The 70,298-nt window shown below is 40.8% G+C and overlaps 4 protein-coding genes and 3 long non-coding RNA genes across 21 annotated transcripts; 2 read left to right on the top strand and 5 right to left on the bottom strand.

Moving 5' to 3' along the window:
- Positions 1 to 749: 749 nt before the first annotated feature.
- Positions 750 to 6,751, bottom strand: LOC109197621 (coxsackievirus and adenovirus receptor). Of its 10 annotated transcripts, none has more exons than XR_003218874.1 (7): positions 6,601 to 6,751; positions 6,215 to 6,481; positions 4,825 to 4,937; positions 4,273 to 4,660; positions 4,006 to 4,065; positions 2,353 to 2,697; positions 750 to 2,121 (listed from the first exon to the last, which is right to left on the bottom strand). XR_003218874.1 is itself a non-coding variant. In XM_019353093.1 (3 exons), exons 1-3 carry the CDS (start codon positions 3,310 to 3,312, stop codon positions 2,012 to 2,014), a joined length of 516 nt encoding a protein of 171 aa, XP_019208638.1. In that variant the 5' UTR covers positions 3,313 to 3,765; the 3' UTR covers positions 750 to 2,011. The 10 variants fall into 10 exon arrangements, 1 of the variants encoding a protein (XP_019208638.1); XR_003218873.1 differs by having other exon boundaries at positions 6,215 to 6,528; positions 6,601 to 6,743; XR_003218872.1 differs by having other exon boundaries at positions 6,215 to 6,744.
- A 340-nt stretch (positions 6,752 to 7,091) lies between these two features.
- Positions 7,092 to 12,375, top strand: LOC109197622 (coxsackievirus and adenovirus receptor). 4 transcript variants are annotated; one of them, XR_002058705.2, is made up of 6 exons: positions 7,306 to 7,960; positions 8,125 to 8,241; positions 8,343 to 8,512; positions 8,719 to 8,778; positions 10,776 to 11,120; positions 11,356 to 12,375. XR_002058705.2 is itself a non-coding variant. In XM_019353110.2 (3 exons), the coding sequence occupies exons 1-3, from the start codon at positions 9,472 to 9,474 to the stop codon at positions 11,463 to 11,465; spliced, it is 516 nt and encodes a 171-aa protein (XP_019208655.1). In that variant the 5' UTR covers positions 9,115 to 9,471; the 3' UTR covers positions 11,466 to 12,375. The 4 variants fall into 4 exon arrangements, 1 of the variants encoding a protein (XP_019208655.1); XR_002058707.2 differs by lacking the exon at positions 8,343 to 8,512 and having other exon boundaries at positions 7,092 to 7,960; positions 8,125 to 8,290; XR_002058708.2 differs by lacking the exons at positions 8,125 to 8,241; positions 8,343 to 8,512 and having other exon boundaries at positions 7,100 to 7,960.
- A 5,419-nt stretch (positions 12,376 to 17,794) lies between these two features.
- LOC109197649 (retrovirus-related Pol polyprotein from transposon 17.6) lies at positions 17,795 to 22,544 on the bottom strand. Its single transcript, XM_025905204.1, has 7 exons — positions 22,448 to 22,544; positions 22,026 to 22,133; positions 20,805 to 21,865; positions 20,305 to 20,368; positions 19,730 to 20,207; positions 17,997 to 19,264; positions 17,795 to 17,903 (listed from the first exon to the last, which is right to left on the bottom strand). The coding sequence occupies exons 1-5, from the start codon at positions 22,542 to 22,544 to the stop codon at positions 20,167 to 20,169; spliced, it is 1,371 nt and encodes a 456-aa protein (XP_025760989.1). The 3' UTR covers positions 17,795 to 17,903; positions 17,997 to 19,264; positions 19,730 to 20,166.
- Positions 22,545 to 23,678: 1,134 nt separating this feature from the next.
- On the bottom strand, positions 23,679 to 24,454 carry LOC112846072 (uncharacterized). The gene is made up of 2 exons (XR_003218887.1): positions 23,881 to 24,454; positions 23,679 to 23,787 (listed from the first exon to the last, which is right to left on the bottom strand). It is a non-coding gene; the product is annotated as an uncharacterized LOC112846072 (long non-coding RNA).
- Positions 24,455 to 54,937: 30,483 nt separating this feature from the next.
- Positions 54,938 to 56,659, top strand: LOC112846068 (uncharacterized). 2 transcript variants are annotated; one of them, XR_003218882.1, is made up of 3 exons: positions 54,938 to 55,440; positions 55,915 to 56,131; positions 56,333 to 56,659. It is a non-coding gene; the product is annotated as an uncharacterized LOC112846068 (long non-coding RNA). The 2 variants fall into 2 exon arrangements; XR_003218881.1 differs by having other exon boundaries at positions 54,938 to 56,131.
- Positions 56,660 to 56,802: 143 nt separating this feature from the next.
- On the bottom strand, positions 56,803 to 59,410 carry LOC109197653 (G2/M phase-specific E3 ubiquitin-protein ligase). 2 transcript variants are annotated; one of them, XM_025905311.1, is made up of 5 exons: positions 59,382 to 59,410; positions 58,848 to 59,158; positions 58,554 to 58,732; positions 58,104 to 58,273; positions 56,803 to 57,559 (listed from the first exon to the last, which is right to left on the bottom strand). In XM_025905311.1, exons 1-5 carry the CDS (start codon positions 59,393 to 59,395, stop codon positions 57,307 to 57,309), a joined length of 927 nt encoding a protein of 308 aa, XP_025761096.1. In that variant the 5' UTR covers positions 59,396 to 59,410; the 3' UTR covers positions 56,803 to 57,306. The 2 variants fall into 2 exon arrangements, with proteins under 2 accessions (XP_025761096.1, XP_025761095.1); XM_025905310.1 differs by lacking the exon at positions 59,382 to 59,410 and having other exon boundaries at positions 58,848 to 59,375.
- Positions 59,411 to 59,413: 3 nt separating this feature from the next.
- On the bottom strand, positions 59,414 to 60,664 carry LOC109197655 (uncharacterized). The gene is made up of 3 exons (XR_002058766.1): positions 60,578 to 60,664; positions 59,849 to 59,931; positions 59,414 to 59,691 (listed from the first exon to the last, which is right to left on the bottom strand). It is a non-coding gene; the product is annotated as an uncharacterized LOC109197655 (long non-coding RNA).
- Between the last annotated feature and the right edge of the window lie 9,634 nt (positions 60,665 to 70,298).

A 70,298-nucleotide genomic window follows, 5' to 3' on the forward strand; every position in this document is an offset into this window, starting at 1 on the left:
TCTGGTGATGTATTTAAATAACCAGCACATGTCCATAATACAGCACAGCAGAGAGAGCAGAGAAAAACAAAACAAACAAATAGAAAGTTAAAAATCCCCCAGTTCTCCTCATTTTACAATCCAAGTGCAAATGTTTAGTATAATCCTTCCCTCAAGATGATCCATGTGCTCAGCAAGGTTTTTAGAAATGAGTTGTTTATTACCGAAGCATGACTTTATACAAAAATACAGATCAGCTGTAAAAAACAACAACAACAACCCCCCACAATCTAGCAAAAGAAAATATAAAAAGTTGTCACAGCCTTTAAGTTTCAAAACAAAAATACTCCAATAAACGGCCGTGGGTGGCAACAGGTGGTTTGTTTCACAACACAATTCTGACTTGATTCTTTAAAAAATAAACATCAAATATACCAAAAAAAATCAACCAAATCATTTCTTATAACTTAGACGTGAACAAAATTTCGTTTAATCTAATTCCACAAGTTCAAAAAGTAATTTAAAATAAACCCCAATCATTTTACAACCCTCCCATCGCCCCTGCTGACATTTCCACCACAGTGTGCTCTTAATATCTTAATTAATGGGAGGATCCAAAACTAATCACAACTCACAAGGATACAACAGAAATGGCCACAAACTCACACACTGGACATTACCTCACAGATCTGCTTAATGGCTGATATTGTAGCTATGCTCAGGTAAGACCTGAACACTATGTTGTGTATGAAATGACAGACAAAGGTTTGTTTATCATTCAGAGATTATGTTTATTATGTGCATATGAACAGGATACATTAACAGCAAAATAACAGCAGGTTTTAGTAGCACAGAAGCTGAAATATGAATGTTTGATCATTTCAAAGTACAAATCAACTTGTAGCTCTTCTCATTAACATTTAACATGCTTGTTCCATAAATTAGGCACAAAGATGTTAACACAGAAAAACTGTGTACAGTGTTGTGCTCTGTAACACACCTCATACACAAACATCATTTATCTCCTACCTCTGAGAGGAGGTGATACTGAGCTTCCACAGATCACAGGTTGTAATAATGTCAAGTTAAGTATATAAATGTTCACACTGTTACATTCAAGATCAAATCTGCACACATTTAAACAGGAGGTCAGGAAATGTTTACAGCTACAGGAAGAAAACAAAAACATTCAAGAGTAACACGTTTAAACTTTATCGATAAACAAATTGATATAAAAATTAAATAATAAATAATCGTGACGTGTTTAAACTGAAGAGTCTCCTTCATGGAGGAACAAGTTAAGGCTTCATAGATCAGAGGAGGAAACATGTGACTCTGCAGCTCCATGTAACACATTTCTCTTTGGTTTCATAATAATATCAGATTATTCAGTCACTCAGTTCTAGCTGATAAATGGACCCTGAGCTCTCTGTGTTGTGTTTGTGTTGTCAGTCAGTGTCTGTAATTATTGTGTAACATCTAAACATGAGGATCAGTCTGTGAGTCTGACCTTACAAACAGCTGAACCTGAAGATGGAACAAACTCACTGATTCTGATATTGTGACAGAGACAACGCTGAACTCATCACTGTGAACAAACTGAGACTGACAGAGAAGATGTTTGTAAAATGAAACTAAATGGGGTTTTTTTTTGTTGAATATCACTGATGTTATTCTTAGATTTGCAACTTTTGTTTGTTTGAATGATGAAGTCCTGAATGTTCCACATAGAAATAAGGCAAAAGTGTAAATAACACTGTTTAAGAACATAAACTCTCCCACTGAGATGAGCGACTAACCTGGAAACTAAAACAAACTAATAACTAATACTGATGCACACAAACAAACAAAAACAGTAAATTCAAATTACCGACAGCTGACTGATGTCTGTCCTCAGATCATCTTCTGAATGTTTAATAACACTAAATGAAGTCTGGCTCATCAGGAGACTCAGACTCCAGGAGTTCAGCTGTAAAGAACTCACATTTCAAACAGGCTGCAGTTCAACAGGAGGCTGGTATGAATCCTGACTCTACGGTTGTTTATGTTTTCTGTAGATCAAAAATCCAGCAACAGCAGCAACAAGAAGCACAGCAGAAACTGACAGACCAACAATCAGTCCAACAGCTCCTCCTGTCTGACCTGCAGGTGAGAAACAGGTGTGAGGTGTCAGGTAGGTGATGAGTGAAGAACAGAACAGAATCCATTTCCTCTTCAAACTGCTGTCAGACATTATCTACTGCACTCTGATCACATCACTCAGACCAGCTGCTTTCTACAAAGTCTCATCAACAACATCTTTAGAAACAAACATCAACAACCAGGAAGCAGCTTCACCTCTGATCACACACACACTCAACTCTACTCACTCACCTGGAGGATCAACATGAAGGTGGATGCTGCTGATGAGCTTCAAACTGGGTCTCTCTTGGTTTGGTTCTTTTTGGGCAACACGACACTCGTATGTTCCAGTGTCATTAATCGTCACATCCTTCAGAATCAAAGACACGTCTCCATCCTTCATCTGTCTGTCCTGCAGATCCACCCGGTTCTTAAAAGATGGATGCTGGTCGTCTGGAAAAAAACGCTCATCCCGGTAAAAAAGGACATATTTTGTTCCCAGGTCAGCTCGGCTCCAGTTTACTGCTATAATGTTGTTTGAAGCTCGACATGTCAGAGTGACGTTCTGTCCAGACTCAGCTGTGATGATTTCCTGGTCTGAAAGAGGAAACAACACAGAGCAGAGAGGTTAAAGGTCAAAGTACAACTGTTTACTTCGACAGCAGCTACACATATACAATTATTATCTATTATCATTATTATTATCCATTTTCTATAGATTTATACTCCAGTGTTTGGTGCCCCTGAAGTCCTCAGAGAGGTTCGAACATCAGCACAAGATGATTTTGAAAAGAATCTAGAGACCTATAGTTTGTTTTTACATAATGATTTGAGATCCTGCAGCTTCCACAGAACAACAACATGTGCTGATAATAAGTGAACATAATGTGTGAGAGAAAGCAGCCTCTCATTATAAGACACTGTGAGTCTCTGCATGCTGCCTTTATGGAGCTACAGCTGTTTGTATACACTGAACAAAAAGCTTTGTAGCTGCATACTGACTCCTGACACTACAACACATCACACTGACACACACAGCCTCCTGTTTCCTTCTCACACACAAAGAAACAGTCAGTATGAAAACTGGTCTCAGGGAAATATTTTCAATATGCAGCCAATACTTCCTGTTTTATGTCAAAGTTAAATCTCACCTGCAGAGACGAACACGACAAACATCAAAGTGGAGCAGAGTGACGTAATTACAGCAAACATGTCCGTGATCTCGATCTGACTCTTAGCTTTTTCTAAATGTCTCAGTCTGTCATGAGATTAAAATTTAGGCTTAAAAAAGCAGTTGGATCAGTAACGTTTGCTTTCAGGAAGTTGTGTCATTGTGACGGTTGGTACGCTGCACTGCAGGGTCGAGCAGAAACAAGTGTGTCACAACAGAAGAGGTGAAGTCGAAAGAAAGTTTTATTGCTTCAGTTCTTGAACCATCCTGGCAGGAAAGATCTGAACCTGTTTCATGTGTCAGTCGTCATGTATGAACAGTTTGTGTCTTTGAAGCAGACGTTTGTTTTGTCTCTGCACCGAGTTTGTTTCCCACAGCAAGTTTCAAGCTCACATCCTGCTCCACCTCTTCCTGCTACGATTTAGCTTCAGCTCCGAGGTCGGAGGTCTGTGTCTGCCGAGCAGCTTATCAAACAACACCACGACATAACTCTGACTAACCTGAGAACCAGCAGCAGCTTGCACCAGTTTACAAAACCAGTAGCCTGTGTAAATCACCAGTTCATCCAGTGCTGTCCAATTTAAAGAACAAAGAGTCATCAGTTTTAGAATTTGAGGTTTTCTGCTAAATTTCCTCCTTTTCTATGGAGGTGAATTGTAAACTGAAACCTTCAAACACATTTTTTTAGCTTAAAAGAGTGAAAGTGAGTTTTAGAAACAGAAAGAAAAACTTACTGTTGTTCTGAAGGACATCTGGGACCCTCAAAGGCCTCTGTGGTCATCAGGGTGGAAAATCTGAAAGAAAATAAAACACACATTAGATTTCTGTGTCTCTGTCACAGCTGCATCACAGACACGGACGTCCACACAGACCCACCCAGCCTCGTGTCTCCTTCACACACACAGACAAACTGAATCAATATGAAAATAATTCTTTGAGAAATATTATTAATAATTTAACCAGAGTGACACTCAGTTTGTTTTCTAACAGTTAAATCTCACCTGCAGAGACAAACATGAAGACTCCATCAAACATCAGCAAAGTGGAGCAGAGTGACGCAGTTACAGCAGACATGTCCGTGTTCTCTGTTTCTGCTGATCTGACTCTTAGTTTGTCCTAAATCTCTGAGTCTGTTGGTATTTTCACTCAGTAACTGAACCTGAGTTTAAATCTGACGACACAAGATTAAATTTAAGGTTTAAATAAAGCTGAAAGTCACTGACTGTTAGAACCGATCTGTCGTTCAGCCGCTCGGTCAAACTCCACACTTACAGGATGCAACGTCTCGTACGGACGTGACGTTGGAGTGACGTTTGATGCGTTGGACCAATAAAGTTTGAATTATCGAGCAATGATTTCATGGTTCAGGATTTACAGGGTTAACGTCCACTAGAAAGGAAATGACATTTTAAATGAAGTCTCACTCAGTTTTGAAACAGTTTTTCTGTTCAAATATTTTTGTGGGTGGATGTTAACCAACCTGTAACCATGACAACTGAAACTTTTTCCCTAAAAGACTGAAAATGATGTTAGAAAAAGACACAAACACTTACTGTTGTTCTCAAGAAATCTGTTAAATCCTCAAACACTCTTCTGATCATCAGGATGGAACAAAAATCCATATAAAGATAAAAAGTGTGAGGTTGGTATAATCCATCTGCTTTCTCTGTAGGTCAGAAGGAACCTACTGAAGGTTTATTCAACACAAGCAATTAGAAGAAATAGTAAATTAAAATACTCTGTGGGTGAACTCATCTCTGTACCAAACAGCTGAACTAACCTGTCTATCGTTTTGCTTTGACTTCCTGTTTTACAGACATCTGCTTAGCAAAACCATCCAACCCACAGTTGACCACAATTGCAAAGTGACAGACGAATTAAAGTAACAGGAAATGAACCTGTAGAGAAAACCTTCCACTCTGTCTGTCAGTTAATTCAGATAAACTTGTTCTAATAAATAAAGTCAAAGGTCATGACCTCCTGCACAGCTGTTCTGGAGAACTTTGTCCACCTTTGATTGTCTTTAAGTTGTGTTGGAGCCACAGAGAGCAAATCTTTGTTCTTTATGGAGAACCAGTGAGGCTGTTTGGACTTTCCTATGAAACATCAGTGCAGGAGTCTCTCAGTACATCTGTTTACAGTGAGGGACGAAGAAGCAGCAGAAACACACACAGAGAAAACATGTAGAGACAGGCAGCAGCAAATAGTCTGTAGAGAGAGAGAGCATGCAGCGCTGCAGCACTTCCTGGAAATCACATGATTGTAATCACCTAAACAGCTAAAAGAGGTCATTTTAAACACTTAATGTTGTTCTGAAGGGTCTCTGAGACCCTCAAACACTCTTCTGATCATCAGGATGGAAAAACAGTTTTGGAAGTTTTATTCCACACAAAGAAAATGTTTTTGAAAACTTAAAATAGTTTAGAAAGCAACAAGTTCAAATCTGTGGGTAAACTGCACTGTGCTCCAAGTAACAACAGACCAACCTCCTGTTATCTCCCTTTGACGTTATGTCTATACAGACACGTCTTATATCTGCAGTGCCATCACATTAGCAGCCACATCTGTTTCCACCTGCTGTAAGCTCACATATCTGAGTAACAAATCCTGCATTTGATAAGTGTAGCTGACGCTCAAATTAAATCAGCACATTTTGTCAAACACAGACAATTTAACACGAAAAAAAGTCATTTGTATGCCAAAAAGTAAGTTTTTCTACTTCATTTCAATTTCTAATAGCATTATCTGCTTTGCAGTTAAACCCATCAAACTTAAATTACGTTATTTGTATGTCTATGGGGATATATTCTGTGTAGGTCTTTAGTGCTAATGTTTTAGCCGTTGGCTGTAATGTTAGCTAGTTCATGGCTATAGGAGTCTGGGTCAGTTGTAACAGCAACAGTCTGGGTTAGTTGTAACAATAATGCAGATGTTACAACTTACCACACTATTACTTTAACTTATATTAAACAAGTTGGGGCAACGACATCAGCAGAGAGAGGTTCACTGGTCGCCTTTGTATATGCGGTTAATGCCATTGGCAACACAATTCCTTTTAAAGCAGAGTCCATGCCAGCCTCGTCTTCGGCAGACAAGGAAGAGCCTCCATCTTCTTGTCCTTCCACTGGCCCATCAGATCCCAGCCCAGCTTGCGTTCAGCACCCGAATCCATCATGCGACCACTGCCACAGCTCCCCTTGCGTCGGTGTCCTGTAAAAAAACAAATAGGGGCCAGAACAATGGTCCCAGAAGCGGCCCTGGATCATGGCCATGGCGACCCTCTCCCAACCCAGCTGCACCCAGTAAACAACAGTAGAGACCCTACTCACAAATGCAGGCAGAGGTAAACCTCTGCCCTGCTGCCAATCACACGCATTGTCTCCTACTGTTGCCGTTCCATGAGGTCAGGACTGGGTCGCCATATCACGCTGGCCATCTAGCATTCACCTTCCAGTCTGGGGCCTCTCTCCTGCAGTGCTCAGCTAGCCTGCTTTTGAAAGGTCTTTACACAGCTGATAGGCCACCTCTGGACACACCCATGCCTCAGCAGGTGGTCCCTATCAGCTAATTTGTCCCATGTGTAGCCAGTCCACAGTGGATTAAAACTATGCCACATAAAACATTAAAAACCATGCAATAGAAACAGAATAAAACCATGTAAATAAAACGATACTCATAAATAAACACTAAAAATCAGAATAAAAACAAGATAAATACAAATTTCCACTGTGTGACATAAACATAACGTCAAAGGGAGATAACAGGAAGTTGGTCTGGAGCACAGTGCAGTTTACTCACAGATTTGAACTTGTTGCTTTCTAAAGAACTATTTTAATTTTTCAAAAACCTTTTCTTTGTGTGGAATAAAACTTCCAAAACTGTTTTTCCATCCTGATGATCAGAAGAGTGTTTGAGGGTCTCAGAGACCCTTCAGAACAACATTAAGTGTTTAAAATGACCTCTTTTAGCTGTTTAGGTGATTACAATCATGTGATTTCCAGGAAGTGCTGCAGCGCTGCATGCTCTCTCTCTGCAGACTATTTGCTGCTGTCTGTCTCTACATGTTTTCTCTGTGTGTGTTTCTGCTGCTTCTTTGTCCCTCACTGTAAACAGATGTACTGAGAGACTCCTGCACTGATGTTTCATAGGAAAGTCCAAACAGCCTCACTGGTTCTCCATAAAGAACAAAGATTTGCTCTCTGTGGCTCCAACACAACTTAAAGACAATCAAAGGTGGACAAAGTTCTCCAGAACAGCTGTGCAGGAGGTCATGACCTTTGACTTTATTTATTAGAACAAGTTTATCTGAATTAACTGACAGACAGAGTGGAAGGTTTTCTCTACAGGTTCATTTCCTGTTACTTTAATTCGTCTGTCACTTTGCAATTGTGGTCGACTGTCGGTTGGATGGTTTTGCAAAGAGATGTCTGTAAAACAGGAAGTCAAAGCAAAACGATAGACAGGTTAGTTAAGCTGGTTGTACACAGTCGAGTTCACCCACAGAGTATTTTAATTTACTATTTCTTCTAATTGCTTGTGTTGAATAAACCTTCAGTAGGTTCCTTCTGACCTACAGAGAAAGCAGATGGATTATACCAACCTCACACTTTTTATCTTTATATGGATTTTTGTTCCATCCTGATGATCAGAAGAGTGTTTGAGGATTTAACAGATTTCTTGAGAACAACAGTAAGTGTTTGTGTCGTTTTCTAACATCATTTTCAGTCTTTTAGGTAAAAAGTTTCAGTTGCCATGGTTACAGGTTGGTTAACATCCACCCACAAAAATGTTTGAACAGAAAAACTGTTTCAAAACTGAGTGAGACTTCATTTAAAATGTCATTTCCTTTCTAGTGGACGTTAACCCTGTAAATCCTGAACCATGAAATCATTGCTCGATAATTCAAACTTTATTGGTCCAACGCATCAAACGTCACTCCAACGTCACGTCCGTACGAGACGTTGCATCCTGTAAGTGTGGAGTTTGACCGAGCGGCTGAACGACAGATCTGTTCTAACAGTCAGTGACTTTCAGCTTTGTTTAAACCTTAAATTTAATCTTGTGTCGTCAGATTTAAACTCAGGTTCAGTTACTGAGTGAAAATACCAACAGACTCAGACATTTAGGACAAACTAAGAGTCAGATCAGCAGAAACAGAGAACACGGACATGTCTGCTGTAACTGCGTCACTCTGCTCCACTTTGCTGATGTTTGATGGAGTCTTCATGTTTGTCTCTGCAGGTGAGATTTAACTGTTAGAAAACAAACTGAGTGTCACTCTGGTTAAATTATTAATAATATTTCTCAAAGAATTATTTTCATATTGATTCAGTTTGTCTGTGTGTGTGAAGGAGACACGAGGCTGGGTGGGGTCTGTGTGGACGTCCGTGTCTGTGATGCAGCTGTGACAGACACACAGAAATCTAATGTGTTTTATTTTCTTTCAGATTTTCCACCCTGATGACCACAGAGGCCTTTGAGGGTCCCAGACGTCCTTCAGAACAACAGTAAGTTTTTCTTTCTGTTTCTAAAACTCACTTTTAGTCTTTTAAGCTAAAAAAATCTGTTTGAAGGTTTCAGTTTACAATTCACCTCCATAGAAAAGGAGGAAACTTAGCAGAAAACCTCAAATTCTAAAACTGGTGAGTCTTTGTTCTTTAAATTGGACAGCACTGGATGAACTGGTGATTTACACAGGCTACTGGTTTTGTAAACTGGTGCAGGCTGCTGCTGGTTCTCAGGTTGGTCAGAGTTATGTCGCGGTGTTGTTTGATAAGCTGCTCGGCAGACACAGACCTCCGACCTCGGAGCTGAAGCTAAATCGTAGCAGGAAGAGGTGGAGCAGGATGTGAGCTTGAAAGTTGCTGTGGGAAACAAACTCGGTGCAGAGACAAAACAAACGTCTGCTTCAAAGACACAAACTGTTCATACATGACGACTGACACATGAAACAGGTTCAGATCTTTCCTGCCAGGATGGTTCAAGAACTGAAGCAATAAAACTTTCTTTCGACTTCACCTCTTCTGTTGTGACGCACTTGTTTCTGCTCGACCCCGCAGTGCAGCGTACCAAACGTCACAATGACACAACTTCCTGAAAACAAACGTTACTGATCCAACTGCTTTTTTAAGCCTAAATTTTAATCTCATGACAGACTGAGACATTTAGAAAAAGCTAAGAGTCAGATCGAGAACACTGAAATGTTTGCTGTAATTACGTCACTCTGCTCCACTTTGATGTTTGCCGTGTTCGTCTCTGCAGGTGAGATTTAACTTTGACATAAAACAGGAAGTATTGGCTGCATATTAAAAATATTTCCCTGAGACCAGTTTTCATACTGACTGTTTCTTTGTGTGTGAGAAGGAAACAGGAGGCTGTGTGTGTCAGTGTGATGTGTTGTAGTGTCAGGAGTCAGTATACAGCTACAAAGCTTTTTGTTCAGTGGATACAAACAGCTGTAGCTCCATAAAGGCAGCATGCAGAGACTCACAGTGTCTTATAATGAGAGGCTGCTTTCTCTCACACATTATGTTCACTTATTATCAGCACATGTTGTTGTTTGTGGAAGCTGCAGGATCTCAAATAAGGCTGTTCGATATAACGATATATATCGGATGACGATATAAAAACGTCTATCGTTTCATTTTACGCTATCGTTTGTTTCGTGGTGTCGCAAAATAAACGTTTACGGTAATATTTTTTCATTATTTTGATGGTCACTGTAGTGGCTATATTAATTTCCTAAAGTTCTCTCTTTCTCTTATATTTAATATAACCACACTACAGACGGACAAGCGCTTGTTTTTATGCATTGTCGTTAGCAACAACGACGGTAAAACCACCGCATGTCTGCTTGTTTATTTTCCACATAAACCTTTCACAATAAAGCTCAAGATCCTGTTGAGACTTTTCAAAATAAACTGAATCACGTGAAAGATGCAGAGTATTTACGGATGAGAAGCAAAAAAGAGCCGTCAGGTGCTAAAAAATAAACCTTAGACTCAAACGTTAGAACAGGCTTTTCCCCGCAGCACGCTGTGTAATAAATACTCACAAAGAAAACAGCGGCCATTACAACCTATGTCTAAAACACTGGACTCCAGGTACGCAACGCCCAGCTGGAAACACTTCACGCAAGTCGAGCTGCCCGAGATTCACAGAATTTACAGAAAATGTTACATTTTTGTGATTTATATCGTTATCGGACGATAGATGTCTTAATATCGGGATATGAGATTTTGGTCATATCGCACAGCCCTAATCTCAAATCATTATGTAAAAACAAGAAACTATAGGTCTCTAGATTCTTTTCAAAATCATCTTGTGCTGATGTTCGAACCTCTCTGAGGACTTCAGGGGCACCAAACACTGGAGTATAAATCTATAGAAAATAGATAATAATAATAATAATAATAATAATAATTGTATATGTGTAGCTGCTGTCAAAGTAAACAGTTGTACTTTGACCTTTAACCTCTCTGCTCTGTGTTGTTTCCTCTTTCAGACCAGAAAATCATCACAGCTGAATCTGGACAGAATGTCACTCTGACATGTCGAGCTTCAAACAACATTATAGCAGTAAACTGGAGCAGAGCTGACCTGGGAACAAAATATGTCCTTTTTTACCGGGATGAGCAGTTTGTTCCAGACATGCAGCATCCATCTTTTAAGAACCGGGTGGATCTGCAGGACAGACAGATGAAGGATGGAGACGTGTCTTTGATTCTGAAGGATGTGACGATTAATGATACTGGAACATACGAGTGTCGTGTTGCCCAAAAAGAACCAAACCAAGAGAGACCCAGTTTGAAGCTCATCAGCATCATCTACCTTCATGTTGTTCCTCCAGGTGAGTGAGTAGAGTTGAGTGTGTGTGTGATCAGAGGTGAAGCTGCTTCCTGGTTGTTGTTTGTTTCTAAAGATGTTGTTGATGAGACTTTGTAGAAAGCAGCTGGTCTGAGTGATGTGATCAGAGTGCAGTAGATAATGTCTGACAGCAGTTTGAAGAGGAAATGGATTCTGTTCTGTTCTTCACTCATCACCTACCTGACAGCTGACACCTCACACCTGTTTCTCACCTGCAGGTCAGACAGGAGGATCTGCTGGACTGATTGTTGGTCTGTCAGTTTCTGCTGTGCTTCTTGTTGCTGCTGTTGCTGGATTTTTGATCTGCAGAAAACATAAACAACCGTAGAGTCAGGATTCATACCAGCCTCCTGCTGAACTGCAGCCTGTTTGAAATGTGAGTTCTTTACAGCTGAACTCCTGGAGTCTGAGTCTCCTGCTGAGCCAGACTTCATTTAGTGTTATTGAACATTCAGAAGATGATCTGAGGACAGACATCAGTCAGCTGTCGGTGATTTGAATTTACTGTTTTTGTTTGTTTGTGTGCATCAGTATTAGTTATTAGTTTGTTTTAGTTTCCAGGTTAGTCGCTCATCTCAGTGGAAGAGTTTATGTTCTTAAACAGTGTTATTTACACTTTTGCCTTATTTCTATGTGGAACATTCAGGACTTCATCATTCAAACAAACACAAGTTGCAAATCTAAGAATAACATCAGTGATATTCAACAAAAAAAAAAAAACCCATTTAGTTTCATTTTACAAACATCTTCTCTGTCAGTCTCAGTTTGTTCACAGTGATGAGTTCAGTGTTGTCTCTGTCACAATATCAGAATCAGTGAGTTTGTTCCATCTTCAGGTTCAGCTGTTTGTAAGGTCAGACTCACAGACTGATCCTCATGTTTAGATGTTACACAATAATTACAGACACTGACTGACAACACAAACACAACACAAAGTGCTCAGGGTCCATTTATCAGCTAGAACTGAGTGACTGAATAATCTGATATTATTATGAAACCAAAGAGAAATGTGTTACATGGAGCTGCAGAGTCACATGTTTCCTCCTCTGATCTATGAAGCCTTAACTTGTTCCTCCATGAAGGAGACTCTTCAGTTTAAACACGTCAAGATTATTTATTATTTAATTTTTATATCGGTTTGTTTATCGATAAAGTTTAAACGTGTTACTCTTGAATGTTTTTCTTTTCTTCCTGTAGCTGTAAACATTTCCTGACCTCCTGTTTAAATGTGTGCAGATTTGATCTTGAATGTAACAATGTGAACATTTATACATTTAGCCTGACATTATTACAACCTGTGATCTGTGGAAGCTCAGTATCGCCTCCTCTCAGAGGTAGGAGATAAATGATGTTTGTGTATGAGGTGTGTTACTGAGCACAACACTACACAGTTTTTCTGTGTTAACATCTTTGTGCCTAATTTATGGAACAAGCATGTTAAATGTTAATAAGAAGAGCTACAAGTTGATTTGTACTTTGAAATGATCAAACATTCATATTTCAGCTTCTGTGCTACTAAAACCTGCTGTTATTTTGCTGTTAATGTATCCTGTTCATATTTTTTTTTTTTTTTTTTTTTTTTTTTTTTTTTTTTTTAATTTGTTCATTTCAGGCACAACAATAAAGTTGAACATAAAGTGCACAAAAAACAAAAACAAACAACAAAATGTACCTGAAAAGGAGTGGGATGAAGAAAACTTATTAAATCCCACCCCTATATTCACTTATCAACAGAAACAATAAACTTCCCGCAGCTACGCCCAAGCAAAACAAATAGAACCTTCATAACTGAATACAGAATATATTAATTATAAATTGCGTTACCACAGGTAACAGGCAATAATAATTACAAGTAACAAACACACATACATATACATACATACATATATATCTACACACACATGTACATATATATACATACATACACACAAACTTTTTTTTTTTTTTTTTTTTTTTCCCCCTTGGAATCCATACCAGCAATGGTAAGAGAACAGACATTTCAGAGCACACTAAAACCATCATTGATTATACTGTGACCAGACCAACTGTTTGTAGAGAAATTTAAATCTATGAATATTTTTGCATTGTTTCAGTTGTAAACTCAGACTGTTCCAGATTTTCACACCACATACAGACACACAAAAACCTTTACGGGTTGTTCGAGTTCTGGGTAATTTGAATTGTCCAAAGCCTCTCACATTCACATAATAAACATAATCTCTGAATGATAAACAAACCTTTGTCTGTCATTTCATACACAACATAGTGTTCAGGTCTTAACTGAGCATAACTACAATATCAGCCATTAAGCAGATCTGTGAGGTAATGTCCAGTGTGAGAGTTTGTGGCCATTTGTGTTGTATCCTTGTGAGTTGTGATTAGTTTTGGATCCTCCCTTTAATTATGAAATGAAGCTGTGGGGTGTGGTGGAAATGTCAGGAGCGGCGATGGGAGGGTTGTAAAATGATTGGGGTTTATTTTAAATTACTTTTTGAACTTGTGGAATTAGATTAAACGAAATTTTGTTCACGTCTAAGTTATAAGAAATTATTTGGTTGATTTTTGGTATATTTGATGTTTATTTTTTTAAAGAATCAAGTCAGAATTGTGTTGTGAAACAAACCACCTGTTGCCACCCACGGCTGTTTATTGGAGTATTTTTGTTTTGAAACTTAAAGGCTGTGACAAAACTTTTTATATTTTCTTTTGCTAGATTGTGGGGGGTTGTTGTTGTTGTTGTTGTTTTTTACAGCTGATCTGTATTTTTGTATAAAGTCATGCTTCGGTAATAAACAACTCATTTCTAGAAACCTTGCTGAGCACATGGATCATCTTGAGGGAAGGATTATACTAAACATTTGCACTTGGATTGTAAAATGAGGAGAACTGGGGGATTTATAACTTTCTATTTGTTTGTTTTGTTTTTCTCTGCTCTCTCTGCTGTGCTGTATTATGGACATGTGCTGGTTATTTAAATACATCACCAGAGGGTCAGGCAGGTGTAGGCAAGGACCTGTTGTCCATGCCTCTAAACTAAATACCTCACAATTCGCCAAGTACTCAAATCATTTGAGGAGAGCTGCCGTTACATACGTTTCTAGCCATTTCTACTAAAGTAAACATTTTAGAAGCAAAGAAGACAATTTATACAGAAAGCTGGTTCAGATTTCCTGTACAGGAGTAGCTGGGATCCACAGAGACTCATTGTGGAGGACAGCTGGGCTGTGGTGCATCGAGCCCAATAGAGTGACAGGGCAGAGATGAGATCTTTGTCTTTCTAGGATTCATCTGGAGTGGTCTAAGCATCAGGAGATTTTTTCTTTCTTGACACACAGGGAACATTCTTCTTGGATGTGATTATTTCTTAGGACATTTCATTGAGGGGTTGTTCTGGATGTCAGTTTAAAAACAGCATTGAAACTGTACTTAAAAAATAATAAATAAAAAATAAACAGCAGTGTCCCTGGTTTGATTCCTGTGTATCAGCTCACATCTGCCTCTCTCACTGATGGCAGAGGAAAATGTTATTTTTTGGACGCTGCTTTTTATCTTTATGAAGCACAGACTTCAGCAGTCGAGAAACCTGACGCAGCGATCTCGGCTTAGCAAAAAATCCGACCACGGGCACCAAGCAGGCATCAACAGGATCCAGAAAACGCAGAGAGACAAACAATCTTGGGAACAATCCATACGCTGCTCGGAAAAAAGCTGAACAATTCCTTAGGGAAACCTTCAGTTTCACCAGTTTCGTCTACCCCGGCAACGATGACGCTTCCATTGGAAAGGTAGTGTGGGAACCAGGTATAGGTAACCCAGGATTTCCGATACAACTGGGGGCAAGTGTTGCTGCCCACCAGCTCCAACGACACAATATTTTGGACCAAAGGTTAGAAGTCCAGTGTCTGGTGATCATACCTCAGCAGAGACTTTGCTTCGTGAATGACGCAGGTCAGAAATAATATAAAGAGAAACTTGGGAGTGACAGACAAGCAGCCACACACACCGGCGCCATCTTGAATTTGCACTCATTCAAATGTGTTATTCTATAAAATCTAATTCTTAATATTTTGTATAAGTGTTTCCAGTTCATTCAGACTTTCTGATGCTTGTTTGAATCAGTTCTCAGGACCATGGCATTAAATTCCTGCCTCTTTGAAATGAACTCTGAGTCTCCTGCTGCTGCTCAGACTCTCAGTGAACCTTCAAGTACAGACATGGTTCTTGACAGTTCAGCTTGTAGATACTTTGTGTGAGGTTTCCAGCAGATTTCATCTGAGAAACTTGCTTCACCTCAACAATATTTATCAAGAATTTTGCTCCAGCATCTTTTTTCTAATGTCCAAATAACATAAATGTAGTTTTATTCAAATTTAGCGATAACTTTTCTGTCAATCCATGTTTTCAGTTTGATCATTTCTTGTGTGACACACAAATCCTCTGTGTCAGCAGTGTATAATTCACACTTATTAAATTAATTGGTTGTGTCATTGTGTTAATGGCAACTCACCAAAAGTTGTTGGTGGCTGTTGGAGGATCCTGGGCCTGGTGGCTTACTTTGAATAATGTTTATAACATTTATTTTAATATGGCCTTTCCAGCATTAGTGCTATAATTTCAACCCCACAGTCATTACTGTTGCATCATCTGATATTGATATGATAGTAGTTAAAAAAGTCATTGAGGCTATTATAAAACCATTTACACACATCTGTAATTTATATTTAAAACTGGTCGATTTCCAGACAGAATGAAAATAGCAGAAGTTATACATCTATACCAATCTGGTAACAAACATTTCACAAACTACAGGCCTGTCTCTTTACTACCTCAGTTCACAAAAATGATTGAAAAACTGTTTAACAGCTGACAAGAAAAAATTATATATAAGCATAAACTACTCACCGAGAGTCAGTGTGGATTCAGATGAAGCAGACAACATCATTGGCACTATTAGATTCAATAGAATACATCACAAATTCCAGTGACAAAAAGCAATATGTTGCTGGGTTATTCATAGACTTGACAAAGGCATTTGATACTATAGGTCACGATATATTAATAAGAAAACTGGAAAGCTATGGTGTCAGAGGGTAGTTTTAAATTAGATCCTGAGTTAAGTAAGTTACAGGAAGCAGTTTGTGAAATTAAATGGTGGTTGCTCCGTATGTATAGACATTGCATGTGGTGTACCACAAGGGTCAGTTTTGGGCCCCAAATTCTTCAACTTAATGACATTTGTAAAGTGGTGAATATAAATATTTGGGGGTAATAATAGATGAAAAACTTAACTGGAGAGCTCGCGTGAAATATATTCATTCCAAAACATCACGAAGCATTGAAATACTAAGTGAGGCAAAGCAGGTATTAGATGAGTCATCACTTCATCATCACTCACTATCTTGGATTGGGCTGCAGATCAGGTTTAGCTTGTTGTCCAGCTGTTTCCTTCTTACTCCGAGCAACAGTAAGTGTTTCATAAAATGAATGATATTCACTGCACTAATGACATCAGTCATCACTCCTGTGGAAACATTTTGCAAAGCTGTGCCTTTTCTGGCTTCCTCCTCAAACACTTTAGTTATTTTTACCTCAGAGGTGCAAACTTCTCTCTAAGCATCATTCCTACTTTCCCACTTTAGCCTGTGAATTAAGGTCAAAGTGTTTCCTCATACAGAGAAATGAGGGAGCACAAACCTGCAATAATTCTTATTCACTGACATGCACACGCTTTATAAATCTGACTGTAATTTTACATGAGAACTTGTTTTTTTAAACAATTAACAACATTTCTTCACACATTAGTGAATGAATCCCAGTGTGTTTTTTTAAACTTTAAATTGTGATTGACAACCAGTGATGAAGAGGAAAAGGATTCCTGTATAATCAAGTTAAAGAAAGATCATGATGGAATCATAAAGACTCCTGATATTCATATGAGACTGAGCTAACAAGAAGTGATGTTGAAGTGATGTGATTGAGCTAATGATAAAGACAAAGTACAACATAGGAAAGAAGAAAATGTAAACACTGTGCTGAAATTATTATAATGGCTGGACTTTGCTCCAAATGAAGTATGTGAAAGGTTACACTGAAGGAAAACAGCAGAGTGATAGCTTGGCCAAAGTTGCTGAAGAAGGGCAAGAGACAGATGCGGTCCAGTGTAGCAGGTGATTTATTTATGGTGACCAAAAGAATATTCACAAAAACTTAATTACTCAAGCTATCCAGACACTATGGAATTTTCCATTCAATGGGTAAGACTAAACACTACATTCATAGTCATACACTTATGCTGCTACTTTTCTCTAGCAAGAAAACACAGACACCTCTGAAGTGTAGCCGTTACATTTGACAATAATACTTATAATTCTCAGGGAAACAAAACCCTAAAATTTACTTTCATTAAATTACAATTTTTCACCTGGTCCTTCCTGTGACATCAGAACTAAATGGGAAGCTATAAATACAGGAAGTGAGGCAGCACTTCCCCGTTTTGCTCCTGGTAGAGAGGTAAGTAAGCTGACTTCTTACCTTCTTAAACTGGACAAACTAACAGTTTAAATAATAATATGTTACGTAGGGCCCAAAATGGCCTCCGTACAAGACAGTGGTAGCTCTAATATTGACCAGTAACACACCACCACACGCACACTGCACTGGGTTACACAAGATTTATTTGTTCTTTCTCTGGGTAAAACTACTGGCTGAAGACACAACTCTGGCCAGGAAGCCAAGGCCCAAAGCCACCGCGGTCAGGATTATTAGCCTGGTTACAAACAGGGGAAAGGTGGTTACTTGGAAGAACAGGCAGCCAAAACGTAACAATCCTGCATCTTCCTCAAAAAGGCTTGCCACCCACCTTTTCAGGCCAGACTTCGTTCGAGGCTGGGTCTCCACATCACATCCTGGGAGCTAGAACTTCCCCAAAACTGGTCCAGTTTCCTTGTCGGGGGCACAGAGAGTCTCCAGTCCAGTGTTTGTTTTCCTGCCTCCCAGCACATCCACTCACATCCCAATAAAAATGAGTCCTCCCTCCAACATCCTCAGATTATTTTAAAAGCAAAACCAGGCCAGGTTAAAAATCTTTCCCTTTAAAATGTGCACACTTCCTCCTGGAGTCTCTGAGGCTTCCCTACTGCACCAGTGTCCCACAAAAAAAACAACGACCAACCCCACTTCCTGTTTCCTCTCCCCTTTATAGAGAAGGGCTCCAATCCTCCCCAATCAGCTGTTCCCTGTACTCAACTCCAAATAGCTGGCAGCTGGACTAGAGTAGAATCTCCACTCCCACATGGGTGTGGCCCACACTTCACATCAAACACCAAAAAAAACCCACCAAAGCATGCAATTAAATACAAAACAAAATCTAAAGTGATGCCAGCCCAAAAGCTTAGTGGGGGATTCTCTCCATTCTTTTCCACCATGCTATACTCTGTAACACACACCCCAACTTTGTCCTAGCCCGTCCTCGGGCACTCTACTAACTATATCGAGATGGGGGTTTCCCAAAATTTTCACGGGCAGATCTCCTTAGACCCTCCTGAATAGCAGGGGCCGACTGGTAGGAGGGGGGATAGTGATCTGACCCTGGCCTCTGCTGTCCCATGCTCCATAGAAGCAACCACTGATCTGAGACTGTCGCTATATCATGCGTGGCTGTCGTCTCTGGTTCTGGGGTGCCATCTCCTGTTTTATAGTCATCTGAAGGTAGGAAAGCACATATGCGTAAGCGATTGCGATGAACCACTCTAACAGGACCATCTTTACCTTCCGGCCGAATTCTGTAAACTGGGTTTGCAGGGTTCGGCTGACCGACTATAATTTGGATCTCTTCCTCCCAGTGTGCTGCCAGTTTACCTTCTCCATCCCTTCTTGTTGTATGGACTAACACCCTTTCTCCTGGGAGCAATGGAGCTGCTCTCGCTCCAACATCATACCTGCCCTTCATCCGGCTTGCAGCCTTCTGACTGCTCTTCTCCACCATTTGGTATGCCAGCCTCAAGCGTTCATGATGGCTCTTAACCCACTCTTGGGTGGTTGTTGGCTCTGTGGATCTCTTCATCCCCATAGACAGCTCAACTGGCAGACGAGCATTCCATCCAAACATCAAGTAATGGGGCGTGTAACCTGTAGATGCATGGACAGAATTGTTATAGGCCTGGAGCAGTTCTGGTAAATATTGCACCCACCGAGTTCGCTTCTCTTCCTCTAGGGTGGACAACATGTTTATTAATGTCTGGTTAAAACATTCGCAGGCCCCATTGCCCTGAGGGTGATAGGCAGTGGTTCGACTTTTCTGGCAATTATAATACTGGCAGAGTTCTTTTATGAGGGCGGACTCAAAGTTGGTGCCTTGGTCCGAGTGCAGTTGTTCTGGACATCCAATTGGCTGAATAATGTGTTTCAACAACATCTTAGCTGTGGTTGAAGCAGTCTGATCCCTGGTAGGTATTGCCCAAGCGTACTTGGTAAACATATCAGTAGCAACCAAAATATACTGGTATGAGTCTGCCTGTCTACTTAGTGTAAGGAAATCAACCGCCACAATTTGGAGAGGGGCGTCTGTAAAAACAGGAACGAGCGGGGCCTTACCGTCACCATGGCCTTTATGACGTACACACCGTTCACAGGATGCTGTCCAGTCACGCACTCTCTTCTCCATTTGAAGCCAGTAAAAACCACGGCGCAACATTGAGAGTGTCTTTGCCACCCCCAGATGACCATTCCTTTCATGGAAAGCCTTCCATGTTAACTGCTGTTCCTGCAAAGGAACAAGGATTTGATAATAAACCTCATATGTGTTGGAATCCACTCCCCTGCGGACCAACACACCCTCCAACAGCTCCAGCCGTGACCATTGTCTCATGTAATTTAAGACTGCAGTAGACTCCTGACGTCTCTCCTCCCCCGATGGTGTCCTTCCTTGGGCCATATAATGTCTCACTTTATACAACGTGGGGTCCTGCTCCTGTAAGCTTTTCCAGTGTCCTGGATACCAATCAATGTTCACAGCATGAACCCGTGCTCCTTCACCCATCCTCTGTGGGGACACCAGGTCTTGGGGTTGCACCTGTAATGGCATTCTAGACAGAACATCAGCATTCACATTTTCCTGGCCGGGCCGGTACTTGATATCAAATTGATAATTTGCAAGTTGTGCTACCCACCGTTGCTCCACTGCGCCCACTTTTGCAGTCGATAAATGGACCAATGGATTATTGTCAGTATAAACTGTAAACAGAGACCCCCATAGATAGTCTTTAAATTTCTCAGTCACTGCCCATTTCAGAGCGAGCAGCTCCAATTTAAAGGAGCTATAGTTTGCATCATCTCTTTCTGTGGGTGCTAAGCTTCTGCTAGCATAGGCTATCACACATTCTTTCCCATCTTGTACTTGAGAAAGTACTGCACCAAGGCCCACTTTACTGGCATCCGTGTAGAGCCGAAAGGGTAACCTAAAATCAGCAAAAGCTAAAATAGGCGCCTCTAGCAGTTTCTGCTTCAGAAGATCAAAGGACTGTTGACAATTCTCATCCCAGTTTATGGGAATATTCTGTTTTTTATTCTTAGGTACTCCCACCAGCAATGAGTTAAGAGGCCTAGCTACACTTGCAAATCCTGCAATGAACCGCCGATAGTAACTGGCAAAGCCCAAAAAAGAACGCACCTGATGAATAGTCTGCGGGGCCGGCCACTTCTGTACAGCGGCAATCTTATCAGGGTCCGGAGCCACACCCTCACTGTTCACCAGGTGACCCAGGAACTTCACCTGCTGCTGGAAAAGAACACATTTATCAGGTCGCAACTTCAGCCCATAGCTCTTCAATCTTGTAAACACTGCCTGCAGATGCTCTAGATGGCTGTTGAAATCCGGTGAGTAGACTATCACATCATCCAGATATACAAAAGCAGACTCTGTGATTTGACTTCCCAAGCAACTTTGCATCAACCTTTGGAATGTTGCTGGGGCATTACACAAACCAAAAGGCATTCTTTCGAATTCATACAAGCCAAAAGGAGTACAAAATGCAGTCTTTTCTCTGTCAGCTTCGGAAACTTTCACTTGCCAATACCCACTTGCTAAATCAAGAGTGGAGTAGTATTTTGATTTAGTCAGCATTGTCAAGGTCTCTTCGATTCTAGGTAGTGGATGGGCATCTTTATGTGTCACTGCATTTAACTTGCGGTAATCCACACAAAATCTCAATTCCCCATTTTTTTTCCGTACCAGGACAATGGGTGCTGCCCAGGGACTTGTACTCTCCCTCACCACCCCTGATCGAATCATATTATTCAGCAACTCTCGCACTTCCTGATACATTTTAGGGGGAATTGGCCTGTACCGCTCTCTAATGGGAGGTGCCATACCTGTCGGGATAGAGTGCGTGATTACATCCGTGTGGCCATAATCCTCTTCGTCGGCAGCAAACACATCGCCCCATTTCCTCAAGAGACCATTTAACTTTTCTTGCTCCTCTATGGATAGGTTTGACTTCCCTTGTGTCATAACTTCGATATGAGGAGCGTTACCTGGCGGTTCCGAGCTCACCTGGTGCACACCAACTTCAACAATACCTGGCCTGGTTTGCTCAAAAGTAACTTCAAAAGGCTCCTGAATGTCAACATTTTCTGTGGAGAATGTAGCAAGGGCCTCGTAACGTCGTAACGTGATAGGAAAAGGGTTGAGGTTCCTTACTTTGATGGGGACTCGGCCTCTACGGACAATTCCTAGGGATCGAGCAACAGCAACTGTACTAGGCCATTCCAGTGGCTCCACCAAAATACATTGTCCTTTCCTCAGTGTCTGTGGGGCCCTGGCCCAAATCACCTGCTCGCTGTGCTCAGGGACCATCACTGGATGGCGATAAGCTGGTCGAAGGGTCCCTACCTGTTGTACAGGGGCAGCCGCCTGAATTCTCTGACAGTCCTGAAAAGCGGATGCCCACGCTTGTTGAGTGTCTACAGTTGAGCCGACAGGCCAGGTCTGGGTCTGTATCTGAGGTTTCGAGAAAAGCATATCCCAGCATGGAACGATGACATTCATACCCAAGATAGGTAATGCATTAGGATTATTGGGATCGTCCTTTGAAATCACAATTCCCATATCCTTCAAAATAATGCCTCCCACCTGTACTTCAGCTAACACATAGCCCACATAAGGAATAGCCAATCCATTCGCTGCCTTCAGCTTTAACCAATTGAGATCGCTTTCTTTTCCTGGCTCCTGCTCACCAAACAATCTCCTAAAACAGGCTTGTGGCATTAATGTTACATTAGACCCAGTATCTAGCAAAAATGTCACTTCCTTACCATCAACGAGTACCTCTACTTGATGGCATGTCCCTAGAAATTGAGAGTGATTTAACTGGGCTGGACCACTGTCATCCTTTCCAGTCACCTGGCCCATAGTGACTGGATTTACTCGTTTAAAGCCATCCGAGATGGATTGCCCCGACACTCTCTTGCCATGTGTCCACTGGCTCCACACTTACTACAGATGGGCTGCCCTTGTTCATCCCACTTATGCCGTGGTCGTTCCACCAACGGTGAGATTTGCTTTGTTGCTGGAGGTGGCTCAGACACTTCAGCACATCTCCTATACTGAGAGGAACTAAAATTCCGCCTTTCTCTCTCACCTCTGGGAGCTGAACACGTCTGTGGCATTGGTGCTTATCGAACAAATTCCCTCAGCTCCTCCTGAAGAGTATTCTTGAGATCCATAATTTGCTCCTTCATTTCTGCGAGAATTTCCGCTTTAAATTTATCTTTCCAATTCAAGGTATCCTGCCACTTTAGATGGCACAAGCGGAGTCTTCATACAAACTATGCAGCGCATCTGCTTCCAATTGCAAAGCCTCTTTACGCACCTGTTCGAATGAGAGATTAGGGTCATGCCGTAACAGCCGCCGTAGATCACGCTGTATCTCACCCTCCCTGAGGCCCAAGACAAACCGATCACGCATGTGCAGGTCGGCACGCCGAGGGTCTTGTGGCTCTTTTGTTTGCAGGCGATGGCCTATCTCCCTTAAACGTAAAGTGAACTTTCTAATAGGCTCTTCTGCCCTTTGTCTGCACTCATAAAACATGGCACGCAAGGTACCCACAGCTGTTTTATCCCCATACAGTTCTTTAAGTTGAAGAAAGATCTTATCTGGCGTATCCCGCTCCACTTGCTCCAAAATAAGAATTTCACGTCGTGGTTCTCCCCCTAACGCACTCAGTACAAAATCACACTGCTGTTCTATCGACCACTTTTGAGCACGGAGCATTGCACTAATTTGGCTCTCCCAATCTTCATAATTTGTGTTAAGCCCACAAAATTTTGGTACCCAGGGCGCACCAATAAAGAATGGTGACACCATATTAATGGTTTCAGATGGCTCATCCGCCATATTGATCAATCTAAGGCAGGTGGGTTTGTATACTGGTCACAAATCCTGTCGACAACGCCAGATGTTACGTAGGGCCCAAAATGGCCTCCGTACAAGACAGTGGTAGCTCTAATATTGACCAGTAACACACCACCACACGCACACTGCACTGGGTTACACAAGATTTATTTGTTCTTTCTCTGGGTAAAACTACTGGCTGAAGACACAACTCTGGCCAGGAAGCCAAGGCCCAAAGCCACCGCGGTCAGGATTATTAGCCTGGTTACAAACAGGGGAAAGGTGGTTACTTGGAAGAACAGGCAGCCAAAACGTAACAATCCTGCATCTTCCTCAAAAAGGCTTGCCACCCACCTTTTCAGGCCAGACTTCGTTCGAGGCTGGGTCTCCACATCACATCCTGGGAGCTAGAACTTCCCCAAAACTGGTCCAGTTTCCTTGTCGGGGGCACAGAGAGTCTCCAGTCCAGTGTTTGTTTTCCTGCCTCCCAGCACATCCACTCACATCCCAATAAAAATGAGTCCTCCCTCCAACATCCTCAGATTATTTTAAAAGCAAAACCAGGCCAGGTTAAAAATCTTTCCCTTTAAAATGTGCACACTTCCTCCTGGAGTCTCTGAGGCTTCCCTACTGCACCAGTGTCCCACAAAAAAAACAACGACCAACCCCACTTCCTGTTTCCTCTCCCCTTTATAGAGAAGGGCTCCAATCCTCCCCAATCAGCTGTTCCCTGTACTCAACTCCAAATAGCTGGCAGCTGGACTAGAGTAGAATCTCCACTCCCACATGGGTGTGGCCCACACTTCACATCAAACACCAAAAAAAAAACACCAAAGCATGCAATTAAATACAAAACAAAATCTAAAGTGATGCCAGCCCAAAAGCTTAGTGGGGGATTCTCTCCATTCTTTTCCACCATGCTATACTCTGTAACAAATATTAAATAAAATATTAACAAACTTGATGAAGTTGATTTAAACCAAGATTTTATAATAAGTAATCCATAAAAGTGCAGAACATAAACAAACCTGGGATAGTCAATATTTGCAAGATACAGAATAAAGATAAGGCGTGGCTAAATCAGAACAAGAATATTAACTAAGAAAAACAAGCCTGAACTCTGGGCAAATGGTGTTCTCACCTACTTTGTCACAGTGTGGCTCAACCTAGGGGAGACCGTTCGATGGGGAGGAGGGAGAAGGGGAGCACGTATAAAACTACACCAAGAAATTATAAAAGATTAACTGCCGAACATAGTGTACTTATAAATTAGAATTACATTTTTAAGCTTTTTCCTCTGCTCATTTCTGCTGTGTTGGATTATAGCTGAGTCATTTTCCTGCTTAATTATAATTTCCAATGATTTGGCTCCCTTCCTATTGGACTGTATTGACATAGAACAGAGATAAGGGCATCTTCAGGTCTGGATGTACCCATTCTCCTCTCTCGTTCCTTTCAAGATCAGTATTTAAAGTGCTCAGAGTAGATTAATTGGACACAAATAATTCCAGTGATTATTATGTGATTAATATTATTTGTTTCAGCTTTTGCTTTGCTCCTGCTAAATTTATTTAATAAAATAGCAAACAAATTCTAAATTGTGGACATTCTCTATTGACCCTTTGTGAAATGGTAAAGATTAAAGCCTGTGAATTATAGTATCAGTCAAATAGTTCTTGCAGGTTTCTTTAAAATTAAAAATTAACAGACACTTAAGGCCTATTTTCCAGGCCACAGAATCTTAACCCTGTTAGTTAGAAAAGGCACAGAGGAGAGCTGCTAATAATGGATGCGACTGCAGGATTGCACTTGACCTGCAAGTATTTAAGTATTTAAGTCCAACATCTCCCTCTAGTGGCCACATATAAACATGTGTGAGGATGGCATTAATGTGTTCAGAGGGCTTTTTAAAAGTACACTCATGTGCTAATTTTGTATGTGTGGCGGTATGAATAATCGTGTTGCACATAAAACTATGCATAACTGTTGAAAACAGTTAGTTCCCCAACAGTGTGTTTGAACCAATAGCAAAGCTGGTGCTCAGAGGAAGAGGGCGGGCTTTACTTGGTGTCAGTGAGAGAAATGAACAAAAGCTGAAATGAGTGAGAAGGACGATGAAGGAAACATCTGTGCTGTGTCTGCTCTGTAAGTAGAATCTCTGTGTTTGTTTGAATTCTTGTACTTTGACTGTCTGCTCTCCTGATAAGTGATGATGGAGGAGAAGACATGATCGTGGCTCAAGAGTTGGGAGTTCGCCTTGTAATCGGAAGGTTACCGGTTCGAGCCCCGGCTCGGACAGTCTCGGTCGTTGTGTCCTTGGGCAAGACACTTCACCCGTTGCCTACTGGTGGTGGTCAGAGGGCCCGTGGCGCCAGTGTCCGGCAGCCTCGCCTCTGTCAGTGCGCACCAGGGTGGCTGTGGCTACAACGTAGCTTGCCATCACCAGTGTGTGAATGTGTGTGTGAATGGGTGAATTACTGGATATGTAAAGCGCTTTGGGGTCCTTAGGGACTAGAAAGCGCTATATAAATACAGGCCATTTACCATTATATCAACACAGCTGCACAGTGGACACATGACTTTACTGTAATATATAAATGTAGTGGATATTTTGTATATAGAGGATAGTGAGTGCAGAGACATTAGACAAAGATAATCCAAGTAAACAAGAAATGCAGCACGGTGTAAAAAAGTGTCCCAGGTTGTTAAATTATGAATTAGCTGTAATTAATTACATTTTTACTAAGCTGAGCTCAGTTTCACTGCCACATCAAGGACTTATTCTGCCAAAAGTTCTCTATCAAGAAATCACTTAAATACAATTTGTCTGACAACAAAAGCACACAACATGCTAGGTTCCTAAGAAGCAACTGAGAAAGAAATTCACTGACATTTCTCAGCTTGGAAGACGTTACAAGACAATTTCTAAGGCTTTGGGACTCCAGTTTACCACAGTGAGAGCATTTATCCACACATGGAAAAAACATTGAACATGATGAAGCATTGCCCAGACTACATAGTTATATGATAGATACAGAGATACATGTTAGATAGATACAGAGTTCAAAGACTACAACCACTGCTGAGCAAAAGGAACAAAGGCTCATCTTACTTTTGACAGAAAATATCTTGATCCCCATGACTTTCGGGAAAAAGGTCTCCAGAAAGCTGAGAACTGAAAGGTGTGTCCCATTAAATCTGGTGTAAGAGTAAAACAGCCTTTCAGAAAAGGAACAACATACAAACTGTAAAATATGGCGGTGGTAGTGTGATGGTCTAGGGCTGCTTTACTGCCTCAGGACCTGGAAGACTTGATGTAGTAAATGGAACCATGAATTCTGCTTTCTACCAAAATATTGTGAAGCAGAATGTCTGGTCATCTGTTCATGACCTCAAGCTGAAGCGCACTTGGGTTCTGCAGCGGGACAATGATCCAAAACACACCAGCAAGTCCACCTCTAAATGGCTTAAGAAAAATAGTGACCAATGTCCTGACCTGAATCTGACAGATGCAGTGGCATGAACTTAAAAGCCTTCCAGTGTGGCTAAATTACAACGATTCTGCAAAGATGAGTGGGCCAAAATTCATTGCCTGATATCTCAAACAGTAGACTGCTGTTATTGCTGCTAAGGGTGGCCAACCCGTTATACTGTACTTAATTTTTCACACAGGGCCATGAAGGGTTGATTTTTTCCCTTTAATAATAAACACCTTTTTTAGAAACAGAATTTTGTGTTTATTTGCATTATCTGTCTTATATTTTAATTTGTTTGAGGATCTGAAAAATTTTAGTGTGACAAACATATCAGAAAATTTGGAACTCAGCAAGGGGGAAAATACTTTTTCACACCACTGCACCTGTAGGCCACTTTGGGAAAGTGGCCTACAGGTATGTGGATGACACAAAGTTGAAACTAAAGACTCAGGACAAACCAGAATTAACTGAAGATGTTAACTTGGTGGGCAAACATCAAGTTCACCACAGAGGGTATGAAAAATGACAGGCTAGCGGCTAGCCTTAGACTGTAAGATTTCCATCAATACTGGGAGACATTTAAAAGCCAGCCAGAGCACACACAGAGTAACATAGTGTACGCTGTTAAGTGCCAGGAGGATTGCCAGGATTTATACATTGGAAAAAACCAAACAACCTCTAGCGAAGCGGATGGCACAACACAGAAGAGCTACCTCGTCAGGCCAGGACTCTGCAGTCTATTTACACCTACAGGCCAGTGGACACTCTTTCAGTGATGAGGATGTACACATCCTGGACAGAGAAGAACGCTGGTTTGAGCGCGGAGTCAAGGAGGCCATTTACGTGAGAAGGGAAAGACCATCTCTGAATCGAGGAGGGGGCCTAAGGGTACATCTGTCACCATCTTACAATGCTGTGATTGCAGCCATTCCCCAACTCTCTGTGAATGGTACTCATGGCCATTGATCAGTGTTCTTTGATCAGTGGGTTTTGGTCAGTGGTTGTTGATCAATGGTCATGAGAATTTGCATAATTATAATGAAGGAACTGACCTCCCAGCCCATTGTTACTTCAGTGGGCTGGTTTCAGTCATTATACAAATGTATTATTTATAAAATTGGGGAAACCTGCAGTCAGCTGAGACTGAAGAAGAGACTTGGATGAGTGACGAAATGTTTCTCCAACAGAAAATGCTACATCCAGATAAACAGAATCAATTTTTGGAGATTTACTTACCTGGATGATTGAGCACAAATCAAGATGCTACACTAGCCGTACCTCCAAACCATAGTAAAGGACATCATAGACGACCCTAGACCCTAAAGCCTAAATACTCATTGATCAGTGATCATGACAATTTGCAAATTAATGATCATGAAAATGACCATGTGACCTATCGTTAATCAGTAGCGGCAGTTTCTGACATTTTGCAAATGTACTGTTTATAAGGATGGGTACACTTAGATGAGTAATGAAATGTTTCTCCCACTGAAAACAGTATGTGGAGATGAACAGAATCACCTTTCTAGGATTTGGAGAGAAATATTTACATAGAATTTAAAGATTTTTAATTATATTTAATTGAACAGGTGGCAAGCAGCTTAGTGTCTATGTAGGTTTCCTCCCACAGTTGGATGGGTAATAACCAGTTATCTGATCAGCCATTTAAACTGACTGTAAATTTACATTTAAATGGTAAATGGACTGATTTGTGCATTATACAACATGTCTTATTTCTGTAAGTCATACAAGCACTTTCTTCTATACTGAAGTATACACATTCATACTCCAAAGGATGGAAGGATATTTGGCATGCAAAAGGCAGCAGCCAGGGGCGTCCTGTTCTACCGCCTAAGCTACCATTCCTGTGAAAGTGAATGGTTGCCTTTCTGTGTTATGCTCAAAGGGCTAGCAACCTGTAGCAGAGGTGTCCAACTCCAGGCCTTGAGGGCCTCCTTCTTGTTCTTCTTCTTCTTTCAAGTTTAACGGTAGCTTGCATCCAAAACTGTTGCATTACAGCCATCTCCTGGCTTTTAATCTTCCAACACTCCTGAATCCTCAGATCCTCTTGATAAGACCAGTATTCCTCAAAAAACGAAAACCACCCCTTCCCCTTCACCATGACTTAACTTATTAACCACTTGTTCAAACGTAAGTTCCCTTCCACCACTCATTTCACCCATCATCACCCTCCTGTGACTTGCATACTTCCTACAACTAAGGAGTACATGCTCAACCGTCTACATAGCCCATCACACAACCCAGTCGGATGTTTCCCTATCTTAAAAAGAGTGCCATTTAAAAAGCAGTGGCCTGTTCGTATTTTACTTATAATAACCTCCTCCTGTCTCTTTAATCCGCTACACCTCTTAGCTTTTATTGCACAGGTGTCGAATTCCAGGCCTTGAGGGCCGGTGTCCTACAGGTTTTAGATGTTTTCTTCTTCTTCTTCTTCTTTCTTACATTTGTATTGGCGGTTGGCAAACAACTGAAAGGTGCATTACCGCCACCAACTGGTATGGAGTATGGTCTGGAACGACGCTCAAAAAAACAAACAAACAAACAAAAAAAAAAACAACCCTCAAATCCTGCCAAACAGGTTCCCCTCTTTTAAAAACTGAAATAAGGCCTGATAACTTTTACTTCCCGATTCCTTTTGCAACAAATCAACAAGATCCAGTTTGATTTTTAGGTCACTGACATTTTGAATCAATTGTCTCCTCTCAACTTGATACCTCTGACACTGCAACATGACATGTTCTACAGTTTCCTCTACCCCACAGCAATCACATTTTCCGGTACTATGTTTCCCTATCATGAATAATGTATTATTCAAGCCAGTATGTCCAAATCTCAGTCTGGATATGATCACCTCCTCCCTCCTAGTCCGTCCTGCGTTTCTCATTCCTCCCACCCTCCTTTGAATTTTATACAACCTTCGTCCCTTCCTTTCCTCCTTCCACTGGTTTTGGCATCTTGCTCTCATATCTTGCCTTACCATACTCCTTATCTCTGCTTGGCCAAAACTAACAGCCATGTCAACCACCCCATGTCTTACGGCCTCCTTTGCAACCCTATCTGCCTTTTCATTCGCCCATACTCCATAGTGCGCTGGAACCCATAAAAACACGACTGCAAGTCCCATCATGTGTATCTGGAAAAGTGTCTGCTGAATTTCCGTCAAAACATCTGCTCTACTGTCTGAGTGACTATGCTGTAGACTGACCAATGATGAACTTGAATCTGAACAAATGACAGCATGTAATGGCCTCACGTCTTCCACCCACTGAACAGCTAATAATATTGCGATCATTTCCCCAGTGTATACAGAAAGCCCATCACTAATCCTTTTACCCATTTCCACCGAAAACTCTGGGACCACAACTGCAACACCGGTTTGACCGGTTGTGTTCTTTGAGGCGTCTGTATATATTTGAACATAACTATAATATTGGTCAATGTAAGCCTGTACCGCATGAGAGTTCAAAGTAAATGCCTTATCCTCATTCTTCTTGTTCAACAATGTTAAGTCTACTGTAGCATCAGGAAGTATCCATGGAGGCACTGCTGGTAACGGCACTCTGTGACTAATGTTTAACTGATCCAGATTAAATTCTGTTGCATGTCTCCCCACAATCCACCCAAAGCTCTTCGTTTCCCTCCTTTCTTTCTCCCAGCAAGGTTTAAGTACTTTATGCGTTGGGTGATCCTGCCCGTGGCCCTGTAAATTAGCCCAATAATTAAGTGTGAGCTGCTCCCTTCTCAGTCCTAATGGCATCTCTCCCATCTCCACCTGTAAAGCTGCTGTTGGAGTTGCTTTAAATGCACCTGTGCAAATTCGTAGTGCCTGATACTGAATATGGTCTAACTTTACCAGAGTTGTGTCTGCTGCTGAGTTATATGCTACACACCCATAATCCAACAGTGATCTGACCAACCCAGTGTATATGGCCCTCAAAGACTTCCTATCCGCTCCCCAGTTCCTCCCAACTAAACACCTCATTATATTCAACACTTTTTTACATTTGTCCACCACCTTCTGAATATGTGCAGCCCATGTTAACCTTTCATCAAACCACAATCCAAGAAACTTAAATTTACTCACCCTTTCTAATTCTTGATCATACAACTTAAGCTTGACGTCCTTACCAACTCTCTTCCTTGTAAAAAACATCACCTTGGTTTTATCAACTGAAAATTTAAAACCCCACTTATAAGACCACTCTTCGACTCTGCTAATTGTTCCCTGCAGTTTCTTAACAATATACTCTATATTTTTCCCTCTCCTCCATATTGCTCCATCATCAGCAAAAAGTGAACATCCCACCCCTGCCTCTATATCATTAAACACATCATCTATCATCAAAGAAAATAACAAAGGGCTCACTATGCTCCCTTGAGGTGTACCATTTTCTAACAAAAACCTTTCAGAAAAAACCTTCCCAATCCTCACTTGAATATGACGCCCCTTTAAAAAATCCTTTATCCACCCGTACATCCTCCCCCTAATACCCAATTTACAGAGTTTAATCAGTAGGCCATCTCTCCACAGCATATCATAGGCCTTCTCTATATCAAAAAACACCGCAACTACACTCTCACTGTTTGTTTGTGCTTTTCTAACTTCATGTTCCAAACATAAAACTGGATCCATAGTATTCCTCCCTCTTCTAAACCCACTTTGATATTTAGAGATAAATCCTCTAGTTTCCAAATAGTACGTCAATCTTTCAGTTATCATACGCTCCATCACTTTACAAACATGCGATGTTAACGCTATAGGTCTAAAATTTCCTGGATTCGTGACATCCTTTCCACGTTTCCGTATGGGTACCACCACAGCTTCCTTCCAGCTTTGCGGCAGTTTCCCACCCTCCCAAACTCTGTTATAGAACCCTAACAAAAGATCTTTAGCTGACTCACTGAGTTGGTTTAACATGGTATAGCATACCTGATCTTTTCCCGGTGCTGATAATTTAGATGTCTGTAGTACTCGATGTAGTTCTGTCTTTGTAAAAAGGATATTTAATGAATCATCTGTATCCACTACCAGGTCCATTAAGTCTCTATTCTCTGCAATAGTCATGTCTCTTCCTCGTCGCCCTTCCTCACTAACATTGCCTGAACTGTGGACTTTAACAAAAGTTTTTGCCAACACATTTGCTTTTTCCTCATCTGTTACTGCTGTGATGTCTCCGTCCCTCAGGATTGGATAATCACACTCCCTTTTCATACCATTCATCCTTCTAATCATTGACCAAATGTTCTGTATTCTTGTCTCCCTCCCCACTGAATTACAAAACCCCCTCCAGAAGTCCCTCTTTGCACTTTTAATGGTTCTTTTTACCTTAGCTTGCAATCTTTTATATTCAATGAAATTCTGAAAACTGTGATTGTTCTTTAAAGTCTTAAATGCCCTATTTCGATATTTAATCACTTTATCACTTTATCCCTCTACCGTCTTTCCTCTGCATCACCCTGCTGGCCGCCTCCAAAACTGCCTTACAAATAAAATAATTTAACTCATCCACCCCCACATTCATATCAATCTTTTGCATTTCCTGATCACTAACTAATCTAAATGTATCCCAATCAGCATCGCTAAAACACCACTGCTTCACCCCCCTTACGTCTCGTTTTGCTATACTGAACCCAATAATCGTCATTATAGGAAAATGGTCACTGCCTACACTTGTCTCTTTCAGTACCTGCCATGAACAAATACTTGCCAGCGAGTCTGACACCAATGTAAGGTCAATTGCTGATTCTGCACCTGTTCTAACATCCACTCTCGTGCCACTTCCATCATTCAAACACACAAAATTCTTCATTTCCATCACTTCCTCAATCACTGCACCATTCCGATCAGTACCATTACCCCATAATGTGCTGTGTGCATTAAAATCTCCACACCAAATTACTTTTCCCTTTAAATATGTGTCAAGTTCATCCACCGACATCAGTTTATTAGCTGGATTGTAGTAATTAATCACTCTGAAACTTCCAGTCCCTCCCCAAACTTCAAGTATAATATATTCTAACTGTGTTCCCAAAGCTACAACTCTATATTGAATCCCTTGTGCCACAAATATTGCACACCCTCCTCCATTACCCTCCTTTCTATCTCTGCGAACACTACTATAACCTTTAATAACAAAATCTAAAGTAGGTTTGAGCCATGTCTCCTGAATACAGATTATGTCTGGTTTCTTTTTGCAGTGTTTGACGAATCCTTTAAATTCTTGTCCATTTGCAATCAGACTTCTGGCGTTCCACTGTAAAATAATCATATTACACTCTCCTCTGGTCCTCCTGCCTTCCCCTCCCCTCCAAGTCTTTTATTGACAGTTTCCCAAGATATATCTTTAATGCCAAAAAACCCCTCTGCTCCTTTCACAACTATTTTAATTTTCTCTGTTTTTAGATGTTTTCTTGACCCAACACAGCTAATTTAAATTATTAAATCTTCTTCTTCTTCTGTATAGGGTTTATTGGCGGTTGGCAAACAGCAAAATGGTGCATTACCGCCACCAACTGGTGTGGAGTGTGGACCGAAATGACAAAAAATAAATAATTAAACAAATAAATTAATTAATTAATTAAAATAAAAGAAAATATTCAAATTCTTCTGAACAAATGGGTCTGTCTTAAAAACCAAAATACAGCTTGATAACTTTTACTCATAGAGCTCACGCGAAATGAATCAAACAAGTCCAACTTCACTTTCATATCGTCCAGCTTTATGATCAGCTGTCTCCTCTCCACATCATACTTCTGACAATGCAATAAAACATGTTCTATTGTTTCCTGTTCCCTACTGCAGTCACACTCCCCTGTACAGTGTTTACCTATTAAAAATAATGTGCTATTTAAGCCAGTGTGTCCAAATCTCAGTCGAGATATAATCGTCTCCTCTCTCCTGTTTCGTCCTGTACTTCTCATTTCCCCAACTTTCCTTTGGATTTTGTAAAACCATCGCCCTTTCCTCTCCTCCTCCCATTGCTTTTGCCACCTTTCCTTCATTTTGTGTCGTATTCTACTCTTGAGCTCCGTCCTACTCACACTAATAACCACATCTACCATCGGTCTCCTTGTTGTGTCTTTTGCTGTCCTATCTGCCATTTCATTTCCTTTAACACCATGATGCACTGGTACCCATAAGAATGTGACCACAAACACATAACAAGTCTGAACAATGTTTGCTGGATCTCTATCAGAATGTCAGGTCTGCAGTCTGAGTGACTGTCTTGCAAGCTGGCCAGTGATGAGCTTGAGTCTGAGCACACCACAGATCTTAGTGGTGTCGTTTCCTCAATCCACTGGACTGCTAACAATATGGAAACCATTTCACCTGTGTATACTGATAAATCGTCACTGATCCTTTTCCCCACCTTGATATTAAATTCAGGAACTATAAAGGCTATCCCACTCTGGTTGGCTGTATTCTTTGATGCATCTGTGTAGATTCTGACATAACGATAATACTGATTAATATATTCCTGCACTGTATGCGAATTTAAGACAACACCCCTCTCCTTGGTCTTTTTCTTTAACAATGTGAAATCTACTACTGCGTCATAAATTATTAAATTACCTCCTCAACATCTCTTGAAGTTCTCCAGAGGCCTGGTAATAAACTAATCATCTGATTCAGGTGTGTTGACCCAGGGTGAGATCTAAAACCTGTAGAACACCGGCCCTTGAGGCCTGGAGTTTGAGACGCCTGTATTAGAGAGCGACGAGTTTGTGTGTTTGTCAGCTGTTTGTGTGGAGTTGTTCTTTATGTTCACCTCAAATCAACCTGAGTGTCATTTCTCTTTAGTTCTGATCTCACTGCTAAGCTGCTCAACAAACCAAGGTCAGTAACCTTCTTCTGTCACAGTTTAAACCTGAGAAATGCTCACTGACATGACCTGATTGGGTTCATGTTTCACAATGTAAAGTCTAACAGATTTTAACCCTCACAGCTCGTCTGACTGTGAGTCCCAGCAGCTCTCAGTTCTTTGAAGGAGACTTTGTGTCTCTGAGCTGTGAGGAGGACGACAGCTCTGCTGGATGGACTCTGAGGAGAAACACAAGCAAACAACAGAGGACTCAGTGTGGAAGTACATGGGGGAAACCAGCTGGTTCTTCCTGTAACATCAGCTACTTTGTCCTGCTTGACAGTGGAGTTTACTGGTGTGAGTCCAGAGAGGGTCCCATCAGTAACATGGTTAACCTGACAGTCACTGGTAAGCTGAGTGTGTGGAGTTAGTGTTGATGAAGCTGTGTGTAAATGGATGAAATGCTGTAGTTTGTCTCTGTGTTGAGGTGGATCAGTGATCCTGCAGAGTCCTGTCCTCCCTGTGATGGAGGGAGATGACGTCACTCTGCTCTGTAAAACAAAGACCACTCCCTCCAACCTCCCAGCTGCTTTCTATAAAGATGGCTCCCTCATCAGGAAGCAGCCTACAGGTCACATGACCATCCAGCATGTTTCCAGGTCTGATGAAGGCCTCTACAAGTGTGACATCAGCGGTCATGGAGAGTCTCCATCCAGCTGGATCACTGTCACAGGTGACACACTCACCTGTCTGTGTTTCTGCAGCTTTCAACATTCACAATGTGACGACAACTTAATGACTGTGTTTGCTTTATTTTAGGGGAACACACCACCACACCTCCACCTACATCCACACCTCCACCTACATCCACACCTCCTCCTGGTTCCACCTCCATCCCTCTTCCTCCATCACTCTCTCCTCCTGTTCTCTCTGTGTTGTCATGTGTTGGATCAGTCTGTGTTGTGGTTCTACTGGTGTTACTGGTTCTGCTGGTGAGACAATGTGTTCACAGGAAACCTGAAGGTGAGACTCAGACTTCCTGATCTTTTATAATTTCATTTTTTTAGAAGAATAAAGTTCACATTCATTCATCACAGTCACAGCAAAGAAATTTCTTGCTGATGTATATTTTGTGTGTTGAGTGGTTGGTGTTACAGAGCAGATGTGTTTGCTCACTGGAAAGTGTTTGTCAGTTAAGTTTTGCCTAAATTCCAGAGATGTATTCATTACTGTTAATGTAGCTTTTTTTTTTCCATCTTGTCCTATATGTTGTTAATTTGTTTTGCTGTTTTAGGGGGTCGGGGTGAGGGGTAGATTTTTTTGTATATGTAAATTTAAATATTTTTGGTGATCAGTGGTTATTTTTTTATAATGTAAAGCGATTTTGCTAGCACAATGGACAGGTTTGTGACGGGGCTCCCAAACAAACTCAAAGCAGGAGATGAAGCATAGCTGAATATGTTTCCAAACCAACTTCATTCTAAGCCAAAGACTAGAAAATATGGTGAAGCAAATCTGCCCTTTGGTTTCACCTGCACAAGTGCCGAGGTAGGTCTCCCCTGCAGAATTGGTTTTCCTTCATCGGGAGCAGCGCTGGGCTCTCCAAATCAGGGACAAACAGTATCCAACATTCTTGATTTTTAGTTCAAACACTTCTTGTAATAACTAACTACTCCTGACATTTTGGAGATGTTAGCTCTTTATGCAGTAAAGTTACAGTGGGATACAAATAATATCAGGCTCATCCTGCTACAATTTGTTCCCCCTGTTCAAATCACGGACAAACAGCATCCAACAGCTGTTTGTGTTTAAACCAATTTTGCACAGAGAGACATTTTTTGAAAAATGTATTGACAGCAATGTTGAACATTATTACACAGGGAAAAAAAAACAACTATATGTAAAATACACCGTGACGCCTCTGCCTTTCTAAATAGATGGACAGTAACTGCGTGTGTATATGTAAGCGTGTAAAACCTGCAGATAGAGACAGATTAACAGAAACAGTATTTTGTCTATCTGCCATTCTGCAGTTCATCTCATGTAAACAATAACGTGGCGCACAGCGTGACGTGAAAAGAGGCACATACCTTTGACGTTGCGTGATGAACTCTGTATTCCTCGTCCCAAAAAAATAAAAAAGGAGTTTTAAAAAAACTTTGTTCGGTGATTCGAAACTCCGTTTACGTGTTGACGAAAGGCCCAAACGCATAGAAACAGCTGCGTTTTCAAAAATACCCGTGTAGGTGTGGACGTAGCGTAAAATAGCTAGTAGTGTATTTTATTACTACCTGTAATTTGTGCTGTTTACTTGTATGTGTTTAAGTGTTTACTAAATGTTTGAGGTGTGGAAAAACACCGCAATGAAGTTTGAAACCAAAATATGGGTGTGTGTGGTTGGAGGATGGGGGGGGGCGAACATTTCTCTTGTAAAACAAAGGGGGCCTAGCGAAAAAAGTTTGGGAACCACTCTAGCCCTCTAGTGGGTCATGGTAGATTCTCTGGCTGGCTGGAGCGTCACCTAATAACCTAATGAAGATAAAGCAAAATAAAAACAAACCAACAAACCAGGGCTGTCAACTTAAACGCCATTATGACAATTAACATACAAATTTTAATGCAATTAATCTATTTGGAGCACAGACAGACTCAAAATCCCTGATATGTCTCTGTCAATGCATTTCGGGCAGTTTTTTCAAAGTTTTCCATTCTGTGCTCCAGATGAAATGACTGCGTTTAAACTTGTCATCCCAATTAGCCGGATTTAAGCGGTAATGTTGGCCCTACAACAAACACAAAACCAGAAGACATTATGATATAGACTTATACTTTGCACCGATGTGTTTTCTAAATTCTTTCACATATATATATATATATATATGCGTGCAAAAAGTGAGCGCGAGGGCCCTTGGTACGCCTGCTTGCTGCTGCTGCTGTGATGAAGTCTCTCACCCAACCTGTTGAAAGGGGAGGGGGACGTGCTGCCTCCAAACACATTTCATTCATGATGTTGTCAGTCCAAGCCCATTATGTATCTTTTTTTTCCCTCCTGGGTTGTGTGAAATCCTGGGGGGGGGGAACTCTATACAAGGTGTAGGTCTATTAGGTTATGTTGGGTGTTGATACTGGAGTGCCAGAGGGAGTTTTCGCCAGGGCACCAAACATGCAGGACCACCCCTGCCTCCACCCACTCCACTCTGCCTGCACTGTCTTTCTCGTTCACTGTCTCTTTGAATAGTTAATCCCAGGTATTTAAACTCACCCACCTTCACTACCTCTACACCTTCCAGCTTCACTGTTACACAACCTTCTTATCATTCACTCACATCTATTCTGTCTTCTTCTACTGGCTTGATTCCTCTTCTCTCCAGACCATACCTTAACCTGTCACTATAGACCACAATGTCATCTGCAAACATCAGTCCAGAGACTCCTGCCTGACTTCATCTGTTAGCCTGTCCATCACCACTGCAAAAACAAAAGGGCTCAGAGATGATCCCTGATGTAACACCATCACCGTCTTGAAGCCATCTGTGTGCTCCTACCACACACCTCACCACTTTCTCTCTGTCCTTATACATGTCCCGCACCGCCCTCACAAAATACTTCTCTGCCACGCACCCTGTCAACTGCTTTTTCTAAATCCACAAAGACATAGTGAAACTCCTTCTGACCTTCTCTTCACTCCTCTTGTAAATTCTCTGAAAGCATAAATCACATCAGAGCTCTTTTTTCAACATCAAGCCATACTACTGTTCACTGATCATCGGCTCTCTTCACCTAGCTTCAGGAACTCTTCCCTGTATCTTCATGGTGTGGCTCATCAGTTTGGTCTCTGCAGTTATGGCAGTTCTGTACATCAGCCTTTATTTTTGAAAATCAGCAGCAATAGACTTCATTCCTCTGGCATCCTCTCAACCCAAGATTGTGTTAAATAAGATTGGCTGAAAATTCCCATGCCATCTCTCCTAGACATCTCTGTACCTCCACATTTATGTGTTCTCCCTTTACACTCTTTGTCATCATCATAGCTGTCTTTGCTTCCTCTGTTCTAATCCTCTGCACTTCTAGATTCTTCTCTCTTCATTCATGGCCTATACTGTTAAATTACTACGAAGACTACATAAAGAAAAACTTCAGATCTGAATGGGGTTTTTTTGTGTGTGATGCAGCAGTTTCTATACGAGCAGCTCTGCTATCACTCGCAGTGATGTCCTGTTTGTGTGTTTTATGTACAGAGAGTGATCCAGTCTGCTCAGCAGTGAAAACAGGAGATGTCAGTTACGGTGAAATTATCATCAAGGACGAGAAAAAACAATCACGGATTAGAGGTACAGCTGCTCTTTGTTTCCTTCATGGTTCGACATAAACACACACTGAGACTTTGCTTTAGGCTAAATGGTAACTTTTGACTTCCTGATATTTGATAGGTTTTCCAATTAGCATGGGGCTGATTGGAATATTGTGAATTTTTAGGTTGTTTAAGAAAGCAACAACAATTCAGTAAATGAAAATGAACAATTATAATTATGTGTAAACAAGATCATTCATACATGCAAACATTTATTTACATTCATCCATTTTCTCATGCTTATCTTAGTCCAGGCTTCAAAGATGCCTAGACTTCTGTCTCCCAAGCCACCTTCTTGAACTCTTGTAAGGGAAACATCCAGCAAAGAGAATTTAAAAATGCATGCCACCGAATAGTTTGGGTCTTAGGAGGTTAAAAGAAGAACAGATTCTGAAGTTAATGAAAACTCTATAACAGGGGTGTCCAACTCCAGGCCTCGAGAGCCGGTGTCCTGCAGCTTTTGGATGTGTCCTTGATCCATGACAGCTGATTCAAATGGCTAAATTACCTCCTCAACATTTCTTGAAGTTATCCAGAGACCTGTTAATGATCTAATAATTTGATTCAGGTGTGTTGACTCAGGGTGATATCTAAAACCTGCAGGACACCGGCTCTCGAGGACTGGAGTTTGCCACCCCTGCTCTATAATATTTAGTGTAGGACAAATAGTTGGCATGACTTTTAACAAAAATTCAGTTGCTTCAAGATCCAGTGTTTCACTACTGGAAATGTGTTGCTTAAATATCATGATATTAAGAAGGTCCGTGGTTTAGCAGCTGAGGTGATTCATCACTGTACACATTAAGACCTAAAATTATAATCACTTCATCCGTTTTAATAAGAGTCAAAAAGTTAGAAAACTCTAAAAAGTTGGAAGTCGGTGATCAATAAACTGAAACACAATAAAACTGCTTTAAGAAGAATTTAAAAATATGGTGCTTAAAAAAAGTGGAAAATGTATATTCCAGATACTAGAAAGACCTAAAGCATGGCCTCACATGTAAGTTGACACTCACCAGCTACTTGTGCCAGCTACTTATTAGTATGCGGTGGACAAAATTTTTATTGGTTCTAAATCAAGTCATTTGAATGTGTCACTGTTACAGGTAACAGGTAGCATCCATGGACAGCTATACATCTGTCCTAAAAAGAGCCGATGCAGCTTGTTGTTGCTGAATGAGCCATCGTTATTTATTCCACTTCATACTTTATGACCTCTTTTTATTTACTTTGTTGTGATACAACTGTATATTCATTTTTTTTCAGAAATTTACAAAAATACATAATAAATCTAAAATGTTCCAAAAGAATGGTGTAATCAGCACTACCTTGACATGTAACTAGTGACCGTATATCTTAAATGCCAAAATGAATGACACCCCTCCCCTAAAAAATAACAGCTTATTTTGGATTTTAATTAATTCCTGTGTGTTACCATGAGACGTATAACAAGACAAACTGAACAGACCTCTGATACAATAAATAATTTTCACTTTAAACTTCTGCTTGAAAATCCACAGCACACGCTTTAATGATTCTAATTAACTATAGTAGGAAGCCATCTTTTCTAGTTTGATGAATAGTCTGCTTGTTGTTAGAATACGTTTGCTTTGTGCTCTGTGGTGAAATGTGTCACTTTGCACTGAGAGAAGATGGCAGTTTTGTGGTTGCTCACCTTCAGTTTTCACACAAACATCACGCAGGTCTTTGTCATCTGTTAGCGTTTCTCTGCAGAGGTGTTAAGAAGTTGGAAAAAAACTGTGAAAAGCTTCTGATGTTTGTAAAGGTTGGGACTTATTTTCTTCATAAACAAGAATAAATAACATTTTGCTATAGCAACTGTCTAATACTATTCCATTACTACTATTGTATCTGCAGTAATTAGGAAGGCGCCACTTATGGACAAACACACATCAGATCAAAGAGGCCCAGAAGTGCGGCTGCTCTTTAACAGAGCTGAAAGTTAGATTGTCTCTATGCTACACTAAACTAAGCCAGCGTGGAGGAATACATTACAAAATATATTTTGTGGCATGTAATCTGGAATACAGTTTAAAAGTAACCTTTGCACCACTAGCTGTATCTGCACGCAGGTTTTGTAGTATTAAATTATTAAATTTTATTTATATAGCACCAAATCACAACAGCAGTCGCCTCAAGGCGCTTTATATTGTAAGGTAGACCCTACAATTATACATACAGAGAAAAATAGAAAAGCAAGCAGTGGGAAGGAAAAACTTCCTTTTAACAGGAAGAAACCTCCGGCAGAACCAGGCTCAGGGAGGGGCGGGGCCATCTGCTGCGACCGGTTGGGGTGAGAGAAGGTAAAGACATCCTGTGGAAGAGAGACAGAGACTAATAACAGATATGATTCAGTGCAGAGAGGTCTATTAACACATAGTGAGTGAGAAAGGTGAATGAAAAGGAAAAACTTGATGCATCATGGGAATCCCCGGCAGCCTACACTCATTGTAGCATAACTAAGGGAGGATTCAGGGTCACCTGGTCCAGCCCTAACTATATGCTTTAGCAAAAAGGAAAGTGTTAAGCCTAATCTTGAAAGTAGAGACAGTGTCTGTCTCCCGAATCCAAACTGGAAGCTGGTTCCACAGAAGAGGGGCCTGAAAACTGAAGGCTCTCCCTCCCATTCTACTTTTAAATACTCCAGGAACAACAAGTAGGCCTGCAGAGCGAGAGCGAAGTGCTCTAATAGGGTGATATGGTACTACAAGGTCATTAAGATAAGATGGGACCAGATCATTCTAGACCTTAAATGTGAGGAGCAGGATTTTGAATTACATTTTGCATTTAACCTCAATGGATGTGCCAGTGAAGGGCCAAAAGGCTTTTTTCTTGGGGCCAGCACTGGCCTGCCTCCTCCCGTGAGAATGCCCACAATCCCTTTGGATGTCCCAACATATCCATCCTTTTATGAAGGTCTTGGCTGTCTTCACACTCACTGGCCAGTGGCAGTCTATCTACACCTTTCTAATTAGAGGCCACAGTACCACCTGTTCCAGGATCTAACTGTAGCATGTCCATTCCTTCCTCAGCCATTCCCATTTGCAGCTCCCTGATTGCTACATTCTTCATCTTTTGTTTGTAGGAGAAGGGTCAGTTCCCCACTTTCAGACAAGAGCTGCAAAGGTGGTGACAGTAGTTTTGGGGAATAGCCAAAGTGATCCAGCACAGCATTATGGACTTCCAAAAGATACTGACAGTAGGCTGAGCACTGGTATCTGGGCTTCCCGAGACAGCAGAGGAAGTAACCAAACCGCCCATTGTGCTTCCAGACATTTCGTGCACAGCCTCAAACAAGTCTAGAAATCACTATAGTTAATCTGCAGGGATACAATGTGCTACTGCCTACTCTTGATGCTCTGCCGTGATTTCGGCCAGGGCTTGCACTGGCTGTACAGCCTGTCAGTCCAACATAGTTCTGTGTGTTGGGTGAAGTTGGGCGCCACTGTAGTACTATGTTGCTAGCATGAATTCCAGACACAAAGTCAGAGTTCATGTGTTTTATTTTTATGTTGCCACAGTTTATAGCAATTGTCTTTTCAGACATTAGCTTGATTAGTTCAGCAACATTTCAGCGTACTCCAACACACACACACACACACACACACACACACACACACACACACACACACACACACGCGCGTAAAAAACACAGTTATTAGTAAACAATTAAGATATTTCGTGCATCACAAGTAGCCGTACCTTTAAGTGTGAATGCACTTGTACACTGAAAACGGTAAGTGTAAGTGGAAATAAATAATTTGGGAGTGGCATGGTCCTGGTTTTGTAGCCATGGTTTAGAGTTGAACTTGTGAATTTTTGATTATTAAGGAGTCTGTATCTGAATGTTTGTTTATCAATTACATTTATGTCTTCATGCATTTCCTTAGTATTTTGAGTCTTTAGTCCTTAGTTTTAGTTATTGATTAGTTATCTGTTGCTTTCCTTAGGTTTCCTGTTGTTTAAACTGTGTGTGTGTGTGTGTGTGTGTGTGTGTGTGTGTGTGTGTGTGTGTGTGTGTGTGTGTGTGTACTCAGACTTTAACCCAGAGCCCAATGTTGTCTACTCTTCACTGAAGTGGTCCACGGGTCCAACCGCTGGTGTCTAACTGCTCCCCCCAGCACCACAGACAACAGGATATGTACATGCTAAATAGATTTGTATGCAGATTTGTGTGTATTTTGCGTAATCTCTTCTTTTTTTATCTGCGTTTTTAAAGTGTATTTTGCTGCAAAATCAGCAGTATGATTAAAAACATTTTTATGTTCTCAGTAAGATCACTGTTATTTATATTTTATTCATGTTTGTTACATCTTGATCTTGTTGCTGAAGTAGCAATTTAGTTCCTCTACAAGATTAATAAATGTTTGTTCTCACTTGTTTTCCGTGTGTGGTTCTGTGGGTTTTGCTGAGGTATCAGATGGAAAATCTGACTTACTTGAGTTTGCTTTTGCTAACTGACACACCTCTATTCAGTGCAGAAAAGTGTGAGACTAAAGACAGCAGAAGTGTCACTCAGTGGTTTCAAATGACACTGAAAAGCTTCAGTGTGTTTGAAACTGATATGTGACATTTTACAGCTGTACTTTGAAAATATGTTGGTACAGATGTGACCCGTGGGAGGTACTATTTAATTAGTAAATGAGCCTCAGGAATATAGTCAGTTCACAAGCTTTCATGCTAATACAAAACTTTCTATACATGTAACAGTAGCACCAACAAACAATTAAGAGATCTACTTTATAAAATCCATTAATAACTACAAAATGAACAATTGTATGAGGAAGACAAGATATGCGCTGCGGGGAATATATTAAAAACTATTGCCATGTGTCATCCTTTGAATGCCTTCGTCTTTCCAAGGGTCCCGTTCAGTCTTTGTCTGTCCTTGCTGGAGGGTCTGAGGGATCCATCCAGCCTGCAGCACTGTCACTGTCCTGGGTCTGTGACCCATTGTTTTCTGTTTCGTATCATTAGTTTTTGATTTCACGATGTACCTTTTTTAAATTTTTAGTTTGGTTTCTCTGATCCCTCTGTTTGTGTCTGTACAATGTCTCTGTGCATCTCCTGTTTTATTCTGAAGGTCCGTGTCTCATGTGAGTGTATTCTGTTTCGCTTCCTTGTCTCATCTTCCCCAATCAGTCCCAGCTGTGCTGCCACCTGTTCTTTGTTCCCTCTTGTGCCTGCCTGTGTATTTATAGTGTGTGTCATCTTGGGGTCGTCGCTGGTTTGTCTGCGTCATTTCCTCGCATCCTCCTGTGTCTCTGTAAAAGTATCAGGTCTGTGTTTTGTTAGCTTACCCAAGGTTGTCTAAGGTTCTGCACTTCCCATCACCTCTGCTGTTTGTATCTTCAGCGGCACAATAAAGCTCACTCATATCAGAAGCTGCCTGCATCCTGGGTCCTTATTAAATTCCACATGACTTGCCCCACGAGCCGTGACAGTTCATTAAAATGCAAGTTGATATGACCACTGATCAATGGCCATGTGTACCATTTACAGAGAGTTGGGGAATGGCTGCAGTCACATCATTGTAAGATGGTGAAAGATGTAGTCTACTGGTAAGATAGTCAACAATCCACGAGGACAACTGATGGTCCACTCCTGCTCCCTGCAGCTTCCCCCTTAGCACTGAGGATTAGATTGTATTGAAGGCACTGGAGAAATCAAAGAACATGACTCTCACAGTGCACCTGGTGCTCTCCAGATGGGAAAAGGCCCAATGCTGCAGGTAGATGACAGCATCATCCACCCCAATGTTTGGCTGGTAGACAAACTGCACTGGGTTTAGGTGTATTACTCCTGATGAATGGCATGGGGGGAGGAGGCAGTAGAGTCGTTGAAAGAAAAGGAAATAGAGGGCAGGTGAGTTGCATCTGGTATCCCCGGTGCTATGGGGGGTTGCAGAGAGGTGTGAAGGAGGGGTGAAGAGCTCTGGTGGATGGGGGAGGGAAGGGCTTCTGAATCAAACCTGTTAAAAAACTGTTTCAATTTATTAGCCTAAACCTGGTCTACTTTCCTGGTCAATACAGTGTTATCCATACAGAAGCTGATATAGTCTGTTATGCAGGTTGTTAGGCTGGATGGGGGAGTGGCGTGAGCCTGGTGGCACTCTCAATGGAGGACACTGAAGACAATATACTTACAACAGATAGTGAGAGCAGCTGAGAACATCATTGGAGTCCCTCTTCCCTCCATCACGGATACTTATAGCACCTGCTCCATCGGCAAAGCCACCAGCATTGTGGAGGACCCCACACACAGTTTCTTCCCCCAAGCCGTCAGATTCCTGAACACTCAGTGACTGGAATGACACACACACTCGCACACCTCCATACACATCACTACCAAGCACTTAACTGCAGTTTCTCACTCTCATACATACATACACACACACACACACACACACACACACACACACACACACACACACACACACAGACCAAGTTACTTTTGCACAATACTCAGCATTTCGCACATATCCGTTGCATCTTGTGACTCTATCATCTTGTTCCATCTAGTGTTGCTGTGGAAGGGCTGTGAGTACTCAGACTGCTTATTGAACGCAACATGGAGGCCTGGCGACTTTTTCTTAAAAGTGGGTGAAATGACACTCTCTCTTCAGTTGACACAGGATACACACACACACACACACACACACACACAGATATACAATCACCCTCCTACCTCTCTCAAAACACCTCCAGTGCACGTCCTTTATGTTGTAAGGTGTGAAGATTCACATGCTCTCTGTGCTGAGGTGTTTTTTTCCCCTGTTCTCAAACTGTTCTCCTCTAGGAGCTCAGTCTGAGTGGAGTTATTTTTTCTCCTCCTCCCTCATGCATTCTGCATTTCATTGTTTTCCAAAGCTACCTGTTCTGACCTGTCTCCCAATGTGATGTTTGTGTAATGTATGTATGGTCCGAAAAGGTCCAATTTTGCTGCAGGCAACTGCAAGTGACAAATAAAGGCTTAGTCATTCATTATTCATTAATTTATAATCACCCATGAAGGAAAATGAATGTTTTTGTCTGATTTTGTAATGTTTAGATGAGTGAACTTTTGGTTCAATCAAACTGAAGTTAACACTGTGTTGGAAAATTGATCAGCTCTTCTTTAGGTTATTAAAGTTCTTACAACCTGATCTGGAAATCTCAAACAATCATAGCTCAGTCGTACTCGACCAACATACCATGTCAGTATCTGTAGTCTGGGGTTCAGGGTTCAGGCCTGTTCATGTGTCTCTGCACAGCTGTGATTAAAATGTGTTCAGAGGGCCTCAGTGTCTGAATGGTTCCAGTTCAGCTCCATAACAGCAGCGTCCCTGGTTTGATTCCTGTGTTTCAGCTCATATCTGCCTCTCTCACTGAGGGGGACGTCCACTACATGGACATGGATTTGTTCATCAACCAAATTACAGATCACTGAGAGCAGAAAGGACTTCATTTTCTTTCCTTTTTGAAATTCTTAATTTTCATTTATGTGAAATAATGAATGATAGAGAGAATCACTGATATTAAATATAATCAGACTGTGTGAAAACTTTTCTTATGTATATATGTTTTACTTTATAGACAACAGTGGATTTTCTGTGTACACTTATGTTTTCCTGGTCTTTGTTTTCATAGAAGCTTTAAGCCACTATCTTTTAATTTCAGGGTTTTTTACACAAAGGAAAATGTTTGCTTTCTACTTCAGTGTTTGAGCCAGTAGAAAGCTGGTGCTCAGAGGAAGAGGGCGGGCTTTACTTGGTGTCAGTGAGAGAAATGAAAAAAAGCTCAAATGAGTGAGAAGGACGATGAAGGAAACATCTGTGCTGTGTCTGCTCTGTAAGTAGAATCTCTGTGTTTGTTTGAATTCTTGTACTTTGACTGTCTGCTCTCCTGATAACCAGTGTTGGGTAAGTTACTTTAAATTAGTAACTTAGTTACATTACTAGTTACTTCTCTAAAAAAGTAACTCAGTTACTTCAAGTTACTCGTTACTTTCAAAGTAACTAGTTACTAGGGAAAGTAACTTTGGTTTTACTCAGAATTCTCTTGTTAATGTGTTGCTTCCGTAACTGGATACCCAGCAAGATTGTCAGTCTTCTAGCTTGCTTACTTGCCACAAGTGCACTGTGCCACCTACCAATAGAAAGGAAAAAATAATGTGCACATTTCCACGAGAGAAATCCCATGCCTGGACCGTCGTTGACCGCCGCCATGATTCTAGCCTGCTTTTTACATCCAACACAAAAACTGCAGTCGTGGTGCTTTTGATTGTACTCAGAACTTGGAAATTCTGCCTTCTGAATAGGAAGATGTAGGTAACACCAGACTGCAGATGAGCTGCATACAGAGCTGGACTGGGACAAAAAAATCGTCCCGGGCATTTTGACTAGAGACCGGCCCGCCATTATAGGAAAAATCATAAAGCCTATGAATGAAAATAAACACTGTTGTGACAGTGATGTACACTGTTCTGATGGTATATATGTATCAATCTATCAATTGTTTGTTGTAAGACTCAGATAATTATTTTTTTTTAAAGCGAGACATTTTAAATGAGAATAATAAAGAAAAGTATTTCCTTGTCCCCCCCTTTTCCTGTTAATGCCCTACCTGCCCCCCTGGCAACACTTTGCTAGACCCGCCCCTGCACAGTTACCAGCTGTCAGCTACGTAGAAAAGGATCCTGGTGTTATTTGTCTCTCAGAAACAGTTCATAACTTCCCTTCAACTCATTCATGTCACCTAAAAGGTAAACCTGTTTCTCCATCACCTGTTCAGCTCTGATGATTCAGTAAGGACATCTCCTGGTTTCATCTGCATGTTTCCCTCTCACCAGATAACCAAACCGATATCATGACCAGCAGCTTTACAGCTGTGGCTCCAGCAAACATCAGCTGACAATAGAAATTAATATTAAATAAATTCTAACAACAGCTGATCAAGCTTAAACGTGATGCTGTTGTTTAACGCGACATCCGCTGGTTTCCTCTTTCTGGCGCAAAGTGAGCGATAAATAAACAAGAGAGAAAAGCCGATCAGCTGATCATTGATCAGTTTCATGATTGAAGTAGAAACAGGAGAGGAGAGAATGAGAGAAGAAGAGGCAGCTGTGCAGCTTCAGCTTTCTGTCTTTTTCATTGTAGCTGAAGTCCGGGACAAACTGTGTTCTTTTCACGTCAGTACGAAACGCGTAATATTTTCTCTGAATACCAGACGATTCTGTTTTTTACGAGACAGTTGGCAACACTAATAATTAACCGTATGAACCAAATAAAGTTCAGCATCAGTAACATAGCACCCACCCAGCTGTATAGAAACTCCGTCATGCTAGCTAGCACGCAGTACGAAAATGTCATAAAACATACATCCAATACAATAATAATAATACTAAAGGTCCACACTGCTCACGGACCCCGAGTCCCAGTGTTGTTAAAATAAAAAAAAATCTTTCTTTCTTTCTTTCTCTAATGCTCCCTCAACCATCGGTTTTAACAGTGTATCCTGACATTGTCATCTTGGGAGATGTGCCATTAGGTAAGGCAAAAAAAATCCACTTATGTAAAAACCGGCCCTGACCTAATTGTTTTTACTACTAATAATAATGGATTGCATTTATATAGCGCTTTTTGAGACCCTCAAAGCACTTTACAATTCCACTATTCATTCACTTTCACATTCACACACTGGTGGAGGCAAGCTACAGTTGTAGCCACAGCTGTCCTGGGGCGCACTGACAGAAGCGAGGCTGCTATATTGTGCCATCCGCCCCTGGCTATCACCAGTAGGCAGTGGGTGAAGTGTCTTGCCCAAGGACACAATGACCGAGACTGTCCGAGCCAGGGCTCGAACCAGCAACCTTCCAGTTACAAGACAAACTGCCAACTCTTGAGCCATGATCGGCCACATAACTTTGCTAAACCTCATCCTAAGCAACCCCAATCCTCTTACAGTAGACAGAAAACATGATGGTGTCACTTCAACAGCACACTCTTTTTACACTAATGTGCCCGTTATACAGGAAAATCTGGGCTTATCAGATCACATGACCATTTTCCATTAGTCCACAGTCCAATATTCAATTTCCTTAACAAACTAAAGCTTTCTTTTTTGATCAGCATCTCCAACAAATGGTTTTCACAGCTGTTTAGTCCCAACCATTGAGTTCTCTTTGCACTGTGCATGTGGAAAAGATTTCTCATTCAATATTAAAAATAACTCAGTCGTACTGTTAATTTTTTATGATCTGATTTTTTTCAGTGAGTCAGCATAACATTTCTATTCCAGTTGTGTTACCTGCAGTAATTTAAATATTTTATTCTGCAGAGATTGATCCAGTTGCAGTGAGAACTGAAGATACGTTGAGCAAGGAGGTCCAGGTACAGCTGCTCTTTATCTTTATATTGGACAAAGCCAAGCTAGCTGCTCATTCAGTTTCCACCCATCACAAGATAAGCTAACCAAACCACATCATGACATAACCTCAGATCTTTGAATAATATCAGACTTTTCATCTCTCTGTCAGAAAAAAAGGTTTCATGGAAAGTTGACCGGTTTCTTTAAAAGAGAGATGGACAGGAGAATGTAAGGTTTGTTACACGCTCACCTATCATAGGTACACTGATTCAGCTGCTCATTAACACAGATATCAAATGACCAAATCACTCATTTGATTAGCTTATTTACTTTCCACATCGTAGGCCCAACAGCCTACCTGACTATTGTTGTTGACCAAGTCCATCCCTTTATGACCACAGTGGACTCGTCTTCTAATGGTTCCTGTGCACCACTGCTCGCTGAAGCCAGAGCACAGTTTCTGTGTCTGTTTTGTCAGGCTTTTTTTGGTTGGCAGCAATGAGGTGATGTAAATGAGGTGATGGGCGAACATGGTATTCACTTAAAAGTCTTTTCTTTTTTTAGTTGTTTTTGTCATGTGGTTGTGGGTTTCACCAAGAGTCAGATGGAAAAGATGATTTGTTTGAGTTCGACTGTGGCTAACCGATACACACCTCCACTCCGCAACCACAGACTAAAATCAGCAGGGACATCATTCAGTGGTGACAAACTACAAAGAAAAGCTGCAGTGCATAATTTATTTGTGTTTGAGATTGAAGAGATTTTATTTATTTTTCTTAGTCCCTCAGAAACCCATCAATAATATCAATGCCATCATTCCAGCTTTTGATCAGCAGCATCATTTCTTTACATTGCATGCTAAACATAACTTAAAACGCTGCTGCTACTAACAAATTGTCTTTACATGTTTGCAATGTGCCACAAATGACATAGGCAAAAGTAGGAAGTACAAGTAATATATTTCCTTGTAAGCTAGGCCTTTATTTTATTGTTTGATGAACTATAAATGAACATGTAACTTATCCCAGAAATCTTTCAGAAACACATCACCTAAACCAGCACAGAGTTCCTCCAGTGACACTAGAAACGCACATGAATCACACTTAAAGTCTGCTCCCATCTACTGGTATAACCTGGTGTTACAGCAGAGCAGCTTTAATAATGGCAACAATTTAACCTCTGTCAACTAGGTCATCACTTACAGGCAGGGTTAGGGCTTAGTTCATTTTCTCGACATGCTAAATGTCTCATTTCAAATCAGCAATAAAAAAATCAATTTCAACCTGATTTTTTTATGTTAAATAGACAAAATCCCTCATACAGGGTATATTTTGTATTTCATCTGATCTCAGAACCGTCCAAGTAAGCATGAAATAGTTGCGAGGGAAAAGAACAAGATGAATTCAATTGGTCCCAGTACAGAACCCTCTGCAACTCCAAAACTACACATAAAGAAAATAAATGTGTTTAATATAATTTTTGGTGAATGCACTTTCAGCTAAAACAAACTAAAATGTACACTGTGCTGTAAAATGAAATGTAGAATTGCTGTCATTTCCATAACCTCCCTACTTCCAGATCCAAATGAGCTTTTGTGGTTTATGAACATGTGAAGATTCCTGTTTCTTGTTGCTTTTTATTGTTCCACTTACACACATTTCCACTTCCACTGCCGACAGCGAGGTTGCGGATCGTCTGGCTGACTGGTGGGACACCAACAACCTGCATCTCAACACAGAGAAGACTAAGGAGCGACAGGAGGAATGCTTACCCAGATCCACCCATCTATATCAAAGGTACGGTTGTGGATCGTGTGAGCAGCTTCAAGTTCCTGGGTGTCCACATCTCCAAGGATCTCACCTGGATGACCAACTGCCCCAAGCTGGTCAAGAAGGTCCACCAGCGCCTCTTCTTTTCTGAGGACTCTGAGAAAGAACCACCTGTCCTCAGACATCCTCGTGAACTTCAAACACTGATCTATCAAGAGCATCCTGACTAGGGATGGGTATCCTTTAGGTTTTATCCGATACCGGTGCCAAACCGGTAGTTTTGAAACGGTGCCGGTGCTTAAATGGTGCTCAAATCGGTGCTTAAAGAATGGAGAACACAAACTTTGTCCAAAAACCTCTCATGTTCAGCTGTTTTCCACTTTTTCTTTGGTCATTTTAGCCTTTTTGGCCAGGATGAAGGGAGTATCTGCGGCTGTCTTCATCAAACAAGAAGACAGCCGCATGTAACTACGACGGTGTTTGCTAGTTCACCTTACACGCATTAAGTTAACAATATGGTTAGCCTACTCAACGTAAATTACACATGAACAACATTAAGCTATTCGCCCAGAGAAGAACGGCTGCTGCTGCCGTCATCATCCGTCATCATTTCTGCTACACTGGGAGGGCTAGGGGCCAGGACTCTACTCTTCGGGTTCTTGGGGGATGTTGCTAGCTCATTGAGGCAATTGTCAACAGCAGGCCAATTACCAGAACGTCTAATGACTCCAATGATTTAGACGCACTTACACCCAATCATCTACTTCTTCTTAAAGAGAAGCCAGTACTGCCACCTGGATTATTCCAAAGAGAATACCTGTCAGGCATTTTTTGGAAGCGTTTGACTAAAGAGTATTTGCCCCTTCTACAAGAAACACAGAAGTGGTTAGTGACTAAGAGAAATCTTAGTTGACGACAGTGCTCCAAGAAGTTCCAAGAAGAGAACAGTTGCTGATTCATATTGACCTTTCAGACGTGTGTCTGTCAAAACCTAAACTAGCGTTTTGGAGGGGCCTATCGACAAGTTATGTTTATTGCTTGAAATGGAGGCAACAGTTTGAATCTTAGCCTCATGTGTAACAGATTTATGTTCAAGACATATTATTTGTGTTTCATATAGTGTTTGGCGAAGCCAGTTAAATTCTGATTGTTGATATTAAAGCACACTTTATTGTGTTAATGTGTAATTGTCATGCCTCATCAGTAACAATTAGGGGCTGGAATGTTAGCGCCATTTATAGTTATTTAATGCTTTTGTTTTTGAAAAGATTCAAAAGGATATGGTGCTTTTATTGTGAAAGGTTTTGTAAAAAAAAAAACAAACAAAAAAAAAAACAAGCAAATAGCGGAGCTGGTTTTACAGTTGTTGTTGCACAAACCGACACGTAAAACAGTCTCTTGTCCATCCAGAGCAGGGCGTAGATTTGGTTTTGGCATTGGTGGGGACGGATGATTCAACCACTGAACCCTGCCCTCTTTCTTTTTTTTTTATTATTATTTTTGGCTTTGCTTCTTGATAAAAAAGGAGAAATATACTTGCCTAAATATGCTATTCTACATGCTTTAAATATTACATTTAAAATTACAATTCATAGTTTTATATGTGAATTAAATAAAAGGCAAAGGTGCTGCAACAAAGTATTAGTTTAATAAGGGTGTGCATATTTGTGCAACCAGGTTATTTTAAATTTTTTTTATTTTATTTTCCCCCTCTTTAAAAGTTTCTGTTTGTTTTTCAGGTGCATTGTACATTCGAGGTCACATAAAGGAGGAAGAAGTTTTGGAACTTTGACTTGCTGTAATTTTTTTACATGACAAAAACTTGGCATTTGAACATGGGTGTGTAGATTTTTTTAAAGCCACTGTACATGTGTTTTGTCCTCAGATTAAAAGTATTATTATGGTAAATGGACTGGTTCTTATATAGCGCTTTTCTACTCTTCTGAGCACTCATACAACTTGTGCATTCACATTTGTCTAAGTGCTTCTTTTAGCTAACATTCATACTCTGATGGATGCATCGGAGAGCAATTTGGGGTTAGTATCTTGCCCAAGGATATTTGGCATGTAGACTAGGGGAAGCCAGGAATCGAACCACCAACCTTCCAATCAGTAGGTGACCTGCTCTACCACCTGAGCTACAGCCAGCTTGACTTGGTTTTTGACTCAACCATAATGTTTGTAGGGTGAGGGTTATTAAAACAATTTGTTCAAACTACACTACAAGGTGGAATATTTGCAATATCATGACTACCTCATGATATTAAGATAAGATAACCTTTATTAGTCCCACATGTGGGAAATTTGTTGGAATATTGGAATGTGGTCTGTGGTCTGACGACAATTTGTCCACAACTGACATCTACAGTTCTCTCTGTTAGGTAGATTATGCCTGGATCACTCTTGTGTATCTCTTGTAAATGTAATTTAAAACAACAAGTTTTAACTTACATTTTAAAACAACTGCAATATTATACTACAGCAATGGTGAAATAAGAGAATAAGTGATGACTTTATTTTAAAGCAGCGGGGTCTCACATTTCTTCTTCTTAACACCTCTGATGAGAAACAGGCTGCCAATTTAGAATTAATATGAATCTGTGTGAAAAGGAAACACCCAAAGCCACAAAGCTGCCATCTTCTTTCAGTGTATGCTGGCACGTCATGACAAAGCAAACACGTTCTCACAACAAGAAGACTATTCTTAGCCAAACCAGAAAAAATGGTGACAGGTCTCATCAGTTTCAGGGGTTAGTTAACTAGAATCGGCAAAAGCACTGTGGTTTTAGCTTCAGAAATTTAAAGAAGTCAAAAATACTCGCTGTATTAAAATAATGTTTGGTAAGTTTTTCTCTTTATATTCCTCACAGTGAGAGTAATTGCTCAGTTAATGACCAAAATGGAGGGCTTGAAAACAAGGAGGTCAATTTACAATCTCACTGTACATGTAAAATGAAAATAACTGGCTGCATAGACTGGAGTTAACTGGCCCTTAAGGCCATACCTACGGTGGCCCTGAAGTGCAAACCACAAAAACAAATCACAAAACGCACAACAAATTGAAAAGCGCAACAACAAATTGAAAAGCGCAAAAACAAATTCACTAAACGCAAAAACAAATTCACTAAACGCAAAAACAAATTGAAAAGCGCAACAACAAATTGAAAAGCGCAAAAACAAATTCACTAAACGCAAAAACAAATTGAAAAGCGCAAAAACAAATTCACTAAACGCAACAACAAATTGAAAAGCGCAACAACAAAAGAAGAATCACAAAAACAAATTGAGAAGCACAATTACATTAAGAAAACCGGAAAGGGTAGGTACCAGTCGGCAACAGGAGACATCACTGATTGGATGTCCGCGCTGTTCGTCTTTGGAACCGGAAGTTACTCTGCCTGTAGCGCATTATTTTCAAACGTGAACATTAGCGGTGACCCAAACATAGCTGTCACTATTCGAGAATATTTTTGATTCAGGACATACATACGAGGTGATACTGGATATGCTCAAGTGTAATCGTGACATTTCAATTAGTATGCGTACACTGAAAACACATTTAAAAGAATCTGGACTGTACAGACGAGGCAACTATTCTCCACTTCCTGAGGTGAGGCATGCCAGGACAATTGTTTGGATATCGGACCATGTGGCAAGTTCTCAAACAAAAACACAAGCTGCGTGTCAAGCGTGATGTAGTTATGAGGCTGTTGAGACAACTAAATCCTCAAGGAATCGCTTTGAGAACTCGAAGGAGGTTCACAAGACGCACGTATCACTCCATGGGGCCCAATTACATATGGCATGTAGATGGCTATGATAAACTGAAACCCTGTCAGGATGTATAGATGGCTTTTCAAGAAGACTGATGTGGCTTGTGTGTGGAGCAACAAACAACAACCCGGCTGTTATAGCTCACAATTATATAAACTGTGTAAAGAGTCTTGGTGTGATACCAATGAGATTACGAACAGACTTCGGGACTGAGAATGGGACTATGGCAGCAATACAGTGTACCCTCCGTCACACGCACACGGACTATTATGCTGGATCGTCAAGCCACAGTTATGGATCATCTACTGGGAATCAGCGCATCGAGTCATGGTGGTCTTATTTCAGAAGAGGAAGGTGGGTACATTTGTGTCTGGTAGGTGTAAGCTACAGTGAAAGCTGATCAGATTGTTGTTTTTTTTACATGCATTTAAGAAAATAGAGTAGCGTCCTGCTGGATGTGTTGAAAAGTTGGATGAGATAGACGTTAACAGCCGTCACTTTATTGCAGGAACTCAAAATGGTCATTGTCAGCTGTTGTGCCGAAATGAGCATGCTTGCCTAGATTTAACGACGCCAATACAAAATGAAAAACTCAGACCAAACTCTCCACTCCTCACAATCAACACACAGAACAGAGTGAAAAGAATACAGCATTTTTAACAAGAACATTACTGCAGGGTCGCTACAATATTTATGGAAAACTAATATGCATTACTTTGTTTGACATCCATTTGTGGCATGTTTTAAATGGGACCAAAATGTAACAAACCCTATAAAATGACCAAGAACAAAGCTAAATTGATTCTTAAATATTAATTATATACCCAGGTCTCAGTTTTGGATGGACTGTTTTGGAGACCTAAGAGACTCTGGAAACTTCAATGGAAGCCACGAACGCCAATGCTTGCTGAGATTCTGCTTCACAGGGGTTCTACAGAAAGACCTGGATGAATGCAAAGACCTCTGGAACAAACACAGGATCCGGCCAAGCAGACTTGCATCGTGTCCAGGGGGGATTCCAAACAAACTCTCTCTTGCCTCACAGGTATTTGAGTTCTTAACAAAATTAACCTTTTGCATCAAACTAAATGCAAGGTGTTGTTATTGCTTAAGTTGGTTAATATATATTCATAATTTTACACATAAGTATGATAGAGTAGTTTATAACATGTCACTGCATGCGTTGATTTATATAGTTCCATATTGTCAGCAAAAAATCCTTCACTGTTCTATTTTCATTTTGCAGATATGGTTCAAGAGACTGTGGATTTGCTGTTGAGGAGAGGGAACTGGATGCGTTTCCCGAGGAGGGGCTACTGGTTGGATTGTGTGGTGATCCAAACATTGGGGAATATTTACAACAGGCTGTACAACAAAACACACTGCAGCAGCCACAAGACTGGGAATCGGCCACAGAACTGTATTTGGCCCTGAAGGACATAGCTGGGTTTTAAATACCAACTGAACTTCAGTTTGTAATGACATTTGTCAGAGTTACTCTGACGAAGACACACATGGTGTCGAAACGTTAGTTTCTTTCCTTTTTTTGCACCTAATAAAACCTTTGGACTTACTTGAGTGCTCCAGCCCTTCTGTTTTTCCTTCATTTTTAAATGTTAGTAGTGTTTCCTTTCCCTCTTGCTAAATTGAATATAATATTGTTCATAATATACAGCAACTGGCATGGATTTAAATATTAACATTTAACCACAAGGAAACATTTAAAATTTTCTTTAATAAAACCATTTACAAATAGTGTCCAGCATTTCTGTCACTTTTCCAACATACACAATATTCAGAAAAAACAACTAAATGTTTAACAATATGGAAGTTGCTTGTCACATGAATGTGTTAAGTAGTATGCCAACGGCAGCTGAACCTAACAGGGTAACTCAGTAACTGTAACTTGATGACCTTGCTGATTTAAGAACATCCAAATCCTGGAGCATTTTGAATTCCAAAGTCCATGTTGGCCTTAAAGATGCTGTATGAGTCACAGATGGGTAGCTTCAGAGTATTTGCACAGGTGTTTGCAACTGGAAAAGGCGAAACACTTAAAAACTGGATGCATGGTGGTGGTGTCATTCCTGCCGGTGGAACTGCCGTCAGCCCTGTGGCAAACATCATCAAATCTTCCAGACACACTACTTTCTTCTTTCAGAGAAGGCAACAGCAAACACTGTAGTACATTACAGAAAATTTATTTCCTCACCTCTCCTTTCATAAAACTATAAACAAATAAAAATGGTCATTCAAACCTTCACAATCAAGGAGATAATCTGCCCAAAAGCCAAGTGTTAGGACCTCCTTATGCCGCTTGTTGCTTCCTGCTGGGCTGAGATCTGGTCTGAACATGCTCTCCAGTTCTGAAGCAGTCAGGGCCTTGGCAGAGAAGCATAGGAGTGGGGCCAGCACACTGGAATTTTGTTGCAGTGCACTTAAAAAATTCAGACTTTCCAGTCCATCTTTAAATCTGCAAAGGATAGACAAATAACTAATAATTGGTTTATAGCTATAACTATTGCAGTCTTCTAAATTGTGTTTAAATGTCTTTACCTACTAGATCTTTCATTATAAATTTGGACAGATTTGAAATGCATAGAATCACTCATACACAAAAACAATTCATAGCGCTCAGAAATTAACTGTGACAGCAAAAAAAGAAGAGCTCATTGGTATTTTAGCATTTAAAAAAATAGTGCTTTCACACTGGAATAAACAAGTGTGTCAAACAAGGGATCACCTCTTTTTATAAATAACTGAAAAATTAATCATGTTGCATGACTATGATTATTATGGGTCATTGTGAACAATAAATGTATACTAAATTAGAGTTCTAGTGTCAAAAGGTTAATAGCGTGCGAAAGTGGCTCAGGAATTAACTTGTTGTTTATCAGATCTATAATTTGATTGCTACTGAATCAGTTTTTTCATATACATCTGAAGGTCTGAAAATGTCAGTGGCTGCTGTGATGAGCAACTGGCCATCCTGAATTTAAAAGGAGTAATGAGTTTACCGTTGAATGACACTTTGGTTTCTTTCAAGGATGTACCATCTGAGGTACTCCTCCACAAATGCTTGTTTCTCAAAAGGCTTGACGTTTCTGAGGCATCCAGCAGTTTGGAAGATTGTGCTGTTTTGCAAAATAAGATTATGCAAAGACTCCTCTGATTCAGCTTTCAGGACCTATAAAAAAAAAAAAAAGGTTTACTGTAAGAAAAACAAAAATATAATTTTCACTACTTTTACGATTCATTCAAACATTGGATTAAAAAAATAATCAATTTGTTATTTCACTTGTGTTGTTGGGAGTTGGAAATCTGTCCTTTCAGATTACAGAATCTACCTTGAACCTACTTTTAAGATATGATCCAACCCGGATAACTTTTATCCTGATTAAATCTTTTAAACTGGCCCCAAGTGTCTTCTAAGTAAACCCATTCCCTGAGCCTAGGTAATTTTCTACCTGATGTAGAATTTTTGTGATCTCCTCATCTTGCACATCTTCTACAGTGGCGCTGAAACTCTGATTCCCTGTGATGTGGTTGACCAGGTTCTTGGAGAGGAAATGTGGTGCTGGTCCCCCATGCACAATGGATACAGCGATCATCTTTCCTGCTAAAAAGTACTCATCTTGCCTGGCAGCTGTTATACAGGGCACATAATTATCATGGTTAATTGCTATTAAATATGCTAATGAAAAAAATACGCCAATTTTTATTAAAATTTCCATTGTAATAATTACGGAGAAAACATCCACCTCTTGAATTATATACAAGATAACGGCTCTCTGGAGGTCCATCAAAGATGGGGCGATTTCGCAGACTGCCCATAAGAAGTGTGAGGAATTCACGCCTCGGGCCACCTGTATACAAACCTTCTTCAAAGCTGCCAGCATCATCATTAAACTTGATGAACATGTTGTAGTTGTCAGAGTATGTGCTGCGTCGAAATCCTCTAACAGCTCCATCCCATACAGCTGACCTTGATATATTGAACCTGCTGACCTTCTTGTGGTCAAGTTCCAGTGCCAAATTTGCAATAATTCCATGTGCCTGCAAATTGGTGTCTCTAAAAAAAAGGGAAACTTTTTTTTTTAAAGGTATATATACTTCTCTCATGATTGCATGATGTCTTGTACAGAACAAGATGGCGGTTAATTGGATTCAAATGTTTAAATTACTAACACAGGTTCTTCTGGGGGCTCAGCAAACAGTGAATCGTTATCTAATTGCAAAGTAAAGGCGGTGGAGATTGTCTGCTGCACTGTTTTACTAATAAAATAGTTTTTTACCTGTTGTAGTTCATTAGCAAGCACAAGCACCCTTCCTTAGAGAACAAAGAAAAGCATTTTTGTTGTGTACTGTGAAAATATTAATTGACACTTTGAGAATATTTAAGCATCTTGATTAACAAACAAGCAATACAAGTATTAAGTAGTCCATGTTCCAAAAACCATATACAGAATGAATGACAAAAGTGTATATCTCATTAATACAAAGTGTAGGCAAAAAACAGTAAAAGATTACATGTTCTTCAAATATCACTTACTCATATTCTGCCGCTTTCTGTAAAGGACTGTTTTCATGTTGAAGTTCCCATGGCTGAAACAAACAAACAAACACACGCACGCACGCGAGCACGCACACACACACACAAAATGTATTTCACATATAACTATTAACTGTTTTACTGAACTGAGGCAAATGGTGGTGGCTAAACAACAAGAAAACTCTATAAAAAATTTTAAATTGTACTTACCAGTGTATCAGCAAGATCAAACTCAGAGGGCCTTTTAATAACAATCTCTGGGTCAGAGTCAGACAAGTCTGAGTTTTCTCCAACTACAAAACATGAAAACAAATTAAGCTAAGCTAACTAAATTCATACTAATGTATGAAACTTTATTTGATCATCAATAATAGATTAATACGAAAGGCATAAAGTTAGCATTTAAAACTCATGACTCAGTAGATCCAAAAATGGCTGAATTTCATGTTTCCAGGAAGAAACATAACATATACAAGCTAATTTAGGGAGCAATGGTGGCAGAGGAGTTAAAAGCACGCCCTGTAATCAAAAGGTTGAAGGTTTGAGCCCTGCTCAGTCTGTCACAGTCGTTGTGTCCTTGGGCAAGACACTTCACCCTCCATGCCAGGTGGTGGTAGTGGGAGGGATAGGTGGCATCTGTGTACAGCAGCCTTGCTTCAGTCAGTGAGTCCCAGGACAGTTGTGTCCACATTGTAGCTAATCACCAGCAGTGTGTGAATGTGTGTGGGTGAATGACTGGTTTTGTTGTGAAGTGTCTTGGGGGGGTTGTAGAACCCTAGAAGGTGCTATATCAAATACAGGCCATTCACCATTTTAATGTAGGTATGCTATTGACTTGGGTGCTTTATGCGTAATGTTATCATTTCACAATTTCAAAATTAGCATTTGTTGAAACTAAGGGAATGTGTGTCAAAATCCAAACAAACATTAGCAGCTTACCATCTTCAAAGTCACTCTTCAAGCAGATGAAAACAGTGATTCTTTGATAAGGCTTGCCAACTTCAGCCTTATAAGCCTCAAGTGTAACGTTACTTGTAACGCGTTACTTGTAACGCGTTACTGTAATCTGATTACTTTTTTCAAGTAACGAGTAATGTAAGGGATTACTATTGCAAAAACGGTAATTAGATTACCGTTACTTTCACGTAGGAACGCTGCGTTACTGCGTTACTAAAACCGTGATTTTTTGCGAGGACGTCTCATGACAGTGACGTAAGCGAGTGCGACGTTCGTGACAACAGCTGTCTGCAGATCATAATATATGGAGTGCGGGACAGAGTGTAGCATGCAGCGTTTAAAGCGTGGAAGTACTGACCTTATTTTGAGTTTGATTCCATAAAAGTGACAAAAACATTAGTGTCCGTTGTGCGTGAGAAGAAAACTTCTTTTTACAGCGAAAAACCCCCTAAACTTCCAAGCAAGCACCGAGTGTACTACGACGTAATGTGAAATTCACAGAGAAACTCGCGGATTCTTCCACTGACCGCTGCGGCACACCTGCACCAGGGTAAACCTCCTCCGCCTACCCCAGTCCTGCTTTACAGGTGAAAATAGAGCAACAGGACCGCTAGTCTTTGATTTTATTTATTTTCTGCTGTGTTTTACTTGCATCTATTTGAAAGAGTGAGTGTAAACACAAAAAAATATTTTATTTTATGTGCTGGAATGTGCAGAAAATAGGTTTAAATGTTAAACAAATTTCTTCCAGTCAGAGAATGTTGCATATAATTAAGTTTTTGCTTGATGCATAAAGTTAAAAGATTAAAACTAATAAAACAAGTTTTAAAAAGAGACTTTTCCATTTGATTACATTTTGTATGATGGATTATGCAGAAAAAGTAGAATTGGGCTGAAAGATCTATCGCTTTATCACCTATTCAGGTTGTAAATCGTGTTTTTAAAAAGTAACTAAGTAACTAAGTAACTAAGTAATTGATTACTTTTGAAAATAAGTAATCAGTAAAGTAACGGGATTACTTTTTGGGGGAAGTAATCAGTAATTAGTAACTGATTACTTTTTTCAAGTAACTTGACCAACACTGGTTACAGTTTGATTGACATCCACCCACAAAAATGTTTGAACAGAGAAACACTTTCAGAAACAAATGAGACTTCATTTAAAACAGCAGTGGGCAACTCCAGGCCTCGTGTCCTGCAGGTTTTAGATCTCAGGGTCAAAACACCTGAATCAAATGATTAGTTCATTACTAGGCATCTGGAGAACTGCAAGCCATGTTGAGGAGGTAATTTAGCTATTTAAATCAGCTGTGTTGGATCAAGGACACATCTAACACCTGCAGGTCACCGGCCCTCGAGGCCTGGAGTTCTCTCCCCCTGATTTAAAATGTCATTTCCTTTCTAGTGGATGTTAACCCTGTAAAGCCTGAAACATTAAATCATTGGTTGAAAATCCAACATATCAAACGTCACTCCAACACAACTTCTATATGAGCCATTGAATCGGAATGTACAGACCGACCGAGCGGCTGAATCACAAAATTTCAGCTTTATTTAAACCTTAAATTTAATCAGATGTAGTCAGGTTTAAATTCAGGTTCAGTTATTCAGTGAAAATACCAACAGACTCAGACATTTAGGACAAACTAAGAGTCAGATCAGCAGAAACAGAGAACACGGACATGTCTGCTGTAACTGCGTCACTCTGCTCCACACTGATGTTTGTCGTGTTCGTCTCTGCAGGTAAGATTTAACTGTTAGAAACTAAACTGAGTGTTATTCCGGTTAAATTAGTAATAATATTTTTTAAAGGATTAATTTCAGTATTGGTTTAGTCTTTCCGTGTGTGTGAAGGAGACACGAGGCTGGGTGGGGTCTGTGTGGACCTAACATGTTGGTGATTTTCAGATCTCACAAAGAAGTGTAATGTGTGTGTCAGTATGATGTGTTGTAGTGTCAGGAGTCAGTATACAGCTACAAAGCTTTTTGTTCAGTGTATACAAACAGCTGTAGCTACAGAAAAGGCAGCAGGCAGAGTCACAATGTTCAGGTGAGGGAAGCTGAAGTTCATGTCTAAGGTGAAAAATAAAATGTCCCTATAGTCAGCCTCAGTAGCCAGGGATCTGACTAAATGAGTCTCTGCCCCGTTGACTGTTCACTTTCAACTTTGCATTTTTCAGCTTCTTTCTACTTGTGCTGAACTTCAATCTCTATTGTGCTGATGACGCTGTGGAGTTTGAGACGTAGCTCTTGGGTTTCTTGCAGTTTCTCTGAGTGTTGCACACTTGTGAATAATCTTTCTCTCTATAGAATGATGAAGATCAAATTATATGAAAATGGTTTTATAAACCTTCTCAGACTGATGAGCAGAAACCATGGTTTCTCATTGGCTGATGTCCCTCTACTGACTGAAACTGCCCACAAACACTTTCTGTGTTTGCTGATATTTGTTGAGCTGTTTGAAACACTGAATTTTAAATACACTTCTTAAAGAATAAAAATTACTCCAATCATTTATGAATTATTCCCCCATGATGTTGGATACTTGGTACAGTCCACTCAGCACTTCCTGTATTTAGGTTTTCTGTTTTCTAAAGACAGTGTTTTGGTCAATAGATGCTCAGCAGCAGTAAGTTATAGTATAGTTTTGTCCAGTTTTTAATATGCTGTACTTTTATAAATGTTAACATTAAATATTGTGTGTGTGTTTCTAATTGGCTGCTGTAGAAGTTCACAGTTGTACTTTGACCTTTAACCTCTCTGCTCTGTGTTGCAGAGCTGAGTCTGGACAGAACATCACTCTGACATGTCGAGCTCCAAACATCAACAACACAGCTGTACGTTGGAGCAGAGCTGACCTGGGAAAAAATTATGTGCTTTTGTACCGTGATGGTCACTTTCACTCAGATGACCAGCATCCATCTTTTAAGAACCGGGTGGATTTGAAGGACAGACAGATGAAGGATGGAGACGTGTCTTTGATTCGGAACAATGTAACGATTAATGACACTGGAACAAATGAGTGTGTTGTCATTCCCCGAGGTGGAGGCAGTTCGAAGCCCATCAGCATCATCTACCTTCATGTTGATCCTCCAGGTGAGTGAGTAGAGTTGAGTGTGTGTGTGATCAGAGGTGAAGCTGCTTCCTGGTTGTTGATGTTTGTTTCTAAAGATGTTGTTGATGAGACTTTGTAGAAAGCAGCTGGTCTGAGTGATGTGATCAGAGTGCAGTAGATAATGTCTGACAGCAGTTTGAAGAGGAAATGGATTCTGTTCTGTTCTTCACTCATCACCTACCTGACAGCTGACACCTCACACCTGTTTCTCACCTGCAGGTCAGACAGGAGGAGACACAGAGGATGGAGGGAAGGAGGATGGATCTGTTGGACTGAAAATTGGTCTGTCAGTTTTTGCTCTGCTTCTTGTTGTTGCTGTTGTTGGTTTTTGATCTACAGAAAACATAAACAAGCCTGTTTGAAATGAACTCTGAGTCTCCTGCTGCTGTTCAGACTCTGTGTTGTCAGTGAAGATTCAGGTACAGACAGATGATCTGATCATCCAGCAGACAGACATCAAACACGTCCAGAGTTGGTTTGATGTTAAATTTCTCTGATTATCATCAAACCTGCTCAGACTGTGTTAGTGTGTCTCTGTGCTGTCTGTCAGAGACTCTGTGAACTACAGTGTTTGTTCATCTTTACAGCTTTTCATGGGATCTGTTGATGGGGAGAAAAACTCATTTACTTAGTTTTATTTATTTCAAAGACATCAAGCATTCTGTTATCTTAGCTTATTGTTAGATTACTTTTAACAACTGGTTAAATTAATGGTCTGGAGCACAGGCTGTTGTTGATCAGGGAAATCTAAAGAATCATCTAAACATTTTGTGTCAGCACGGGGTGGGGAAAGCCATTCATCTATCTTAACTGCTGCTGATGTGGGCTGGCCTTCTCCACACGCTCTTCAAGGCTGCTGTTTTCCTAAAAACTTCTAACATTTGAATCTCTTCCATTTATAAGCCTGCGATTAACCGCACGGCTCAGGTCCGCGTGAAACCCGCGCGACCGTGCTCGCGTGAACCCGCGCAGCTAAGGAGCCATCACTCTTTTTTTTTTTTTTTTTAAATACTGTGCGCTCCCAGGAGCGAAGTCCAGCATAAACGTCTGTCACGCTCGGACGCACTCTTGGTTGCTTAGGAACCCATGATAACAACAACAACCGTGTCCCAGACCACGCCTGCTCCGCAGTCATTAACACAACACAACAAATATCCTCGCTCACAAACAACAAAAATTAGGCCTATTTTCTCAACGCAGTCTCACACAGTGGCTGCGCGCTTTGCCGCACTCAGTGGCAAAGACTTACATATCAGTGATCCCGCGCTTTAACGCACACAGTGATGAAGACTTTCAACTCAGTCTCACATAGTGAATGCGTGCTTTGCCGCACACAGTGGCAAAGACTTTCAACGCAACCGCACACAGTGGATGCGTGCTTTGCCGCACTCAGTGGCAAAGACTTGAAACTTACTCGGTGTTGCGTAGCGTGTAATATCAGCCTCGGACCCCGCCGATCGTCATTCATCGAAGAGAGAAAACGGACAGCTCATCCACCGGCCCGATGACAAATTCTCACGTTTCGCTGACGTCAGGGTTCTCTCCTCGGTGAATGCCGACTCCAGGGATCCGGCGTCGAAGGACCAATTAATGATAGGTTTGTAGCTTAAACCTATTCGCTGGAACGTTGAAGGCAATGCAATTACACAGCAAAGCAAGACACGAGTAGGCAACATTCTTTATGTTTCACGTGCACGGGAGAGAACTGGACAGGCGCCGTTCCTTCGCTTGACCTCAGTTGCTCTCGTCCGCTCCCCCGTAACACTGCTCTTTTATTGTGGTTACATGAATATGCATAGGTTCATTAACATATGACATACCGTGTGTGTGTGTGTGTGTGTGTGTGTGTGTGTGAACCCATTAATGACTTCCTAAACCTGCTGGCCTGGAAGTCCAGCAGTTCATCTAAACAAAATGCACTTAGCCTAAAACAAACATAGATACGTTTATCCTACCATAAAACAATAAGACAAGGTACGACCTCTCCCATGCTCCCAGGATGTGGGTTTGAATACCAGAACACCCTGGAATGCACACAAAGCTTGCAGACTATTAAGGATCAAACCTCCTGTCACTACACAATCAATTATATATTTCTAAGCATAAATGACAATCACAATACAAATCTAACACTTATCTTGGATGGTTCTCATGTTGGTTGCAGATCAGGTTCAGCTTGGTCTCCAGCTGGTTTCTTCTTACTAGTGATGGCCAAACAGAAGCTTTCTGAAGCATCGAAGCTTGTGTTAAAAATGTTTTTTATTACTCTTAACTTTTCAACACAGTCCTCTCTGGTCACATCTGGTGGCCAAATGTATGAAGAGCAGCTTGAATCTACAAATTAAAATGCACTGCTTCATTATGACTGCCCACTCTGCAGAGTGGATTTCACAACTCTGTCTGATATTAGGCCACCGTTGTGCTGCTTTGAACAAGTATTTTTTTTTGAGAGAAAAATTGTCTTTTTTTTTTTTAATAAATAGATTTGATCAGTAAACTCTGTTCACTCTCTCTGCATTTAACCCATTCACTCAGTGAATGTGCGGGCAGTCACTAATCAGGCGCACCAGGGAGCAGTGTGTAGGGACGGTACCTTGCTCAGAGGTGCCTCAGGGTAGCCGTTCAGTGGATTCGAACCCCCCGACCTTCCAATCATGGTGCGACCACGCTACTTACTGAGCTATCCCTGCCTATGACATTATATGATATTAGGCCAATTTTCTTACACATATTTCTTACCTGGGGGCAGAATTGATTGTAAACTGGAAAGGAAGGACCTTAGAAAGGAAAATGCTTATGAACTTGTAAAGTGAAAACACAATGCATTTAAGGTTTGGTTTTTATTTAAGAAGAGAATTTGTTCCTCTGTACGATGGCTGAGTCTGTTTCTTTTCTTGGAGATAATTTCTCCTGCTTTAGAGAAAAATCCTCTCACATGGAACAGAAGAGGCTGGAGTGCACAGAAACTGGTAGAGATGCAGGTATACGGTCTTCCTGGGTCCCACAGACTACCAGCTAAAAAGAATAAACAAATTAAATTGCCATATATTTTGTAGAATTACATTTTTAAATTATTTTAAAAATAAAATATATATTATATTAAATTTAAAGAGTCAAATGGAAGTCTTTCTAAAGTTATTTAATATTTATATCATGAAAAGCAGATATGTTTTGTTGAGACATTTTAAGTTTTTCATGTTTTCAGATAAAATAAAAACACACAAAACAAAGGCAAACAACAAAGTGTAAACTCCTAACTGCCATCTCCTTACAAATGTTCATTAGATTAACCACACTTATACAGACTGTATATAACTACCAACTCTCCAGCCATGTTGATGGATTGCCTATACTGGCTGGAAATATTCATTTCCAGAGAAAAGACACAGACAGAAGATGCTTACAGGATGTGATGTGACAACACCAATGAACTATTGATGTGTCATATTTGTCCAAGGCGTATTTCATTGTTATGGAAAAAGAGAATATTAAAATCATGATGACCAATTGGAGTGGTGATTTCTATGACTTTGTGTATATAATTTGGAATTTTGTACAAATGTAGGCCACAATAAATAAATGGTAAATGGCCACCACCAGTAGGCAACGGGTGAAGTGTCTTGCCCAAGGACACAACGACCGAGTCGGGGCTCGAACCGGCAATCTTCCGATTACAAGGCAAGCTCCCAACTCTTGAGCCACGATCGCCCCGTGGCAATGAAATGATATCATTTCAAAGGTTTATTTGCATGACGCACAGACAGACACAATTGAAAGGTACAAATGTGTTGTGCATGAAACGAATTCAAACGTGGTGCAGATGTGTGTCACAAGTTGATCTGGCTGTAGGCTGTGGCACTTGGCCAGAGGTGGCGCTGGTTGACTCGAGTCCATGTTAGTGCACACAAAGTAAACTGCACGCTTTAGTTGTGAAGCAAAAACGCTGAAACCGGAGAAATAAAACGTGCGAGGGGGACGATAACGACGACAAGAGTCTCCCGATCGTTTACTCTTCCTGTCCTGTGAACAGCACCGGCGTGGTATTAATTGTTTGCGGTTTTCGCGATCACGTTGCGCATGAGGATATCACCAGGTAAACTCGTGTCATTTTTAAACATTTTGTTGTTCAACAGCATCAAGACTGACGGAGTGTGTTTGAGATAACCTCACAAGTGTCACAGATGACACATTTGGCGTTTTTTTTGCTGGTTTGTCGGTAGCAGCTCCTGAAACACAAGACTGCCACACATCTGTTCGACCAACGCCAGTTGATCTAAACGCCAGTTGATCTGGAACACCGGCAGCAGACTGAGAGATCAAACTGAGATCTGAGTTTGTTCCTGTAACAAGAAACAATAAAATCTATAATGAGCTATAAAAGAAAATAAAGGTGTTTTTCTCAGCGTAATGTTTACATGAATAAGGCTTTACTTCAAACAAACTGAAATCAACACTGTGCTGTACGATAAGATGTAGAGTTGTTGAAATGTCCTGATTCTGTATAATCGGTTAATCTAAATGAGTTTGTTGAGTTCATAAAAAGAAAATTCTGACACTTCTTTTTCTCCAGCTGTTCCCTCGTTTGTTTAAATCCAGCTAGCACTAGTCTTTCTCACCTGCATGCTGCTTTGTTCACACTGCAGCCATCTTTACACTGAAAGGTCACCAGGTCACAGGAAGTGCAGCTGCTGAGGGGCTGCAGCTCCCACTGGTGGATGACAGAGGAAATACATCTTTGAGTTCATTGCACAGTCTCTAACATCCACCTGGGGTGCTGCTGTGGCCTCAGCATCTCCACTTCCAACAGCCTGACCACAAATGACTTAAAATTCCCAGAATCCAACAGTTCTTCCTGTGACTGATTCCAAAGTGTTCACTGACTGTTCGATGACCATGGTCGTGTCCAAATTCATGGGCTGCATCCTCCTGAGGACCCGGCCTTCGCGGTCTACGTGGGCCGGGTCCTCAGAAGGTCGGGTAGGCCGGAAGTAAACGGCTGTGAAATTGGACGGTCTAGCCTTCAGATCTGCGTCACCGCTGTCTCGGTGGAGTTTAATAAACTCGGCCGTCTGCTCCTTGCTATCTAAAATATAACAGGACACTGGCGTAAATTCTCGACCATCTCACACTTCTGTTTAATCAGTTTTCTGTTTGACTTTTATTCAGCTGTGTGAAAACCAAGGAGGAACCCACCCGGGGGATTAATAAAGTTTTATTTTATCTAATCTAATCTAATAATTTTAATCTCAGCCAAACCGATTTACTCACGAACAAATAAAACACTGAAAAAAAACCAACAATAACATTTTTAGGTTGTCTAAGTGACTTATATATTACGTTTAACCTGAGTAGCGAAAGTCCGCGGTGATCTGAAAATGATGTGCCGGGAGTTGTGCCGTTCTCGGCGGCTTCAGTGACCCTCGAGCTATCGGCTAGCTATCAAGCTGGTGGGTAACAGATGTGTCCGAAAACGTCGGCGCACTTTTGCAAATATGCAATATCTTGATAAACCGAGCAGATATTTGAAGTTTACACAGCCACATTCTCGCCTGAAAATATGTTAAAAGTTTATTTTGTGACCCAGAAAGATTAATAAAAGTAATTTTAAAATTTAGTAGCGGCCGCCATTGTTGGAAACTGGAGTTTGGCTGGACCGCGCTATGAATTCTGGGATATGGTGGGCCACGAAGGACACACCCGACCCATCCTTCAAATTCGGTTAAAAGGAGGACGCATTTGTCGGCTGCATTCGGAGGAGTCTATGAATTTGGACAGCCTTCGGCGCGTCGCTGTGACGTAATCGGTCTACAAATGCGGCCTCAGGAGGATGCAGCCCATGAATTTGGACACGACACATAAGCACATCATCTTTTTGTGCTCACTTACTGTCAGCACACAGAAACAAAGGGAAGATTTAATGGTTCCTCTTGGTGCTCCTCCTCTCTTCTCTTCGATGAGTTTCATCACATTTGTCCTATTGATATATTTCTGTCTTTGCTGTCGCCTCACAGGATGAAACACGATCAGGAGAAGAAGCAAAACTTCACATTCTGAAATACATGAAATCTGCTTTTGTCTTTAACAAACTATTAGAGTAGTTAATGATGAATTTTGTTCATCAGTAAATCATTTAGTTTGATTAGAAGAAAACATGATATAATCTTCTCACATGTTTAGTTTGTAAATGTTTGATTTGAGGAAATGAACGTAGTCACACTTCCTCCTCTGTGTTATCATGTTAGTGTAGTGGGAGTTCTCAGTTCCCCAGGATATTAATCAGTACTGGGAATAATGGTGTTGTTCCTCCTCTGCATTACTATGGTAACTGAAAAATAAACTGAATACAGCGTCACTGATTGCAGACTTTTATTCTCTGATTGCATCCGTTGCCTTCCATAGATAAAGTTTAGCTAAGTCACTGTCAGCATTTAGAGTGCATGTAGATCAGATCAGACGCAGCTTTGCATGTTGTTTTCAGAGAGAACAGGCTGGTAACAGTCCACACTGCTTCAGGCTTTTTCTGACTGTGTCATGAACTTGAACATTTCACCTGCTCACTGAGGCCTGTGGAGTCTCAGATGTAGATCT

This window comes from Oreochromis niloticus, linkage group LG3 (genome assembly GCF_001858045.2).
Source record: "Oreochromis niloticus isolate F11D_XX linkage group LG3, O_niloticus_UMD_NMBU, whole genome shotgun sequence".
Taxonomy (NCBI): Eukaryota; Metazoa; Chordata; class Actinopteri; order Cichliformes; family Cichlidae; genus Oreochromis; species Oreochromis niloticus.

Bases quoted from the DNA above. Each gene is read 5' to 3' on its own strand.
- LOC109197621 (XM_019353093.1), bottom strand. From the start codon at position 3,312: ATGTTTGCTGTAATTACGTCACTCTGCTCCACTTTGATGTTTGTCGTG. The intron at 2,698-3,251 runs GTGAGATTTAAC...TTCCTCTTTCAG, and splicing joins TGTCGTGTTCGTCTCTGCAG to ACCAGGAAATCATCACAGCT. The intron at 2,122-2,352 runs GTGAGTGAGTAG...TCTCACCTGCAG, and splicing joins CCTTCATGTTGATCCTCCAG to GTCAGACAGGAGGAGCTGTT.
- LOC109197622 (XM_019353110.2), top strand. From the start codon at position 9,472: ATGTTTGCTGTAATTACGTCACTCTGCTCCACTTTGATGTTTGCCGTG. The intron at 9,533-10,775 runs GTGAGATTTAAC...TTCCTCTTTCAG, and splicing joins TGCCGTGTTCGTCTCTGCAG to ACCAGAAAATCATCACAGCT. The intron at 11,121-11,355 runs GTGAGTGAGTAG...TCTCACCTGCAG, and splicing joins CCTTCATGTTGTTCCTCCAG to GTCAGACAGGAGGATCTGCT.
- LOC109197649 (XM_025905204.1), bottom strand. From the start codon at position 22,544: ATGGGCCAGGTGACTGGAAAGGATGACAGTGGTCCAGCCCAGTTAAAT. The intron at 22,134-22,447 runs GTAAGGAAGTGA...TCGAAACCTCAG, and splicing joins AGTAGAGGTACTCGTTGATG to ATACAGACCCAGACCTGGCC. The intron at 21,866-22,025 runs GTAGGGACCCTT...CTCGATCCCTAG, and splicing joins CGGCTGCCCCTGTACAACAG to GAATTGTCCGTAGAGGCCGA.
- LOC109197653 (XM_025905310.1), bottom strand. From the start codon at position 59,208: ATGAGAGAAGTATATATACCTTTAAAAAAAAAAGTTTCCCTTTTTTTT. The intron at 58,733-58,847 runs GTGGATGTTTTC...CCTGTATAACAG, and splicing joins TCTTGTATATAATTCAAGAG to CTGCCAGGCAAGATGAGTAC. The intron at 58,274-58,553 runs GTAGAAAATTAC...TTTTTTTTATAG, and splicing joins TCACAAAAATTCTACATCAG to GTCCTGAAAGCTGAATCAGA.